General features: G+C 38.6%; 1 protein-coding gene across 1 annotated transcript; it reads left to right on the top strand.

Moving 5' to 3' along the window:
* Positions 1-30378: 30378 nt before the first annotated feature.
* LOC121387702 lies at positions 30379-57010 on the top strand. The gene is made up of 7 exons (XM_041518896.1): positions 30379-30499; positions 40793-40921; positions 41727-41812; positions 47029-47097; positions 49423-49461; positions 52982-53053; positions 56372-57010. Exons 2-7 carry the CDS (start codon positions 40915-40917, stop codon positions 56546-56548), a joined length of 450 nt encoding a protein of 149 aa, XP_041374830.1. The 5' UTR covers positions 30379-30499; positions 40793-40914; the 3' UTR covers positions 56549-57010.
* Positions 57011-72089: the final 15079 nt, after the last annotated feature.

The following is a 72089-nucleotide window of genomic DNA, read 5'->3' as shown; positions in this document are numbered from 1 at the left end:
TGACTTAGTAAAATTAATGGTTTTAGGAGTTTGTAAAGTTTTGTATTTAAATACTTACTTTCCTGAACTTTATTGTTTATGAAAATGTTTCTGAACTCTGAAGAAAAACCTCATAAATGAACGACATGCCGATGACAACAAATCGGATGTTGATTGCGCGAACCGTGCACGAGGAAACAAATTTTCGTATCCTATGTTCAAGGACCATAATTCGGTCAAAATGTGTAAATTATCATGGAAAGAAAGAAAGAAATGTTTTATTTAACAACGCACTCAATACATTTTATTTACGGTTATATGGCATCAGACATATGGTTAAGGACCACACAGATTTTAAGAGAAAACCCGCTGTCGCCACTTCATGGGCTACTCTTCCGATTAGCAGCAATGGATCTTTTATTTGCGCTTCCCACAGGCAGGATAGCACAAACCATAGCCTTTGTTGAACCAGTTATGGATCACTGGTCGGTGCAAGTGGTTTACACCTACCCATTGAGCCTTGCGGAGCACTCACTCAGGGTTTGGAGTCGGTATCTGGATAAAAAATCCCATGCCTCGACTGGGATCCGAACCCAGTACCTACCAGCCTGTTGACCGATGGCCTAACCACGACGCCACCGAGGCCGGTAAAATTGTCATGGAAGTCAAACTTGAACCCTAATGGTATATGATAAAATTATACACCAAATTTCAGCTCAGTGTCTTGAGGCATTGTGGGGGAAAAAACCTATCCACAAAACTTTATGTCGGACAGACGGATGGACAGACTCCAGACAGACATATAGAAGAACGGAGATGAAACCTATAGGTAACCCTTTCGGTTGGACCGATAGGGGACTAATAATAAATGTGGATTGTATTCATTGAAGTATTCAAACAGTAGTGGATTGCACATTATATGTATAATAATCCAGGGGAGTGCAAATTATATGTGACACCGGTCTTATACGAAAGGGCTTGCTGATGCAAGAACTTGTGCCCACGACAAGCATACGCTATAAGAACTTGTTCTGAATGTGCACGTTAAACCCTATGACCTGACCTGACCGTTCAAGAGGTAGACAGATGTTTGATAACTGTCCAAATGTCCTTCTAGATTTCGAACGCCAGAGTATTTGGGCTACTGTGTGGTGTAGGAATGATTTAGGCCTATTTTAATATTTTTTTTTTTTTTTTAAATTGGGGGGGGGGGGGGGGGGGGGGGTCTCAATATATATCCTAGCTCGAGTGACCTCTAGCCCTCCTCTTTGTTTATATTTTTATGAGAAATAATAATTCACCTGCTAAAATTATCCCAAAGTCACAGGTCAATTTTTAAGAGAGATGTATGTACAACAGGGAAATGTTTTTTTCAGTATCGTGTCGCGATTCTCTACGCAAGTTTCAGATATCACTACACAATGTTAAAATATTAAACAGTCGTAGCTAATCAGGCCGGGACGTGGCCCAGTGGTAAAGCGCTCGCTTGATGTGCGGTCAATCTAGGATCGATCCCTGTCGGTGGACCCGTTGGGCTATTTCTTGTTTCAGCCAGGGCACCACGACTGGTATATCAAAGGCTGTGGTATGTGCTATGCTGTCTGTGGGATGGTGCATATAAAAGATCCCTTGCTATTAATGGCAAAATATAGTGGGTTTCCTCTCTATGACTGTGTCAAAATGACCATATGTTTGACATCCAATAGCCGATGATTAATAAATCAATGTGCTCTAGTGGTGTCATTAAACATAACAAACTAATCAATATCCAGAAATATCGCTAATCAAGATTTTGAAAACAAAATGTTCTCAGTACAATCATCTCATCTTCTATGTAGCTGAGGCTGAGATCTTGATTTCGTTATATTTTAATTTTATAATATGCTCCAAAATCCATCTCAGTGGTCCGAAATTTTCACACACCATCCCAAACCCTCCACACACCCCGTGCTGTCTTTATTTCCAGCAGGCCATATGTTTTGGTTAGCAGACGAAATGCTTTTTTGGCCTGCTATCTAAAACAAATAACAGCAGGCCATATTTCGCTTCCTACATGTATTTCGAACCCTAGTGTGCTCTAGTTGTGTCATTAAACAATACTGACTTTAACTTTTTTTCTATTTTCAGATGTAACATGTCCACTTCAAGAGACCGTGTTAATGAAAATGTTTGTGTCCGGATTGAACACTCGCAAATTTTAGAGATACATTTCACTCACTGGTTGTGGAATGACCAAACCATAAGTTGGAGCAAATACTGAATTTGTCTTACTTCACAAGAAAAGTATTTTAAATGAGCTCTTATTTTTTTCTATAAGAAAAAGACTTAAATTAAGCTCTATTTACCTATAAGAAAAGACTTTTATATGAGCTGGTTTTTTACATATATTTAAATATTTAGTTAAAAACAATAATAAAAAAATCGTTTCAAGATGTTGTAGAACATGAATGTAAGAAAATAGTTCAACCTACACCAAGAAGATTCGAACCCGGATCCTTCTGCACAAGAATACAATATTCTACTGACTGAACTAGCTGGGGAAATTTCTGCTAGTTGCTGTTGTTAGAAGCAGTTTATACAAGCACTACTAAATACAAGTGTTGAAACAGGTTTAATAAACCATCTTTTATTCATTACTCCATAATGTGCTGGGTTAGGGGATTTCATTCCATTAATATTTTGTTATTCGTGGAAGTTCTGTTTACAGCCGTTTTGAAAGACATTGATGCTGTGAATGTGCTTGGTCGTAGCAGTTGTCCCACAGAGGGGACCCAGTTTTACAAGAACTTAGAATGGAAACACTGTAGTAACACTCAAAGACTACACTGTCAGAAAGATGAAAATTCCAGAGTTGTTTCGTTTTGTCATACACCAGTATTGTGTGGAATCGGTAAGTACATTTATCCTATAACTTGTCCATGATATCCATGTCATAAACCCCATGTGATAATTTTATTTATTAACCCAGTTAAAAGTCCACAATCATGGCACATTATTAATACACAGTATATAAAACAAATACATAAACATTACAGTATTCAAAATAAAAAACAAAAATACCATCCCAGTTATTAATAGTGACTTTTTGTAAAATGCTTGGGGGAAAAAACCCACTGCTCAGTCGATTTGACCCGCATCAGACCTGTGATGTAGCATCAGGCGTTCTGTTAGTAGGTCAACATACCGACAGCAGAGAATGATTGTTCGAAAAACAGCTGATTCTTAACAGATGCTACTTTGGACATTTTGGTCTTAACACATTTGTACATCTACTCTAATGGTACCTCGATTGGTGAGGAAGTGGTATATAAACACGTTAACCTAGTTACCTACCTACCTGTGAAAAGCAGGACACAATTTCAGTCCCGACTTTTGAAAGTGGGATATTAACATTTGTCTGTAATAAAGATATATGTTCAGATCAGAATGCATTTAAAACAACAAGCAGAATAAATAACATTATTTTATTGCTTAATATCACATAAAATAGGGATCTGATTTTATTGTCTTAGACAAATCGGTATGATGCAATGCAGGTATGAACACATGCAAATAATAATACTATTTATCTTTCTACCTACACCCATTACTACAGGTGTTGTTCATCCTTTGTTACGCTTTCAAAGAGGCGCGATTATTTCATAACACTTTCTGTGGTGTCCTAATTACTGGGAACCTGCCGTTGTTGTTAAAAGGTGACCACTGGCAGACAGTAGGTATGATCGCATGCCGGTGTAGACCGTATAGGGGCAAGATCGCGCGCCGGTGTAGACAGCGCTAATTACTAAATGAAACATTCTTTTGTTCTTGAATTTGCATCCAAAGTCCGGAATAGAAGGCATCCGGTGTCGACAGAGTGTTATTTTCCTAATAAATTAACAGTAGCTGAACGGGACTTAAAAACTGTGCCTGTTTACACATAATGCCAGTTTAGATAGATGCCGGCTTGGACAGAGTCCATTCCGTGTGTGTGTGTGTGTGTGTGTATTTATACATATATAGGGTAGCAGGGAATTTTCCCCCTGGTCTTTTCCCCCCATGTATTTTCCCCTCCTATGTCATTTCCCCCCAAGTCATTAGTGGTATAAATAAAGAACATTATTATTTTATAATATTTTATGTGAAACATTGAAAACAAACACATGAACACATTCAACAGTTTACATTTGCAGGTTGTATGCAATGTCTCATAAGTAGTCCAACACTGGCCGGTTGTTGTATTCACTAACAACATTCTTCAGTCTGTTAGTGACATCTCTATATTTCTGATGTTGAGGTGGTGGATCTTCTCCGGCCAGTGCTTGGGTCATGGTAACTTCGCTTAATGGTTGTTATTTTTTAAACACATCTTGGATGACATGCACCGACAGTAACTTTTCTACATTCAGTTAAATTCTTTATTAACATTTAGCTATACAGCTCATCTCTATAAACAAGATTACAATTATAATACATTTACAGCAGAAACAAAAGGCTCATTCCATGTTACATGTGTTACATTTCAGACTCACTTTGGGTGAAAATGTGTGTAAATTAGAAATTTATGAAAGGGCTCCTGATATAAAGTACTGATTAGTAATAATCCTTCTTTAGTACTTCACAAAATAAAACAAGAAACATTGGCTAAATTTCGAACATATTTGTAATGGCTTAACTTTTATTGTGTTACGTGTGTTACATTTACACGACAGACATTTTTTTATTAGATTTGAAAGTTGCCAAAGTTTTGTGATTTTACAAGTGATAATAAAAATTTTTATGTTGCTTTTAATCACCAAAATGTAAGTTAATATTTATCAGAAAAGAATAATCTTATTACTCAAACATGTTTTCCAAATCATAAACATTTTGTGTTACGTGTCTTACACGTCTGATTTGAGAAACAACATCAGGTTGTAAGCATCCTCTCGCAAACAAATTTTATTTGTTTTACCTTATTTTGTTTTTAGTTACTGTTGATAATGTTTTTGCAAGAAAAGTTAAGTATTCTTTTCTCAGGGGTAGATTTAGAGGGGGTTAGTACCACCCACCTTTTATCAGTGGCAAATATTACTCAAATAATATTGCCTGTTATCGCTCATATTTGTAGTACTATTCCAGTCAGTGCATCCTGAACCTCCTTTTACAAAATCCTACATCAGACTTGTTAAAATAAGAAGGCAACTGGTAAATTGCAGCCTTTGCACAATATGTTATGTTTAACATTTTTAATAGAAATCTGATCATTATATTAAAGATGAATTACATTGTTTAGGAAGACACTAAAGAAGATACATTTATAGAGCTGCTACCTATATTGAAAAATTAGTTGCTGGTAGGATAGAGGCAGTGTTTCTGTCAGAGATGTTTTTTGGGGTATGCACATGGCGCTATGGAGTTGGAACACAACCAGTCAACAGGTGGTATGGGGGAGGGCCTCCCCCAGAAACAAAATTAGTTAGGGTTAGGAAAAGTATCAGTAATAATAAGAGTAATTAATTTTGTCAAAAAGTTAATTTAAAATAATAACATGTGCCAAAAAAAGTTGGGTATGGTACAGACCATGACTGGGGGAGGGGGGTTTCAGAAAAGCCACTTGTAAGAATTTAAAGGGACACACCCTAGTTACGGCTAGTTGTTAACCATTACGGCGTTGTTTTTTGCTATTAAACCCATTTTTTCACAAATAAAATTGCACTTTACTTACCGTTTATTATTTAGAATATACATTTCCATTCACCTGAAGTGTTTTTTGGTAATCCTGGTAATCCTGGTGTTTGTAATACCACAAAATACATTTTTCGTATTTCTTAAAAACGGACGCACGTTTGAGAAAAAACCGTTGAGCAGACAAGGTCTAATCTATTTTTAGAGGGGATATTTCCATTTCAATGTCACAGACGTTGGTATACCACGTGACCGTTATCATATTGGTTCGGTTTGTTTTCTCGTGCATGGTTCGCGCAATCAACATCCGATTTGTTGTTGTTCATTTGTGAGATTTGTCTTCACAGTTCGTGAACATTTTCAGTAACAATAAAGTTCAGACAAGTAAGTGTCTCAATACAAAACGTTACAACCAATAATTTTGCTAAGTCTTACGATATCTGGAGAGGGGATACAACCAGGACAGAACAGTTGGAACATGTCCAGGAGAGGTGAAAGAAACGCACCCCAAGTCTGTGAAATTTGTCGTGACGTAGGCATTGTTGTGCTTCGAGCGACATCTACCGGTGACATCAAAATACTAACTTTCAAAATTATTTCAAGCAATTGGGACAAGGGGTTCCCATGGTATTTATCGATATAAAACCTGCTTTTTCACTCCATTTGATAAAAACGTGATCTAAGTGTGTTACAGGTTTGTAGATTAACCAAATTATAATTTATTTTCGCTGGATGGAACTAGGGTGTGCGGCTTTAAGGAAGAGATCAATATATCATATGGGTGTTAAACTGCCACATTATAGAATATTGTGTGTGTGTGTGTGTGTGTATACGAACTTTGTGTGTTTGTGTGTGTGTGTATAATTATTAAATACAGGCCCCATATTTTTTTTATTGTTCTAGGCTTGGTGCCCTCCACTGGCGTAGGTATGATTTTATATTGGGATTGGGGAGGGGGGAGGGGGGGGGGTGGGAGGAACCCACACTATGTGTATATATGATTTTATAAAATGTAATAATTTTTTTTTAAAGTTTGATCGGGGTGGGGGTGGGTTCCCATAGGGCCCCTCCCTATGCCACTGCAGAGACGGCGCATGGCCTAACACTTCACTTTTGTGGGTTATATTTTATACTGCCGCCTCTGCGTTTTTGATAATGCCAATTAATTAGCATAGACTCTGTTGATATTTTCCATATTAAAAAATACTCACGACGAATCCTCTGTGTACGTTATAATCAGTGGTGGGTCCAGAAAATCCATTGGGGGGGGGGGGGGGGGGGGGAGTATGCAATAACATATGGTCAAAGGCCACAAACATTACAAAAGGAATTTCTCAGATTCTTCAATATAAATTTTATTTAGGGGAGCCTGGGCTACTGAGGCCCCACTTAGATCTGCCACTGATAATTAATAGGATTAAGAACTGTTCACAATGGAAAGAATTCACTTTTAGCCGAATTTCAAATACGGAGAGTATTTTTTTTTAATGGAAATTACTTTTTAAATGGTCTATTTAAAAAACCCATTTATTAGCCAAATACTAAATCAGCAAGGCTATGAATTTAAGCCCAGACCTTTTAAGTTCTCTTGGTGCTACAACATTTTAAAACTGTTGTAGGCTATGGAATGCGTCGTTGTGACATCATAGTTTACGATATCATAGCACTACAATGGCTTCACAGATCTATAGCCTGGGCTAGCAGAAAATTTCATCAAATTACAATGTATCTATTAAAGTACAAAAATTGCAAAAATCCACAGTTATCTTCCAATAAAATGTCGGTTCTGACTCATAGGCTCCGACAGGGCTCGAACTTAAGAATTTGTCATGGGAGAAATGGCCCACCAACGGCAATTTTAAGCCTCCCTGTGGCAATTTATTTTTGAAGTGACATTTGCAGCAAATAAATATGACTGAAAGGTTATTTCGCTGTATGTAGACACATTTTAAATGCACAAATGTTAAATACTGGCATGTAATGTACACCAGGGTCCCGTTCCATGAAGCCATCATAGCGTAAAGATCACCTTAAGTGCATAACGGTAACCACCTTATACATTTAATAAGATCTTAAAGGTAAGATTGCTTCATGGAATGGGGTCCTGCAGGTGTATAAATTTTGTCATTGTTGAGGAACTTTACCAACATGGGGGGGGGAATGTAGCCCAGTGGTAAAGCGCTCGCTTGATGTGCGGTCAGTTTGGGATAGATCCCCGTCGGTGGGCCCATTAGGCTATTTCTCGTTCCAGCCAGTGCACCACAACTGGTATATCAAAGGCTGTGGTATGTCCTATCCTGTCTGTGGGATGGTGCATATAAAAGAACCCTTGCTGTTAATTGAAAAGAGTAGCACATGAAGTGGCAACAGCGGGTTTCCTGTCTCAATATCTGTGTGGTCCTTAACCATATGTCAGACGCATATAACCGTAAATAAAATGTGTTGAGTGCGTCATTAAATAAAACATTTCCTTCCTTTTACCAACGGCACAAAAGTACAGTTGGTGATGAGCTCTACGACAATTTATATCTTAACGACGGCAATCGTCGTCGTTAACTTCGAGCACTACTCCTACATGATTTGTTTTTGGCAAATTGAAAGAAAAGAAAGAAATGTTTTATTTAACGACACACTCAACACATTTCATTTATGGTTATATGGTTAAGGACCACACAGATTTTGAGAGGAAACCCGCTGTCGCCACTACATGGGCTACTCTTCCGATTAGCAGCAAGGGATCTTTTATTTGCGCTTCCCACAGGCAGGATAGCACAAACCATGGTCTTTGTTGAACCAGTTATGGAACACTGGTTGGTGCAAGTGGTTTACACCTACCCATTGAGCCTTGCGGAGCACTCACTCAGGCCACTGAGGCCGGTTTGGCAAATTGAAGTAAAAATTTTGTCGGTAACATTTTTTAAATTAACAATTGGAAAATTTTACTTTAATTTTTTCCGAATATTTTCATGTAATAATTGCTATTTTGTTGACAAAATAATTGGCTTCTGCCATTTGTGAAGCTTAATAGATAATTTGGAAAACCTTCCTGCTCATCCAAGGCTTAACTAGCCCTTTACAAATTAAACATTTCAATAATGTATTGTTTTTCTCTCACATTATAAAATGTTTTGGATTTCATTGTACCATTTGTGTTCAATACATGTACAATTTCGGGAGATAGTATTTCAAAATCTTAGTTAACACATGACTTTTACCAAGGTAACAGATTGTTTGATTTCGTGAATTTACGTTTGCAAGTTTTGGCTGGATAAAGTTTGACATTCATGCAATTTTCACAGTTGTAAAGTGCTCGACTGAAGTGCATTCAGTATATGATCGATCCATATCAGTGGACTCACTGGGTTATTTCTCATTCCATCCAGTGCACCAAGACTGGTATATCACAGCCTGAAGTGCATTCAGTATATGATCGATCCATATCAGTGGACTCACTGGGTTATTTCTCATTCCATCCAGTGCACCAAGACTGGTATATCACAGCCTGAAGTGCATTCAGTATATGACGATCCATATCAGTGGACTCACTGGGTTATTTCTCATTCCATCCAGTGCACCAAGACTGGTATATCACAGCCTGAAGTGCATTCAGTATATGATCGATCCATATCAGTGGACTCACTGGGTTATTTCTCATTCCATCCAGTGCACCAAGACTGGTATATCACAGGCTGAAGTGCATTCAGTATATGATCGATCCATATCAGTGGACTCACTGGGTTATTTCTCATTCCATCCAGTGCACCAAGACTGGTATATCACAGCCTGAAGTGCATTCAGTATATGACGATCCATATCAGTGGACTCACTGGGTTATTTCTCATTCCATCCAGTGCACCAAGACTGGTATATCACAGGCTGAAGTGCATTCAGTATAGGATCAATCCATATCAGTGGACCCACTGGGTTATTTCTCATTCCATCCAGTGCACCAAGACTGGTATATCACAGCCTGAAGTGCATTCAGTATAGGATCAATCCATATCAGTGGACCCACTGGGTTATTTCTCATTCCATCCAGTGCACCACGACTGGTATATCACAGCCTGGAGTGCATTCAGTATAGGATCGATCCATATCAGTGGACCCACTGGGTTATTTCTCATTCCATCCAGTGCACCATGACTGGTATATCACAGCCTGGAGTGCATTCAGTATAGGATCGATCCATATCAGTGGACCCACTGGGTTATTTCTCATTCCAGCCAGTGCACCAAGACTGGTATATCACAGCCTGATGTGAGTTCAGTATATGATTGATCCATATCAGTGGACCCACTGGGTTATTTCTCATTCCATCCAGTGCACCACGACTGGTATATCACAGCCTGAAGTGCATTCAGTATATGATCGATCCATATCAGTGGACTCACTGGGTTATTTCTCGTTCCATCCAGTGCACCACGACTGGTATATCACAGCCTGAAGTGAGTTCAGTATATGATCGATCCATATCAGTGGACTCACTGGGTTATTTCTCGTTCCAGCCATTGCACCAAGACTGGTATATCACAGCCTGAAGTGAGTTCAGTATATGATCGATCCATATCAGTGGACCCACTGGGTTATTTCTCGTTCCATCCAGTGCACCACGACTGGTATATCACAGCCTGAAGTGCATTCAGTATATGATCGATCCATATCAGTGGACTCACTGGGTTATTTCTCGTTCCATCCAGTGCACCACGACTGGTATATCACAGCCTGAAGTGAGTTCAGTATATGATCGATCCATATCAGTGGACCCACTGGGTTATTTCTCGTTCCATCCAGTGCACCACGACTGGTATATCACAGCCTGAAGTGAGTTCAGTATATGATCGATCCATATCAGTGGACTCACTGGGTTATTTCTCATTCCATCCAGTGCACCAAGACTGGTATATCACAGCCTGAAGTGCATTCAGTATATGATCGATCCACATCAGTGGACCCACTGGGTTATTTCTCATTCCATCCAGTGCACCACGACTGGTATATCACAGCCTGAAGTGCATTCAGTATAGGATCAATCCATATCAGTGGACCCACTGGGTTATTTCTCATTCCATCCAGTGCACCACGACTGGTATATCACAGCCTGGAGTGCATTCAGTATAGGATCGATCCATATCAGTGGACCCACTGGGTTATTTCTCATTCCATCCAGTGCACCATGACTGGTATATCACAGCCTGGAGTGCATTCAGTATAGGATCGATCCATATCAGTGGACCCACTGGGTTATTTCTCATTCCAGCCAGTGCACCAAGACTGGTATATCACAGCCTGATGTGAGTTCAGTATATGATTGATCCATATCAGTGGACCCACTGGGTTATTTCTCATTCCATCCAGTGCACCACGACTGGTATATCACAGCCTGAAGTGCATTCAGTATATGATCGATCCATATCAGTGGACTCACTGGGTTATTTCTCGTTCCATCCAGTGCACCACGACTGGTATATCACAGCCTGAAGTGAGTTCAGTATATGATCGATCCATATCAGTGGACCCACTGGGTTATTTCTCGTTCCATCCAGTGCACCTCGACTGGTATATCACAGCCTGAAGTGCATTCAGTATAGGATCGATCCATATCAGTGGACCCACTGGGTTATTTCTCGTTCCATCCAGTGCACCACGACTGGTATATCACAGCCTGAAGTGAGTTCAGTATATGATCGATCCATATCAGTGGACCCACTGGATTATTTCTCGTTCCATCCAGTGCACCACGACTGGTATATCACAGCCTGAAGTGAGTTCAGTATATGATCGATCCATATCAGTGGACCCACTGGATTATTTCTCATTCCAGCCAGTGCACCAAGACTGGTATATCACAGCCTGAAGTGCATTCAGTATATGATCGATCCACATCAGTGGACCCACTGGGTTATTTCTCATTCCAGCCAGTGCACCAAGACTGGTATATCACAGCCTGAAGTGCATTCAGTATATGATCGATCCACATCAGTGGACCCACTGGGTTATTTCTCATTCCAGCCAGTGCACCACGACTGGTATATCACAGCCTGGAGTGCATTCAGTATAGGATCGATCCATATCAGTGGACCCACTGGGTTATTTCTCATTCCATCCAGTGCACCATGACTGGTATATCACAGCCTGGAGTGCATTCAGTATAGGATCGATCCATATCAGTGGACCCACTGGGTTATTTCTCATTCCAGCCAGTGCACCAAGACTGGTATATCACAGCCTGATGTGAGTTCAGTATATGATTGATCCATATCAGTGGACCCACTGGGTTATTTCTCGTTCCATCCAGTGCACCACGACTGGTATATCACAGCCTGAAGTGCATTCAGTATATGATCGATCCATATCAGTGGACTCACTGGGTTATTTCTCGTTCCATCCAGTGCACCACGACTGGTATATCACAGCCTGAAGTGTGTTCAGTATATGATCGATCCATATCAGTGGACTCACTGGGTTATTTCTCATTCCAGCCAGTGCACGACGACTGGTATATCACAGGCTGAAGTGTGTTCAGTATATGATCGATCCATATCAGTGGACTCACTGGGTTATTTCTCGTTCCATCCAGTGCACCACGACTGGTATATCACAGCCTGAAGTGTGTTCAGTATATGATCGATCCATATCAGTGGACCCACTGGGTTATTTCTCGTTCCAGCCATTGCACCAAGACTAGTATATCACAGGCTGAAGTGCATTCAGTATATGATCGATCCATATCAGTGGACCCACTGGGTTATTTCTCGTTCCATCCAGTGCACCACGACTGGTATATCACAGCCTGAAGTGAGTTCAGTATATGATCGATCCATATCAGTGGACTCACTGGGTTATTTCTCGTTCCAGCCATTGCACCAAGACTGGTATATCACAGGCTGAAGTGAGTTCAGTATATGATCGATCCATATCAGTGGACCCACTGGATTATTTCTCGTTCCATCCAGTGCACCACGACTGGTATATCACAGCCTGGAGTGCATTCAGTATAGGATCGATCCATATCAGTGGACTCACTGGGTTATTTCTCGTTCCAGCCAGTGCACCAAGACTGGTATATCACAGCCTGAAGTGCATTCAGTATAGGATCGATCCATATCAGTGGACCCACTGGGTTATTTCTCGTTCCATCCAGTGCACCACGACTGGTATATCACAGCCTGAAGTGAGTTCAGTATATGATCGATCCATATCAGTGGACCCACTGGATTATTTCTCGTTCCATCCAGTGCACCACGACTGGTATATCACAGCCTGGAGTGCATTCAGTATAGGATCGATCCATATCAGTGGACTCACTGGGTTATTTCTCGTTCCAGCCAGTGCACCAAGACTGGTATATCACAGCCTGAAGTGCATTCAGTATATGATCGATCCATATCAGTGGACCCACTGGATTATTTCTCATTCCAGCCAGTGCACCAAGACTGGTATATCACAGCCTGAAGTGCATTCAGTATATGATCGATCCACATCAGTGGACCCACTGGGTTATTTCTCATTCCAGCCAGTGCACCAAGACTGGTATATCACAGCCTGAAGTGCATTCAGTATATGATCGATCCACATCAGTGGACCCACTGGGTTATTTCTCATTCCAGCCAGTGCACCAAGACTGGTATATCACAGCCTGAAGTGCATTCAGTATATGATCGATCCACATCAGTGGACCCACTGGGTTATTTCTCATTCCAGCCAGTGCACCAAGACTGGTATATCACAGGCTGAAGTGCATTCAGTATATGATCGATCCATATCAGTGGACCCACTGGATTATTTCTCGTTCCATCCAGTGCACCACGACTGGTATATCACAGCCTGAAGTGAATTCAGTATATGATCGATCCATATCAGTGGACCCACTGGATTATTTCTCGTTCCATCCAGTGCACCACGACTGGTATATCACAGCCTGAAGTGCATTCAGTATAGGATCGATCCATATCAGTGGACCCACTGGGTTATTTCTCGTTCCATCCAGTGCACCACGACTGGTATATCACAGCCTGAAGTGAGTTCAGTATATGATCGATCCATATCAGTGGACTCGCTGGGTTATTTCTCGTTCCAGCCAGTGCACCAAGACTGGTATATCACAGGCTGAAGTGCATTCAGTATATGATCGATCCATATCAGTGGACCCACTGGGTTATTTCTCATTCCAGCCAGTGCACCAAGACTGGTATATCACAGCCTGATGTGAGTTCAGTATATGATTGATCCATATCAGTGGACCCACTGGATTATTTCTCGTTCCATCCAGTGCACCATGACTGGTATATCACAGCCTGGAGTGCATTCAGTATAGGATCGATCCACATCAGTGGACCCACTGGGTTATTTCTCATTCCAGCCAGTGCACCACGACTGGTATATCACAGCCTGAAGTGCATTCAGTATATGATCGATCCATATCAGTGGACCCACTGGATTATTTCTCGTTCCATCCAGTGCACCACGACTGGTATATCACAGCCTGATGTGAGTTCAGTATATGATCGATCCATATCAGTGGACCCACTGGATTATTTCTCGTTCCATCCAGTGCACCATGACTGGTATATCACAGCCTGGAGTGCATTCAGTATAGGATCGATCCACATCAGTGGACCCACTGGGTTATTTCTCATTCCAGCCAGTGCACCACGACTGGTATATCACAGCCTGAAGTGCATTCAGTATATGATCGATCCATATCAGTGGACCCACTGGATTATTTCTCGTTCCATCCAGTGCACCACGACTGGTATATCACGGCCTGATGTGAGTTCAGTATATGATCGATCCATATCAGTGGACCCACTGGATTATTTCTCGTTCCATCCAGTGCACCACGACTGGTATATCACAGCCTGATGTGAGTTCAGTATATGATCGATCCATATCAGTGGACCCACTGGATTATTTCTCATTCCAGCCAGTGCACCACGACTGGTATATCACAGGCTGAAGTGCATTCAGTATATGATCGATCCATATCAGTGGACCCACTGGATTATTTCTCATTCCAGCCAGTGCACCATGACTGGTATATCACAGCCTGAAGTGCATTCAGTATAGGATCGATCCATATCAGTGGACCCACTGGGTTATTTCTCGTTCCAGCCAGTGCACCAAGACTGGTATATCACAGCCTGAAGTGCATTCAGTATATGATCGAACCATATCAGTGGACTCACTGGATTATTTCTCATTCCAGCCAGTGCACCAAGACTGGTATATCACAGCCTGAAGTGCATTCAGTATATGATCGATCCATATCAGTCGACCCACTGGATTATTTCTCATTCCAGCCAGTGCACCACGACTGGTATATCACAGCCTGAAGTGCATTCAGTATAGGATCGATCCATATCAGTGGACCCACTGGGTTATTTCTCATTCCATCCAGTGCACCAAGACTGGTATATCACAGCCTGATGTGAGTTCAGTATATGATCGATCCATATCAGTGGACCCACTGGATTATTTCTCGTTCCAGCCAGTGCACCACGACTGGTATATCACAGCCTGAAGTGCATTCAGTATATGACGATCCATATCAGTGGACTCACTGGGTTATTCCTCGTTCCATCCAGTGCACCACGACTGGTATATCACAGCCTGAAGTGCATTCAGTATATGACGATCCATATCAGTGGACTCACTGGGTTATTTCTCATTCCAGCCAGTGCACGACGACTGGTATATCACAGCCTGAAGTGCATTCAGTATATGATCGATCCATATCAGTGGGTTATTTCTTGTTCCAGCCAGTGCACCAAGACTGGTATATCACAGGCCGTGGTATGTGCTATCCTGTCTGTGGGATGGTGCATATAAAATATCCCTTAATTACTATTGATGGAAAAATGTAGCAGGTTTCCTCTATAAGACTCTTTGTCAATATTACCAAATGTTTGACATTCAATAGATGATTAATGAATGAATGTGCACTAAAGTACTAATCAAAATTATACCCAAGTGATTTTCCAGTCTTGTATATTGTTTATGAAAATCTCTGGAATAAAAACCATAAAAATGTGTCAGTATTACCTGTTATGGTATTCAAACAACCGGTACCTAAAATGACAATAAATGACCTGTTATAGATAGAAATATGAGATTTATTTACAATTTTACTGCAAAACATATGTAATATGAAACAGACTATAACACCAAGTTTGATATTGAACACACCTGAGACAACCTCTCTGCTTAGCTTAGTACTTGTGATTTCACCTGTCAAGTGTAATCAATATAAACCTGGGAGTTATAGTCTGTTCCAAATTACATAGGTTTTACAGTAAAATTGTTAATGAATCTCATATCTCTCAGGTCATTTATTGTTATTTTTTCTACCAGTTGTTTGAATACCATAACAGGTCATGATAATACTGACACATTTTTATGGTTTTTATTCCAGGGATTTTCATAACTGATATATAAGACTGAAAAATCACCTGAGTATAATTTTGATTAGTAATTTAGTGATATTGTTAAATAAAACAAACTTTTTCATGGGATTTTATTAAAGGGCCATAACTCTGTTGAAAATGGAACTCATCCATTTTTTAAACTATGACAATTAATGCATCTTTAATCCGACAATTCAAACTGAAAATCATATTGATGTACCTATCTTTGTTTGACACCCAATAGCTGATCTCTATATTTGTTCTGGGGTGTTGTTAAACATTCATTCATTCATTCAAACCGGCCTCGGTGGCATCGTGGCAGGCCATCGGTCTACAGGCTGGTAGGTACTGGGTTCGGATCCCAGTCGAGGCATGGGATTTTTAATCCAGATACCGACTCTAAACCCTGAGTGAGTGCTCCGCAAGGCTCAATGGGTAGGTGTAAACCACTTGCACTGACCAGTGATACATAACTGGTTCAACAAAGGCCATGGTTTGTGCTATCCTGCCTGTGGGAAGCGCAAATAAAAGATCCCTTGCTGCCAATCGGAAGAGTAGCCCATGTAGTGGCGACAGCGGGTTTCCTCACAAAATGTGTGTGGTCCTTAACCATATGTCTGACGCCATATAACCGTAAATAAAATGTGTTTAGTGCGTCGTTAAATAAACACTTCTTTCTTTCATTCATTCAAAAGCCTTTGAAAAGTGCGAGAATGATCGTTTCCTTCGTGCATTGCATAACCTATTTTTTCTTGTTCACGCGAAATTTGGATCACCATTTACTTGGATATAACGGGAAAAGGAAATAGGTTACTTTGATTTATTTCTGCGTAACCGATAAATGGGTCACACAGATTTTCAATTGTCAGAGGCCAGATTCATTCAAACTGATAATGGACCTTTAATTCTCAAATTAAAAATGACGCTGTATTTTTCAGGTACGTTTGCGAAACTAGCATCGACCTCGGAGAGTGTAATCTGTGAAGCGTGCCCCGATGGTTACTATCAGCCCGTCCCGAGATACTCGTATGAATTCACGAAACAGAGATGTCTTCGCCAGCACGTAACCTGTGACACAGTCGGAAAGGTGCTGTGTAAAGCGGGAACTGCAAAGAGCGACTATCGCTGCACGTGTGACTACGCGCTGCAGTATGCACCGTCATCGGAAAACTGTGACTGCTTCTCCTACGACGATCCTTGCTACTGTAAAAGGAAATCGTGTGGTCAAGGGAAGCAACTCAATTCAAGTAAGTACAGTGGTGTTTTTGGTTTTTCCTTTCATTACTGGCACAACTACAGATCTGAATCGGGATTTAGCTCAGTCTGTTCAATGCTTGCTTGAGGTGCTTGTGTCGCAGGATCGAACCACCTCAACTGATTGTGTGTTTTTCTCATTCCAACCAGTGCACCACAGCTGGTCAAAGGAGGTGCAGGGTATGTGCTTTCCTGTCTGTGGGAAAGTGCATATTAAAGATCCCTTGATACATTAGGAAAATCTTGTCCTGGACAGAGGAGCCGGCCCAGGCCAACACCTGTGCCCATGACAGGCGTGCACTACAACAGCTTGTTCTAAATGTGCACACGAAACCCTATGACCTGACCTGATCTGACAATTAGGAAAGATGTAGTGGGTTTCCTCTGATGACTACGTGTCAGAATTACCAAATGTTTGACATCCAATAATCGATGATTAATTAATCAATATGCTCTAGTGGTGTCGTTTGTCTTTAAACAAAACAAACTAACTTTAGCTGCAGATCTTGCTGCTTAAGGTGAGCTTAACTCTCACCCCCCATCTCTCCCCGAGACTAGGGACGGGACGTAGCCCAGTGGTAAAGCACTCACTTGATGTGCAGTCGGTGTGGGATCGATCCCCATCGGTGACCCATTTGGCTATTTCTCATTCAAATGAGTGCACCATGACTGGTATATCACAGACCGTAGTACCTGTATGTGTTATCCTGTCGGTGGGATGGTGCATATAAAAAAGCCCTTGTTACTAATGGAAAAATGTAGCAGGTTTCCTCTCTAAGACTATATGTCAAACTTACCAAATGTCTGACATCCAATAGCTGATTATTAATAAATCAATGTGCTCTAGTGGTGTCGTTAAACAAAACAAACTTTATCTACATGCTTTTATCAAGAATTGTTGAAGTATAGAGAAACGGAAAAGTATTTATTGTCAAATAAAATATTTCTATCTTATTTTTTCGTATTATTTTCATAAATGTTTCCTTCTTTCAGCTTTTCATTGTGTTGCAATACCAACAACTCCAACTACAACAACTACAACAACCACAACAATAAAGTGAGTCGTTAATGTAACTTTCAGGTTCGGTATCGGTATCAATATTTTTGGGGTGATTTATCTCGGTACAGCTGTACAGTATTTGTTATTGACACAATACCGATACCGATACCAAGCAGTATTTTGGGTTTACTCAGATTTAAATGCACGCCCGAGTTAATGATCACCCGCTAATTTCACCTAAATAAAATTAAATTGGTTTATTCTGTTGGTTTTTTTGCTTGGTCTGGCAGAACTCTGTCCATATATGGGGCATGATGTAGCTCAGTGGTACAGCACTCGCCTGATGCACGATGGATCTAGGATCAATTCCCGTCGGTGGGCCCATTGGGCTATTTCTCGTTCCAGTCAGTGCTCCATAGTTGGTGTAACAAAGGCTGTGGGATGGTGCATATATAAGATCCCTTGCTGCTAATCGAAAAGAGTAGCCCATGAAGTGGCGACAGCAGGTTTTCTCTCACTATAATTTGTGTGGTCCTTAACCATATGTCTGACGCCCTATAACCGTAAATACAACGTGTTGGGTGCATCGTTAAATAAAATATTTCCTTGCTTCCTGTCCATATAAATTGTTACAGCTTTAATAAATAGCTGGAAACATTTTTCAATAGCAAAATTTTGGTATTTTGAGATTTGTTTGGTACATTAAATGAGTATTGATCTGACACCAATACCAAACAGGATATACGGTATGCCACCCAGCTCAGAAATAAGGACAAAATGTTTTGCTTGTCCATCAGATTTAAGTGATTTTTGAACAAAATTCCAGTTTGGCTTGATTTAAAAAATAAAAACGGGAAACATTTTGTTCAGTATTGTGCCGCGATTCGCTATGCAAGTTTCAGAGATCGGTACACAATATTAAAACATTAAACAGAAGTTGCAAATATTGCTAATCAAGATTTTCAAAACAAAATGTTCCCTGAAAAAATGGTTTAGAAATAACAAAATATTCAGTTTGCAATTTGACATTGATTACAACATATTCATCAATAACACACCATAAAACTCACCCATTATGACTGGATATCATCTGCTCATGGAAGGAAGGAAATCTTTTATGTAACGACGCACTCAACACATTTTATTTATGGTTATATGGCATCACACATATATTGAGGGAGGAAACCCGCTGTCACCACTTCATGGGTTACTCTTTTAGATTAGTAGCAAGGGATCTTTTATATGCAACATCCCATAGACAGGATAGCACATACCACGACCTTTGATGTACCAGTTGTGGTTCACTGGCTGGAGCAAGAAATAGCCTCTGCTCATGGAGTTTAAAATTATATTTTTGGGATTACGGTAGTTTATGATGTTTATCCTACTAAACTAAATTGATTACTCTTGTCAATTTATGGCTACCGTTTGAATCTGCTTTTTTTTTTATCCTGCAACTACTGTTTTTATTGACAGATTATAATGACATAAACATATATTAGCAGGACACAACTTTTGACACCATGCATATGACGTCACACGCATAGCTGCGTTACAAAATCACTCATTTGACCTCTAGGTCATCGTACAATGTAGCTCAAATAACAGAAATAATAGCTTTGCCCCTTGATTTTTACGGTCTGCAGGATAAAGATAATAACCAGTTAATGAGGTAGATTAATGGCTTTATCATGTTCAGGCCCAATGAGAAATTTCCTAAACTACTGTATATTGCCATGTATTAGCCGACTCCTTGTATTAGCCGACCTCTTAGTTTGACCCTAAATATCAAGTACAAAATCATCGGCCTCGTGTATAAGCCGAAGTCATCTTTTGTCCAGTTGTACATTATACTGATTTCAATAATACTGTCAACAAATAGACTTGTGATTCTCTTTTTCATTATATTTTTCCCCTTTAATTATTACAGACATGGTAATCGTGATCGCAATGCTAACGTCTACCATGCCTTGCAAAAATAATTTAACAACGATAAATCATAACAGGAAGATAAACAATTGAAGCTGTAACAACATATCACTGCGCATAAGTAATTAAATTATTCACAGGACAGCAAATAATAAACTCATTAAGGCATGTTTAATCCCCCCCCCCCCCCCCCTGAAACAAACCGATTCCACACACATTTTATCGTGTGCGTTTTACACGAGCGGAAATATGTTTTTTCTATATCTGCGTTTTTGCAAGCGGATTACGATAAAAAAAAATTATGTTGTCGGATCTAGTGGTGTTGTTAAACAAAACAAACTTTTTTCTAAATATTTTCCCTTTCTCTATACTTCAACAAATTCTTAACAAAAGCATGTAGATAAAGTTTGTTTTGTTTAATGACACCACTAGAGCACATTGATGGGTTTAAAAAAAAAAAAATAGTTTATTGCCCCAGAAATATGTTATGATAGTGTCAGGGTTGGGGCCCTGAATTCACTACCTTACAAAGTACATAGCAAACAATATACTGATATTGTGGAAAGTGGAAATAAAAAGAAGACTGAAAAGAGAAAAGTTAAAATGAAGTTATATAACTTATAGATATACTTCCAAACTGACAAAAGTACTACATGTAAGTGTCTCAGTTGTGACCTTCTAGAACTTTTAACCATGGTTCCCAATTGTCGTTGAATTCTGTATGTAAACAGTTTTTGTAATATATGTATTTTTCTATTTGTAACTTATCTTTAATAAAATTGTTGATTTGATTTGTATATGTAATATTTTACATTAACAATTAACCAGTTTACAAATATATGTTTACTATTTATAATTCCAAATAAGACTGTTCCTATTCAACTGGGTATAATCACCTTTTTGTAATAACCATTTTTCTATAATACTCCAGAGTTCAACGACTTTAGGACAGTCATAAAATAGATGATGCAGTGTTTCTGGTTCATGTGAACAAAAGTTACACATACTAGAATCAATCAGTTTTATTTTATGTAAAAAGGTGCACATTGATTTATTAATCATCAGCTGTTGGATGTCAAACATTTGGGAATTCTGACATATAGTCTTAGAGAGGAAACACGGTACATTTTACCATTAGTAGCAAGGGATATTTTATGTGCGTCATCCCACAGACAGGATAACACATACCACATCCTTTGATATATCAGTCATCCTGCCCATTACCAAACTTGTCAGTTGCTAATTTTGATACAAAGTGGCTACAACTTGTAGTCTTTGCCTAATAAATTATTTCTTAAATTAACCACATCAGGATAATTTTCAGTGAAATATTCTATACATCTAAACCAATCATCGAAGAAATCAGTATGCTCTAGTGGTGGTGTTAAACTTTTTAATGTTGAGATTGTCGTTCTTCTGTCTTACAGGGCCACCACAACGACCACACGACCTATAGCCACAGGTAACCTTATCGTAAAACAAACATGGAATGCAGTGATTAATTGCTCCCCTAAAGCCCCGATCACACTGTCAAGGATCATCTGGCCGGATCCACGACGGATGAAAACCTCACGGATGACCCCGGATAGTGGTCTATCTACGGTCACCTATGGATGCATTACGGTTTAACTACGGTTTTCGACGGATAAACCAAAAATTATTAAGGATAGGGGTTAGTTGACAATGGATCACTAAGGATCGGTACAGTTTAGTACGGACCACAATGGATTGTCACGAATGATGCCGGATCGTATCCGTGGCTAACCCGGTATCCTGATCCTTGACAGTGTGACCGGGCCTTAAACTAGATTACGGGAACCTAATTAAGATATTACCATATTAAAGGCACAGTCCCCAGTTTCAGCCCATGAAAATGGACACTAAGTTTAGTTAATCTACAAACCTGCAACACATTTGGATAAAGTTATAACAGAGAAGCTAAAGTCTGTGATTTTTAAACTGGGAAATACTGTCTAAAAATAACTACACTTTGTCTCGATAACCATTACTTCTCAGACGATAATCATTACTTCTCGGGCGATAACCATTACTTCTCAGACAATAACCATTACTTCTCGGATGATAACCATTACTTCTCAGACAATAACGATTACTTCTCAGACAATAACTTACTTCTCGGATGATAACCATTACTTCTCGGATGATAACTATTACTTCTCGGACGATAACCATTACCTTCTCGGATGATAACCATTACTTCTCGGACAATAACCATTACTTCTCGGACAATAACCATTACTTCTTAGACAAATAACCATTACTTCTTAGACAAATAACCATTACTTCTCGGACAATAACCATTACTTCTCGGACAATAACCATTACTTCTCAGACAATAACCATTACTTCTTAGACAAATAACCATTACTTCTCGGACAATAACCATTACTTCTTAGACAAATAACCATTACTTCTCGGACGATAACCATTACTTCTCGGACAATAACCATTACTTCTTAGACAAATAGCCATTTCTTCTTAGACGATAACCATTACTTCTCAGACAATAACCATTACTTCTTAGACAAATAACCATTAAAAAAGTAAAGTTTGTTTTATTTAACGACGCCGCTAGAGCACATTGATTTTTTATCTTATCATCGGCTATTGGACGTCAAACATATGGTCATTCTGACACTAAATAACCATTACTTCTCAGATGATAACCATTACTTCTGACGATAATCATTACTTCTCAGAGGATAACCATTACTTCTCGGACAACAACAATTACTTCTCACATGATAACCATTACTTCTCAGATGAACGTGCATTTTTAAAATTATGACGAATGCATTTTGTGGTATTTAAAAAACCTGGATAACCAGAACCATGTCTGGTGTACAAAAATGAATATTGTAAATAATAAAATGTAAGAGCTTCGTGATAGTGTTTAAAAACTAGAGTCTGTCACTTTAAGCTGTGATATTTAATCCTTTTATACATCTTGTAATATTTTTCACAATTCACACGCTAAGAGGCACTAAAAATTACTCTCCCTGAACTACTCCCAGGGGAGTAATGAGTAGCCATAGTGATGGCTCCCCTTAAACGGTGAGATTTGGTTTTGTATGATCCCGTAATTTCCTTCTTAATACACCGGATAGGCAGAAATTAACCAGCTGTACAGCACTTGTTTGATGTGCTTTCGGTCTTGGATCGATCCCCGTCAGTGTGCCCATTTATCATTCCAGCCAGTGTACCGTGATCAAAGGCTGTGGTATGTGCTATGCTGTCTTTGGGATGGTGTATCGATCAAAGGCTGTGGTATGTGCTATGCTGTCTGTGGGATGGTGTATCGATCAAAGACTGTGGTATGTGCTATGCTGTCTGTGGGATGGTGTATCGATCAAAGGCTGTGGTATGTGCTATGCTGTCTGTGGGATGGTGTGTCGATCAAAGGCTGTGGTATGTGCTATGCTGTCTGTGGGATGGTGTATCGATCAAAGGTTGTGGTATGTGCTATGCTGTCTGTGGGATGGTGTATCAATCAAAGGCTGTGGTATGTGCTATGCTGTCTGTGGGATGGTGTATCAATCAAAGGCTGTGGTATGTGCTATGCTGTCTGTGGGATGGTGTATCAATCCCCATCCGTGGGCCCATTTCTCGTTCCAGCCAGTGCACCACAATCAAAGGCTGTGGTATGTGCTATGCTGTCTGTGGGATGGTGTGTCGATCAAAGGCTGTGGTATGTGCTATGCTGTCTGTGGGATGCCACGGTGTATCGATCAAAAGCTGTGGTATGTGCTATGCTGTCTGTGGAATGGTGTATCGATCAAAGGCTGTGGTATGTGCTATGCTGTCTGTGGGATGCCACGGTGTATTCATCAAAGGCTGTGGTATGTGCTATGCTGTCTGTGGGATGGTGTGTCAATCAAAGGCTGTGGTATGTGCTCTGCTGTCTGTGGGATAAAAGATAAAAAAATCCTTTGCTACTAATGAAAAAAATGTAGCGAGTTTATGCATAATATATTACAGCATTTTGTGTTTTATCTTGCAGATATTGTGTTAATGACAAAAGAAGACCTAAGCCCTGTAGCAATTTTTGGAATTGTTATAGGCATACTGTTAACGGTGATGATTGCAATTATTATTGGTAAGAAACAGAAGAATTCTTGATTTTCTTTTACTGTAAACAAACTTTCTTTATACTTATTTTCCATGCATATATCCAATTAAGGTTCAAGCATGCTGTCCTGGGGACACACCTCAGATATTTGGGCTGTCTGTCCAGGACAGTGGGTTAGTGAGAGAGAAGAGGGTATAGTGGTCTTACACCTTCCCACTGAGTTGTTAAAACTCGCTCTGGGTGGGAGCCAGTACCGGGCTGCGAACCATGTACCTACCAGCCTCATGTCCAATGGCTTAACCACGACCGCACCGAGGTCATCACCACTAGCTACTGCCAGTAGGAGCACTTTTATACCAACAGTACTGCAGTAATGTCCATGCCAAAGTTTGTCACGTCAGTAAAAAAAAACCTGAATGTTATCCTTCTATAAACCTCAGAATGCGTAGTGAAGGATTTTAAACTAAACACCTAAGAAAATGACGTCATTATGTGAAGCAGATCATGGGAAGAATGTTAAAAATTGATTTATGAATTATGTGTAGTTTTAACAAAATAAGTTGGTTGTGCTGTTTGTAATTATAAGAATTGTTCGTCATTTTTTGCGAACTTATCGATGTATAATTTAACAGTTACAAATTTAGTATAAAAATGCTACGCGATTTTATATAATTTGTGACGGTTATACAATGAAAAATGCGCCAAAAATTATGAACAATTCTTATATAACAGTCACAAATTTATTATAAAATTGCTTCGATACGCTATGCAATTTTATACATTTTGTAACTGTTAATAGTGTTATACATTGTTAAAATCGTAAATTTAAAAAATCATATTGCGTAGATGAAGTACTGTGCTGACAAATCTTTCTAACCGAATAAGTTAGCGTATGTATGATACATATACAGAACTTCACATACGTTATTTTCGCTTCCTATTATGGCACAAGTTTATTTTGCGCAAGAATATATACCACGAGACCGCGTAGCTGTCGAGTGGTATGTTCTTTCGCAAAATAAATTAGTGTAATAAATAGGAAGCGAAAACAACGTATGTGAAGTTCTGTATTTATTACATACCTTCTTTTATGTTTTACAAAAACATTTTTTAATTTAACATCATAACAACACTTTGTCAAATCTACGATTAAAACTCCTTTCATGGATTCATTTAACGTTAAGAATCATAACTCTGCGGCAGCCTTGTATAATGTTTGAAATATGATATGACGTCATTTGTAAATCATATACGACGTCAGTAAATAAAAGGCGCTAACTGCAGTAACAAGAAAAAGGGAATTCCCCATTTAAAAGTTCCGGTCCAGATCTCACATATGTGCGATACAAAATAAATTTATCACACAATTTCAAAATGTCTTTATCACTATAGTAAGATTGAATAGGTATGTAATAAATACAATGCTTTATACTTGCAAGGTTGTGTAAAAAAATATTTGTGTGTCTAGATTTTTTTTAACATGAGGACATATATACTCCGTCAAAAAAGAAACGCATAGGCAAAATATTCATGGAATTATCTCTTTAATACAAAGTGGCATAATTTCGTTATTTATGATCGTATCACAGTTAAATTTGACATGAGTATGTGACAATGTTCTTGCTATGGACTGACGGCAGTGGAGGCATTTTCGTCACCAAACAGCGTCACCCGAGTGCACTGAAATCAGTACCTCGTGTGACCACCAGCAGCAGCAATCACTGCGCAACATCTACTTGGCATAGACTGAATGAGTCTCTGAATCCGGGCATGTGGAATCCTAGCCCATTCTTCCTGCAGTGCATGTGACAGTTGCGGAAGCGTCTGAGGCCCCGGGTCAAGCTGGCGTACACGTCTGTCCAGTTCGTCCCATAGATGTTCAATTGGGTTGAGATCTGGCGATCTTGATGGCCATGGCAGCACATTAATGTTCTCATTCTGTAGGAAATCCATTATTACATGTGCTGTATGCGGCCTGGAATTGTCCTGCTGAAAGAGCTCTCTCTGTCGATCCAAAATGGGAAGCATGTGACGGCGAAGAATTTTATCACGGTACCGTACAGCTGTCAGGTCGCCTTGTACGAACACAACTTCACTTCTGCCAGTGAGATGGCTCCCCACATCATGACACTCCCTCCATCGAATCTGTTAACTTGGGTGACGCAGTTTTTGGCAAAACATTCATTGCGGCGTCTGTAAATATGTTGTCGTCCATCACGTCGCTGTAGAAGGAAACGTGACTCATCACTGAACCATACTCAGTGTTCTAGCTAGCAGTAAATAGGAGTGCGGCGTGCCCTGCCTGTATTTTGTGCCGCCCTGCCCCGACTGTTGGTTATTTTCAATTGTTATGAAAACAAGTTATAAAAGTTATAAATACCACTACTTTTTACACAAAATGTTGCTTAACCATGCCAACACGAGAAAGGAAACTGAAAGCGTTACAGAAATCGGCTGGATCATGCCAAAAGATTTCCTTTGGATCAAAGTAAGTGTCCATTTTTATTTTTTATTTTTTTTTACGACAATTTACATCTGATGCTGAATTAATATTTGTATAGTTACAGAAATATATGACTTTCTGATTGATATACCTTACAGTAATAATTTTCTTAAATTTTAATGCAAACAGGCTTTTATTAAAAAATAAATGTTAGTATTGTTGGGTGTTTGTTTGTTTATTTATTTATTTATTTTTCTCTCTCCTTTTTTCAACATGGCTGACCTCCCGGCCTATATCAACTTAATTACACTCATTTACTTTTATCCTATCCTGGACAGATAAGCTGGCCGAGGTCGGCTCTTGTGCTCAGGACAGGCATGCACTACAACAGCTTGCTCTGAATGTGCATGTAAAGCCCTATGACCTGACCTGATCTATTTACTTTTATACAATGATAGACACATTTGTTATAACAAAAGCAAAAATATATATTTTTAATAAAAATCTTCATAAACTCTCGGTAGATTTAGTTGTGAATATAGTTTGCATTTTAATACAAAAATAAATTAGATTAAAATAATAATAATAATTTTAAAAAATTAAAAGTTGGCAGGTAGGCCTACACTGTTAATATTTTAATAGTTACAAGTATTTGCCTAAATAAATTGTTATCATTAAAATTATACAGAAAAAAATAAGTTCAATTGAATAAGTATTGTACCGGTAAGTTATATAAATTTTTCTATTATTTTATCAGATTTTAGGATTGCGATATAGTCAATTCTTTGGCAAAATTGGATGTGTCTTCACTGGATGAAGATGTTCCTGCATTATATGGAAAAATGGAGATGGAAGCTCTTGCTGTTCACTTCAACATGCTTGAATAGAACCTTCTAATGGATGGCCAAATTTTCTTTCATTGATGTCATCCAGCACACTTGATAAGACTCCCAGGGATTGGAAAAGTGATTTTGGGCCCTGATAATAGTGGACTGTGTACAGGCAATGTATCCACTGCTAGTCAAGCTGGTGTCTGTAGCACTAACTCTGCCTTTGAGCAGTGCTGAGTGTGAAAGAGTGTTTTCTCAGTTGAAAATAATAAAAACAGACAGGAAGAGCAAACTAAATGTTCCAACTGTAAGCAAGTTACTTCAAATTAAACTTATCTGGAAATTCATTCACGTTGAAACACTGCTAAATAAGACAACAGAGAAGTTCCTAAGTGTAAAAAACAGAAGATGTTGCAATCTTTGAAATAAACTGATCAGTTCTGTTGTGTGTTCCTCTTGATGTTGCATGGTGCTAAGTTGTATATAAATACCTCATAATTTTGTTCATTTTGTGCGTATGTAACAACCCAAAGATGTTAACTATGAAACTGACCAGTGTATGTCCAGCAGTGCATCCATACAAGTGTTGCATTATTTATCAACCCTATATTATTAATTAGCATTAAATCCATAATTTTCATATTTTGTTAAGCTTTTGGGGTGGGGTTTTTTTCCGGCTATGGTATATAAATTACTGCCTTCATAAACAATTATTCCTGCAAAAAGTGCCCTAATAATAAGTGAGCACCCTGCCCTCCTCAAATCCTAGCTAGAACACTGATACTCACCGCCAGTTTCCCAAGTTCCACCCCTGTACATTCGTGCACCAGCTAACACGTAACTGTCGATGTTGACGTCGCAAGCCGGGCCAACATACGGTCTCCTAGCCCGTAAAACAGCTTCTCGAAGTCGGTTCCGAATGGTTTGTGCAGAGACCCTTCTCAAACCAGGTATGTGTCCAGCAGTGTTCGTTGCTGTGGCAGTTCGGTGACACAAGTGCAGAACCCGGATATAGCGATCTTGTGCTGCAGTTGTTATGTGAGGTCTTCCACTTCTGGGCTGGTCTTCAGCTGATTGAAACTGCTTGTACCTGTCCCAGAGACGTGAAATGGTGCTCTGATGGACGTTCATATGGCGTGCAACTGCTGACTGCGATTCACCTAACTGGAGGCGGCCTATTGCAATGTTTTGATTCGGCAGGTTTAGTCTTGGCATCTTGTAACTCGTCTACATCGAAATGGAAATGAGGCATCATTGAGAGCATTGCAGCTTTAAATACCCATCACTACCCCAATCTTTCCCCCCCCCCCCGAGTTTCACACGCATTCACCAAAATCTGACCATTTCACGCCAATTTCCTGCAATTGTCGCACAACGTGCGTTAAATTTGTTTTAGGGTGCATTTCGGCATGCTGTCCCATTCCAGGACCATTAACAAACATGGTCATTCACAACATTGTACAAAAAAATGATATTTGGTAAAATCAAACACTTTTCTTCTTTCCCTATCACCTATGCGTTTCTTTTTTGACAGAGTATATTTAAAATGAGACTAAAATATTACATTTCTATATTATTTGATAATTAATATTCAATTAATGTTTATGTGCTTTATGATATGCATATTAGTCCCCTGTCGGTCCAACTATAGGTTTTATCTCCAGCCTTCTGTCTGTTTATCTCTCCGTCCATATGTTTGTCCATCCGTCTGTCCCACATATAGTTTCCAGACGTTTTTTACAATGACTTGAGATATTGCGTTAATATTTTGTGTACAACTTCATCATGTACTGTTACAGATCAAGTTTTACTTTCATGGCGATTTGGGGGCGGGTTGCCCAGTGTTAAAGCGTTCGCTTGATGCACGGTCGGCTAGAATCGATCCTCGTCGGTGGACCCACTGGGCTATTTCTCATTCCAGCCAGTGTTCCACAACTGGTGTAACAAAAGCTGTGGTATGTACTATCCTGTCTGCGGGATGGTGCATATGAAACATCCCTTGCTGCTAACGAAAAGAGTAGCCCATAAAGTGGTGACTGCGGGCTTCCTCTCTAAATACCTGTGTGGTCCTTAACCATATGTCTGATGCCATATAACCGTAATTGAAATGTGTTGAGTGCGTCGTTAAATAAAACATTTCCTTCTTTCATGGTGATTTACTCATGTTAGACAAAGTTATGTTCCTTACACTTGTTTTTCAGACTTTTTTTGTTGCAATACCTCAAGATACTGAGTTAAAATTTTGTGTGTGCCTTTATACTGCTACAGATCAAGTTTGACTTTCAAGGTGATTTACCCAAATTTTGACACAGAGTTATGGCCCTTGAACGTAGGAGATACGAAATTGTGTTGTGCCCGGTAGGGGACATGTATTGCTTTACCAGTACTCTCAGAATACTTGTTACCGGTATTTGTTCAAACATGCAGCCATTCATCAGTTATGTTGTAGTCCAATGGTAAAGTGCTCACTTAAGGCGCTGTCGGTCTAGGATCGATCCACATAGGTGTGCCTATTGGGCTATTTCTCATTCCAGCCAGTGCACCACAACTGGTATATCAAATGCTGTGATATGTTCTATCCTGTCTATGGGATGATGCATATAAAAGATCCCTTGCTACTAATGGAAAAAATGTAGCGGGTTTTCTCTCAAAGACTAAAAATTACCAAATGTTTGACATCCAGTAGCTGATGATTAATAAATTGATGTGCTCTAGTGGTGCCGTTAAACAAAACAAACTTCTTCTGTAGACAAGTACCTACATGTAAAATAACAGTTGGTTTTGCATTTGTTTTAGTTTTTTAACTTAAGAGGCGCCGAAGCAGAAAAGAATCCATAATTGGATTATTTAGCAGATGTTTGAAGCAAAAAGACCCAGTGATTCCAAAAGATCAAGATTCCGGTTGTCGTCAGAACAGCTCAAAAGGTATTAAAATAAAAAACATACGTCCTTCACTCAAACTGCACACTTTTTCCCTTTGGCTTTAATCCTACGGGACATTCCTCCTCCTGTTACTGACCTTGGTCGGGCTGCTGGTGATCTCTTGTACCTGCCAGCGCAGGCGGTCCCTTCTCCCACCCACCCCAAACCTTTCCTGTCCTGGACGGAGAAGCCGGCTGAGGCCAGCACATGTGCTCATAACAGGCGTGCGCTATAACAGCTTGCTCTGAATGTACCAGCCTCTGTTAAACCCTATGACCTGACCTGACAAAAGATTTTTTTTTTAAATCGCCAATACAAGTTACCGTATAATATGTAATCAATTTTAATTTTAAACGATATTTATTCCATCTTTGTTATAGTGGTGGGATTGGTTGACAGGCTGAAAGATGCAGATCCTACTTTTAACTCGTAAAAATGGACACTAAGTTTAATTAATCTACAAACCTGTAATACATTTGGATAAAGTTACAACATAGTGAAAGAAGAGTCTGTGATGTTAAAACCGGGAAATATCCTTTAAAAAATAGACTAGAACTCGAATCAATAGCCGCTACTTTTCAGAACCTTCCCCCACAAATTAAAAACTAGAGCTGCTGGGCGGTATACCGTATATACCGTTCAGTATTAGTATCATATCAATACCACTTTACCATACCGAGCAAATCTCAAAATATCAAAATTGTATTGAAAAATGTTTCCTGCCATATAGTAAAGCACTAACAATATGTCTGATTATTGCATATTTCATTTCAACTTATTTTCGTGCTTCACATCCAATTAATGTTCAAGCACGCTGTCCTGGGCACACACCTCAGCTGTCTGGGCTCTCTGTCTAGGACAGTGTGTTAGCTGTTAGTTGGTTAGTGGTTAGTGAGAGAGAAGAGGGTGTAGTGGCCTTACACCTTCCCACTAAGTTGTTAAAACTCGCTCTGGGTTGGAGCCGGTACCGGGCTGCGAACCCTGTACCTACCAGCCTCATGTCCAATGGCTTAACCACTACAGCACCGAGGTCATCACCACTAGCTACTGCCAGTAGGAGCACTTTTAAACCAACACTACTACAGTAATGTCAGTGCCAAAATTCGTCATGTCACCAAAAAAACCTGAATGTTATCCTTCTATAAACCTCAGAATGCGTAGTGAAGGATTTTAAACTAAATACCTCAGAAAATGACGTCATTATGTCAAATGGGGCGTCATTACATAAAGCAGATCATGAGAAGAATGTTAAAAATTGTTAAGAATTGTTCGTCATTTTTTGTGAACTTATCGATGTATAATTTAAGTCACAATTTGTAACTGTTATACATTGATAAATTTGCAAAAAATGATGAACAATTCTTATATAACAGTCACAAATTTATTATAAAATTGCTTCGATACGCTATGCAATTTTATACATTTTGTAACTGTTAATAGTGTTATACATGTACATTGTTAAAATCGTAAATCGTGAAAAATAATTGCGTAGATAAAGTACTGTGCTCACAAATCTTTCGAACCAAATAAGTTACCTCATGTATGATACATATACAGAACTTCACATACGTTGTTTTCGCTTCCTATTATGGCACAAGTTTATTTTGCGCAAAAATATATACCACGAGACCGCGTATGTTCTTTCTCAAAATAAATGAGTGCAATAAATAGGAAGCAAAAACAATGCATGTGAAGTGCTGTATTTATTACAATTTACATACCTTCTTTTATATTTTACAAAAACGTTTTTTAATTTAACATCATAACAACACTTTGTTAAATCTACGATCAAAACTCCTTTCATGTTTTTCGGACTTTTTTTGTTGCAATACCTCAAGATACTGAGCTGAAATTTTGTGTGTATGTTTATATTGCTACAGATCAAGTTTGACTTTCACAAGGTGATTTACCCAAATTTTGACACGAGTTATGGCCCTTGAACGTAGGAGATACGAAAATGTGTTGTACTCTCAGAATGCTTGTTATTTGTTCAAACATACGGCCATTCATCCGTTCTGTTGTAGTCCAGTGGTAAAGCGCTGTCAGTCTAGGATCGATCCCCGTCGCTTTCATACAAAAAAGGGAGGGACGTAGCTCAGTGGTAAAGCGCTTGTTGATGCCCGTCGGTTGTTCCATTGGGTTATTTCTCATTCCAACCAGTGCACCACGAAAAGGTATATCAAATGCCGTGATATGTGCTGTCCTGTCTATGGGATGATGCATATAAAAAGATCCCTTGCTACTAATGTAAAAACTCTAGCGGGTTTCCTCTCTAAGACTATATGTCAAAATTACCAAATGTTTGACATCCAGTAGCTGATGATTAATAAATTGATGTGCTCTAGTGGTGCCGTTAAACAAAACAAACTTCTTCTATAGACAAGTACCTACATGCACATGTAAAATAACAGCTGGTTTTGCTTTTGTTTGGTTTTAGTTTTCAAACTTAAGAGGTGCCGAAGCAGAAAAGACTCGTGGAAGAAATCCATAATTGGAAAGCGAAAAGACCCAAAAGATCAAAACAGCACAAAAAGTATTAAAATCACAAACATATGTAACTCCCTCCTTTCACTTTCGACGGACCGTTCAGAAACACGCCTAATTTCCTTCACTCAAACTGCACACTTTTTACCTTTGGCTTTAATCCTACGGGACATTCCAAATTCCATAGCACTAACATCTACCCTCCGTCTGTTACCGACCTCGGTCGGGCTGCTGGTGATCTCTTGTACCTGCCAGCACAGGCAGTACCCTCTCCCACCCACCCCAACTCTTTCCTGTCCTGGACGGAGGAGCCGGCTGAGGCCAGCACCTGTGCCCATGACAGACATGCGCTAAAACAGCTTGCTCTGAATGTACCGGCCTCGGTGGTGTCGTGGTTAGGCCATCGGTCTACAGGCTGGTAGGTACTGGGTTCGGATCCCAGTCAAGGCATGGGATTTTCAATCCAGATACCGACTCCAAACCCTGAGTGAGTGCTCCGCAAGGCTCAATGGGTAGGTGTACACCACTTGCACTGACCAGTGTTCCATAACTGGTTCAACAAAGGCCATGGTTTGTGCTATCCTGCCTGTGGGAAATGCAAATAAAAGATCCCTTGCTTCCTGTTGTAAAAGAGTAGCCTATGTGTCGACAGCAGTTTTCCTCTAAAAACAGTGTCAGAATGACCATATGTTTGACGTCCAATAGCCGATGATAAGATTAAAAAAAAAATGTGCTCTAGTGGTGTCGTTAAATAAAACAAACTTTTTTTTGTTGCTCTGAATGTGCACGTTAAACCCTATGACCTGACCTGACAAAAGATATTTAAAAAACTCGCCAGCGCAAGCTACCGTATAATATGTAATCAATTTTAATTTTAAACAATATTTATTCCATCTTTGTTATAGTAGTGGGATTGGTTGACAGGCTTAAAAATGGACACTAAGTTTAGTTAATCTACAAACCTGTAGCACCGTTGGATAAAGTTACAACAGAGTGAAACAAGAGTCTGTGACGTTAAAACAGCAAAATATCCTTAAAAATAGACTAGAACTCGAATCAATAACCGCTACTGCTCAGACGCACATGCATTTTTAAAAATGTGAAAAATGCATTTTGTGATATTAAAAACAATGGGATGGCCAGAAACACTTGTACGGAAATGGTTTATCTAAACAATAAAATATAAGTAATGTTTGATTTCAGTGATCATACACCGTAACACGGCTCTAATAGTAAAAAATATGCTGTAGTGTTAAAAAATAGGGTCTGTCCCTTTAAGCCTATATCAGATCCTTCCCCCACAAATTAAAAACTAGAGCTGCTGGGTGGTATACGGTATATACCGTTCGGTATCAGTATCATATTAATACCACTTTACCGTACCGAGCAAATCTCAAAATACCGAAATAGTATTGAAAAATGTTTCCTGTCATATAGTAAAGCACTAACCATATATCTGATGATTGAATAATAGCTGAGAAGAAGAGTTGATGAGGGCCTTGTATATGGAATTTAATTTTATTTATATTATTTACCATATTTTGTGAAAATCACTCCCCACCATTATACTGTACATATTGTATACATACATGTATTTATTATGTATGCTGATGAGTTGTAAACCTTAAGGCAATAAATAAACTTGAACTTGAAAAAACCCAAGATAAAATTAGCTGGGGAGTCTGAAATCAGGCATGCATTTAAAGCAGAGTATACTGAAAATACCACTCGACGAGGACCGTGTGTATTTAATTTAATTTTATTTAGGTAACATTAGTGGGTGAGCCTTAACTCAGGCATGCATTTAAAACAGCGTATACCGAACATACTGCTCGATATTGGTATTGTGTCCATACTGAATACTGTATCGATACCGAGGTAAATCACCCCAAAAATACTGATACTGAACCTGAAATTTCAATACTGCTCAGCTCTAGTTAAAATGGATCCATCCATGTAAACCAGATGACGGGGAAATAGTAGCATATACATAATTGATAGACATGTAACAACAATAGTGGTAAACTGAATCAGTTTAAAAAATTGACTGCAGATTAAAGAGAAACAGGAAACAAAGTTCTAGAGAAGTGGAGAAGAGAGAAAAACAGGAAAGAGGAGAGAAAAAACCCCAGATTGACAGTCGTAAAGAGAGAAATGAACAGCTATTAAGTTACAAAACATCTACTGCTTGCAATAAAGTCCTGAACTGATTTTAAAATATCTATATTTTCCTGCTTCGTTAAAGGAGCTCAATCATGGATTTAGTGGGCCTTATTTCTCTAAATATGCATTATAAATGGAAATTACATTCATTTGGAATACCAAACCTAGTTATTGTATGATCCAAAAGATTTTAATTGAACTACGATCGAGGGATTTCCATGACACGATTCAGTTTTAAAATTTGGAACTCTTCTTTAAATGAGACATTTAAAATATGGAAAAACAGACTCGTAGTGATGAGGCTATATATACGACAACCGTATAATGTATTTTTAGATTTTATATAAACGATCACCGTGTATAGAGACTTGGGAAATGAGGGCCGGCTATATACATGGCAAATAAAAAAATAAAAAATTATTTCATGACAAAAATAACCGTGAATACGCTGAAATAAAATATTAAACAGTCGGAACATGAACTCACCATTTATTATTATTATTATCAGGCGCGTGTGCAAATTATTTTGACTGGTTTGCAAAGTGGTATTTCGGTTTTAATGTATAGCGTAAAAAACCCCAGTGTACTGTTGCATGTTTTGTCATCCAAAGGTTGGCTAATTATTACTTAACCCAGTTTAATCCAGTTCTACATGCAGGGACAAGTTCAGTCTGCCGTTTGTGTGTGTGTTACTGTTGCATTTTTATAGCCAAAACTCCTCCAGATAAAACACCGCCCCTCCACCCCAAAAAGGTAGCAGTAGGCTAATAATAGTAGTAGTAGTAGTAGTAATAATTGTGTATTATTATTATTATTATTATTATTACATGTATTATAATGTTGGTAAAATCACGTCGCAGTGGGGTGGGTGGGGGCGTTTGTTACAGAAACATTACATAAATTTAGAGGGGGACCCGGGAGTTGTCTCAGCTTTACTTAATTTATTTTGAGTTTTATTGCCCCTTACAATTTTGAGCATTTGAAATGTGACTAAATACAGCAAAATAACCTTTTAGTCATATTTATTTGCTGTAAAATTTACTTTTTTTAAAAATTTACGTAAGCAGCCTCAAAATCTACATGTACCTCAGCAGCTGATAATTTGTAATAATGTTTATTTATTTATTTATTCATCATTATTATTATTATTATTATTATTATTTATTTACTTATTTATTTATTATTATAACTTTTTTGTTAGTACTGTAGGGACAATATGACGCTATTCATATATCTTTGGAAAACGTACACAAAAGGGTCCGCTAAATTCATATACTTAACCCACTCCCTCCCATGTTCAGAAAATGCACTGTTCGTACAGTACTTAGTATGTATTCCTCCTGTTCCAGATGGTTCGGTAATATGGATCAATCAATTACATGTACTTATTTACCGCTTATATACAGTTTTGCTGTGAATATAGCCAACCCTCGTCAGTGGAGGCTATATACACGGCCTCCGTATATATAGTCACATCGTATATAAACACCGTCTAGTTCAGAGTATTCTTTAAAAATGTAACAATTCCTATCTCAAGTCAGCTGTTAACTTTTTTTATGGCACATTTTGCATGATAATGAATTTGACAAGGTGGAAAATAAAGGTGTTCATGTTCCAAATATTTAGAGTTTTTCGCGTACGACTAACGATAAATTTACCTATAGATGCAAAGGCCTAACTAGTCGGGATTGTCGATGTTTAACATGCTTCTGTTACTAAAATAAATTAATGTATAAGCTTATTATCATTCAGTACATGTTTTTATTATTTTTTTAATAACTTATTTTCATTGTTGTTGTTTTTCTATTTACCCTACAAGAGCTTGGTAAATCGTTTTGACACTGCGGTTATTCAGGGAATGCCCGTCACGTGACTCAAAATAATATGTCACACCTCTGCACTCCAAATAGCCGTTATTTTTCTCAGAATTATGGACCGTACCCATAATTCAATTATTTGTATAAAATATCAATAATAAGTGTGATATGGTGGTCATATAGATGGTTCAATAAAGTACTTTTAGGTACAAATCAAATGTATATATTGTCATATAATACCTTGTTGGGTCAGTAATTAGGTCAACCATCTGTGAGAGAGCGCGTTTAACTGCAGATCACAAAATAGTGAAATGTTATAGTATTTCTGTAAATGGGTATTATATTGTGATGCACCATGAAAAGTGGACCATGACATAGGATATGTCCTGCGTCTTCAGTAGGATGTCCACAGGCACATCTGAGATTGTCTTCAATGTGACGTATACATTTATGGCTATTTAGGTTACTGTTACAGCCCTCTGAGAATTCAAAATTTGCGTACGCCATTTATGGATTACGCAGAAATAAATTCAGGTAACCTATTTTGTTATTTAACCCGTTGTGACCATGAAGGTGATGTCATAAATTCAATGTGCAAACGAAAAAGGGTTACACAAACTATACTTACGTGAGCGATGCACAAACAAAACTATCGGTCTCGCAATTTTCAGGAGCCTGCTGTTAACCATTCTCAGATGACAGTGTAGTTGTATCCAGGGGTCTCATGCATGAACCGAGACAACTGAAAGTCTCTTAACAACTCATTGTCCCGGACTATATACGTCAAGACTTTGGCCGTCGTCAGTTTTCTATGCATAGACCCGACGTGCGACTACGACAACGAAGTTCGAGACTTTAACACGATTGTCACAGCGTTCGCTGTATTTCTATTTATAAAGTAGAAAATCCCAAGAATTTTCTTGCACTGAAACACTCCAATATATAAACTATAACATTGCAAGAAATAATAGAAAACGTTTTTGACATCACACTGATTTTGTATTTTTAATGGAACTACATGTACTCTCTACAATATTTATTGTGGTAATGGTGGCACTATAGCACAAATTATTAATAAGGTGAGAAAATATGAAGAAAGCTGGGGGTTTTGAATCAGATAAACTAGTGTGTCTGTTACTTTATAATTGTGATTAATTTTTTTAATCCATCACAAGATTATGGGTCACGCTATTTAAAAATCTCAGAGTTGCACCTGCCAATTAAACCATACCTGTAAATCGCCAATTTTGTTTTTAATTTCCCATTTACGTAACATCGAATTAAGGCAATCGAATACGCCCCTCAATTTAAAACAACTCATGCGTTATATAATATACAGTAAAGCATACAACACCCCAGTTTCACGCGTTTTATATATTTATAACAATTACATAACATATTCCCTGATTAACGAACATATTTTGTTATTTTTATATATTTTAATCAAATAGGTTTGGACGCATTCGCTCGTTAGATATATTTTAAAACAACTCGTGAAACATAGATGGCGATAAATGGGGTGGGGGGGGGGTCAAACATTAAATGTGAGGTCATATATAAATATGAATATATAAACATAATTTAAATTGTTTGTAATCAACTCTGGTCTTATAAAATCAGTTTCTAATGATGTAACGTTATGAGCTACATTCTTGTGATCTGTCGGAGTAAAAAAATACAAAATAATAATAAATAAAAATATTTATTCAAATCCATATTCTGCTTGGGGTTTTCCCCATCACAACAAGTGCATCATGACTGGTATATCAAAAGCCGTGGTATGTGTTATCCTGTCTGTGGGGGAAATGCATATAAACTATCCTTGCTGCTAATGGAAAAATGTAGCGGGTTTCCTTTAAGACTACTAGAAAAACATTACAAAATGTTTGACATGCAATAACCGATGATTAATAAACAAAAGTGCTCTAGTGGTGTCGTTAAATAAAACTTTTTTACTTTTTCGTATTTTATGCGAATAAGATTTGTATGACTCACTGTGTAGGACCGACATCGGATATTGGTACTATCGATTCAACTATGGTAATAAAATGTTAAAATTTTAACATATAATTTGAAGTTATAACTGATAATAAAACAATTATAGACCTGTATTTAAGACTTTTAACAAACAAGTACTCCCACTATTAATTCTGAATAATTATCGGGTGGTAGACGGGTGTCAGAGGCCCCTGGTTCCTATTGACATGTAGTTGATAAATAATATACCGGTACAACAGAAAATTATGATACATTTGATCGACATTATATACGTCCCATTGGCGGGCCCAGAGGGCTTCCGTTTTAAGTGCCCTTTTTAAATTCATCATCCACAATGCACAACACTCAACTGTTGTGAAAACACGTCTCTGGGTATCTTTATTTCAACAATTTCCGATGAACATGTCCCCAAACCCGCATAAAGATCTTGCACTCTTTGGGAGGTCGAATAATTTGCCTTCGACAAAACGAAATTGCCCTTTTTATAATTTTGTGAGGCCCCTCCCCCTTTTACAAAATGTGGGTATAAATTCAGTTAACCCTAATCGTAAGTCTATAAAACACATCAGTGCAACATCAGCTATACTGAATGTAACCGGTTGTCAGAGACTACTGTATTTACGCCTGGGTTGTAGCAGGTCCAAAATTTGAGTGATTTCATCCCTCCAGTAGTCCCATACTTTGGCTTGTCTTCATTCATGCATTCTGACTTTCACGTGAAAGTTTTGGCGTTCGCAAATAGTCCGAGACAACGTCATTGTCTCGATTCATGCATTAGACCCCAGGGAACATTTTGTTCTCAAAATCCTGATTAGCGATATTTCTAGTCAATTGAATATCGATTAACAATTAGTGTTTTAGAGTTTTTAAATTGTGTAGCAAACTTTGAAACTTGTGTCGCGAATAGCAATATGATACTGAACAAAATGTTGACTTCTGTTTCCATGGTGGTGGGACTTAGCCCAGTGGTAAAACGCCTGCTTGAGGGGCGGTCAGTTTAGGATCGATCCCCATTGGTGGCCCCATTGGGCTATTTCTCATTCCAGCCAGTGCTCCACAACTGGTGTAACAAAGGCCATGGTATGTACTATCCTGTCTGTGGGAAAGATCCCTTGCTGCTAATCGAAAAGAGTCGCCCATGAAGTGACGACAGCGAGTTTCTTCTCTCTATATCTGTGTGGTCCTTAACCATATGTCTAACACCATATAACCATAAATAAAATGTGTTGAGTGCTTCATTAAATAAAACATTTCCTTCCTTCTGTTACCATCATAAAAGTAGAGACGGTTTCAGTGTCATTTATTGTACATTGAATCTGTTTAATGACACAAAAAACTGTTCACCTTGTTACATGCCAATATCACTAATTTATACATTTACTCAAAAGTACTGTAAACTTGTACATTGAGAAAACATTTTTTAATGCTCTCCTACATAAGTTCAGGTGAGCAGTGTCTTGCTCACCAATGAGAATATAAATGATAAGAATACATTAACATACAATACTGATAACCAGTTGTTGAAACAAATCCATATTCTTTACGTAATGCTCATCACTGAAATACTTATTACTGTCAAAAAATACTCTTTGCCAATCTTTTCCTTCCTTGATAAATTATGGAATAATAGTTTCTGTCACTCGTCCTTTTGTAGATGTTTTTTCTGACACAAGTCTCAAGACACTCAATCGTTGGAGCGAGCTTTAGCAAGACAAGCAGGCAGGAAGGCAAACAGACAGACAGATAGATAGACACTCACACACCAAATATGGTTCTGATAGGAGAGAAATATAAATTTGGAAGATTGTTTTTGAAATGTGTTGTTTGTTTGTAGACAAAAGGTTGCTGTCAGGTGTGAACCCAACAAGTGACGATCCATCAGACAAAGCGAAGCTGGCTGTGAGTGGCAGTAGCCCTCTAGAAGGGTTCAATATAGATTCAGTCAACACAGAAAATATGCAAGGTTTATTTATTTATTATTTGTATTATTATTATTATCCCACTGCCCCCTTTCCTTTCTCTCCTTTGAATTTCATCAAATGTCTTCACAGTCTGTTAATTTCTCCTATATTTCAACTTCTTTAACTGTCCACCTCCACATCCCAGTCCTTGTCTCTCCAACTGCGACAGGTGCTTGTCTCTTGTGGCTATCAGTGTTCAGTAGTTACTTCTGGCATTGTTAAGAGGCACTTGTAACCACCTACTATACACCCCAACTACCGGCCGTAATTAGTTAGTGCCGTAGATCAGACCTGCTTTATTAGTGGCAGAGGATGGCAGGTGGGTGCAGGGAAATACACCGAGACTGCACCCATAGAGGAAGTTGAGACAGATGGTGTGGACAGCTCAGAAGACAAAGTCGGAGGAAACTGACAGAAAGGGTCGAAACAGATGAGAAAGATGAATGAAACTGTGAGCCAGCTTTGACGGGATTTGAACCAACTGTCGTCTGCTTGATTATCCAGCAGCTTATCCACTAGACCACGAAGCTCACTACCGGTATATCCGAGGTTTATAAGGTTTTTTTTTTTCTTTTTCAAGGGGGTGGGATATAGCCCAGTGGTAAAGTGTTCGCTTTATGCACGGTCAGTCTGGGATTGATCTACGTCAGTGGACCCATTGGGTCAGAATTACCAAATGTTTGTCATCCAATAGCCGATGATTAATTAATCAATGTGCTCTAGTGGTGTTGTTAAACAAAACAAACAATATACTGAACAATTTTTCACCATGTATTTGGTGTTTAAATCTGTTTTTGTGTGTTTCAGATCAGCAACCAAAGACTATTATTATCAACAACTGTGGATTTGTACAGCTAGGTGACCAGTCTAATGCCAAGGTTTTAAATGACAAGGTATTAAACATTCAAGTCAGGGTTTCTGCCAGAGGGTAAAATTACAAACCCCTGAGCACAATATTTGTTGTTCTGGGGCCTAATTCATTAAACTCTCGCAACTTTGCGATATCGCAGTGCAATGCTAAAAGTCTTGCAAAGAGGATGCTTTGTTCTCTAGCAGAGCCTAAGAGAGCTTTGTGAATTAGGCCCCTGTTCGTGTGTCGGTTACGCAACTTTAAAATCACATGAACCGCCAATTGGTTATGTGGTGAACAATTAATTTATAAAATTAAAAGTACCCTATCAGAAATAAAATTGAAAATTAGTTTATGTTTTTTAATACATTTGGACCACCTATGTAGCACAGAACCGTAGTTCACGTGTTTTAGGATTAGGTAGGCCTAACTTATCGGTTACGAGAAATATATATACATAACTGAACAATCGGTTACCTAAGTAAAACTTACGTGAACTGACTTCTGGTTACCTACAATTTTTAAAATTAATGAGACATATTTGTTTTATAAAGTCTATAGTAAAAGAACTGCTGTTTAATATTTGGCAAAGTACGTGAAATTTCATTTTCGAAATATGTCAAATCTATAATCACCTAGATGGGGCACTTAGGATCTGTTTTGTTTTTATTACATACACTCAAATTACTTTCTGGCAGAAAGCTTGCATTTGTTTATCTTAAAACAAAAACTTTTCAAAATAAAGCTAGACGGTTCACTCCCATTATGACTACTCCCCAGTTTGACTACTGGTAAAAATAAGGCCGAGTAAACATTCACAATGGCTGGACTGGAGAGGGCTGAGTTTGTAACTTCGCAGTGGGGTGCAAAACATACAGACATTTTTAAATCTACATTAGATGGTTTCATGTTTATTATGAAATATACAGACATTTTAAAGCGGCAGTATCCGGAATATTTTTATTATTTAAGCATATACGTGTAGAACAGAAAATCCAATTACATTTGGTGCATATGACGCCGCACTCCGCATTGGTTTCACTACGCTGGCTTATCCAGGTCAAAAACAAAGCCAGTATTTCGAAAGTGGGACACTTTTGATGGGCTCCTACCGATCTCGGTTTTCATTGGCTTATCACAAGTGTGGAATTCCCCAACAAGAGATCACGTGATATTTCGCAATTTTTGAACAAATTTATCTGTCTTGATTGAGGGGTCGTCTCATATTTCCAAAACATATTTATATCCATAGAGGTATGGTACAACGCCTTTCCAGGGGTCATTGGGTAGGGGATTTGCCTTAATATTTTGACAGTGGCCAGCTGTTGGCATACCCATTACATGTAAGGGGGTGTTACTAATTATGTAACACTCTAGGGGTAGAGGAAGAGGGTACTGTGTTCGATTTACGTAACATTTTTCAAGACTATATGTTATTTTTATTCATTACTTAGACCTAAAAAGGTGTGTTTTGGAAATGCGCGGTCAGTCTAGGATCGATCCCCATCGGCGGGTATATAAAAGACTATGTGATATCCTGTCTGTGGGATGGTACCAGACCTGTCTTTAGTCCAGAGAAAGCAGGAGGTGTGTGTTGAAAAAGCAGGAGATTTTGTCAAAAAGCAGGAGATTTTTTAAATTCACACAATTTAACCCAAAATCGCAAGATTTAAAAAAAACATTATTACAATAAGTTATATGAATACTTTATAATGTCATATATACTTCTTAACCTTAGATCTTGGCATTAAAAAAAAAAAAAAAAAATCCAAAATGTTAAGAACATGAACAAGAAATAAAAAATTTAATTAGTACATTTACGGTATTACATTTACAGCCTTACAGGTTGCGTTACATTATCATTTGTAGTTAGTGTAATTAAATACCAAAGACAAATTTATATAAATCTTATAAATTAATATTCAGTTTTTACTATAATGAGGAACGGTGGCATGGTACTTATTTAAAATCATTAAAATGATGCAATAAACATTGTATTTTCATTAATCATAAGTAAAACCTCATTACGGACATCTTGTGAAATATACTGGAATTATACCCATTTCCGTGATTAACTTTATGTCAATGTCAAACACAACATTTTTTAATTGTACAAAAATAATTTCTTGAAGTGTACCCTTATAACCAACATTTTACTGCACAAACATACAAAATTAACTGACACAAGTATGTTTATACAGCTAATTGGTATTTTCGTTGTCTTGCTGTGACATGTGATTTTAACATGCATCGTGTGTATCACTGTCAACTCGGAGACTGGCAGTTCAGATTCGTCATAGTTGCATTATGTAATCCAGTGGGAAGACATTTTACAATTCAGAGGTGTTATTAGAACTAAATTGGATATTTTTTTATTTTTTATATGGCAACACTGAATGTCAATACACAGCCTGTTGAATTAGCGGCAACACGCTTCGTAGCCATTACGATGACAACAAACATTATAATAACACGTCATTTTATAAACTCCATGTGCTTTTTTAACAATATAAATAGGCTATCCCACAATTCTCACTTCGGCAAAGGTTAAACAGTCGGGACAATTTGGCCTGTTACATTCTCAGAAGCCGAAAGTAGTCGACATTTTCCGAATGAGAAAAAAAGGCAGAGTTACTTCCCTTCTGTTATTTTGACAAAAGAGGATCGATTTTTTTTATGCTTACAAAAATGTCATTTAACAGGAGAAACTGTCTCCCGCACAGGTGAAAGGAGATTTGATCAAATACCGGGAGACTCCCGCGGAATCCGGGAGGGTTGACAGGTCTGGATGGTACATATAAAAGATCCCTTGCTAAAAAAAATGTAGTGGGTTTTCAAGGCGCTTGTGCAGGGATTTCATCGGGGTTGGGGTTATATACTGTGTTGAGCGAAGTTTATATGGGGCCATGGTCCCCCAGAAAATACATTTCAAATTTGTTTAAGCTTGGGCAAGTAAGGGTTTCGACCTCCAATACCCTCCCCCTGTACATGCACCCGATTCCTCTCTAAGATTATATGTCAAAATTACCAAATGTTAGACATCCAACAGCAGATGGAAGGAAGGATAGGATATGTTTTATTTAACGACGCACTCAGCACATTTTATTTACGGTTGTATGGCACCGGATGATTATTAAATCAATATGCTCTAACTTTGATGTCGTTAAACAACCCCCCCCACTAACTTTACCCTTTCCAAACGAAATAATATTTATTTCAATTTGTCGATTTTAACACGTAAAATTAAGAACTGAAAACGTTTGTTGTCTACTTTAGTATATTTTTTATTAAAAAATATATACATGATTAATGTGTTACTAGTATACAAACTAAACTTTGAAAGTTCTACTAACACTTTATAAAATATTAATTCTGAAATAGGAAGGTACGATTGTCGATAATGCGTTGTCAAGATCAAACCAATTTTAACAAAAGACTCTAGTACCGCATCCTCAACCAAACGTTCTTCGCACAGTGCAAGATTTCTCTTTTAATTTTTTGAGACGAACCCTACAATTTGAAATCGGCAAACGCACGTGTTAACTGAAACTGACAACAGGCTGTCGTTTGTACTTTGCCGAGCTATGGAGGCACAGGCGAGGAATCGAGAGTATACTTTTGACGATCTCCGTTCATAGCAAACACACACGATTTTTTTAAAAGTGCATTTGAGCTTGTATTTCATATTTGTACTTGATGTTATAATATGGTAACCAGAGAATGTAACTTTAAAATATACAATTGTTTGTTAATCTATGCATAAGTGCAGTTCATTGTCATAGAGGTGTGTTTCCTCAGCCTTATTTTTACCAGTAGTCAATCTGGGAAGTAGTCAAACGTGGAAGTAGTCAAATTGGGAAGTAGTCAAACTGGGAGTAGTCAAACTGGGAGTAGTCACACTGGGAGTAGTCACACTGGGGAGTAGTCATAATGGTAGTAGTCATAATGGGAAGTAGTCAGACTGGGAAGTAGTCAGACTGGGAGTAGTCAGACTGGGAAGTAGTCAAACTGGGGAGTAGTCAAACCGGAAGTAGACACACTGGAGAGTAGTCACACTGGGAACTAGTCAAACTGGAGAGTAGTCGAACTGGAGAGTAGTTGAACTGGAGAGTAGTCGAACTGGGAAGTAGTCGAACTGGGAAGTAGTCATAATGGGAAGTAGTCAAACTGGAGAGTAGTCATAATGGGAAGTAGTCATAATGGGAAGTAGTCAAACTGGGAGTAGTCAAACTGGGAAGTAGTCAAACTGGGAAGTAGTAATAATGGGAAGTAGTCAAACCTAGGAGTAGTCAAAATGGGAACTAGTCATAATGGAAGATACCAGCTAGACGCGATTCAGGGCTGGTCCAGAATTGAACATATGGATGTGGAGGGATGGGGGGTGGATTGTGCGAGGCAATTTTTCATATACTTTTCACCCACAAAATACTTCTTTTTTTAAATTTAAAGCTAATTTGCATACAGAAAATTTTCTAATAAAATCACCAGATATAACTATAAATCTCCCCCATCATCATTCCAACCTCCACAATTAAGAAATTGTCTGCGGCAAGAAAACATGTGTAAAGAAAAACTGAATATAGTGGGCAATTGTAGGGGTTGCATTCTGGAACCACTAACTCACTGTCCTGAACAGACAAGCCAGATAATGAGGTGTGTGCCCAGGACAGCGTGCTTGAACCTTAGTAGGATATAAGCACAGAAGTAACAATGAGAGAGGGGAGAGAGAGTGAATTAGATAGAGTGAGGGAGTGTGAGATAGAGAGAGAGGGAGTGTGAGATAGAGAGAGGGAGTGTGAGGGAGAGGGAGTGTGATATAGAGCGAGAAGGAGTGTGAGAGAGGGAGGGTCTGTGAGATAGTGAGAGAAAGGGAGTGTGAGATAGTGAGAGAGGAAGTGTGAGATGGAGGGAGTGTGAAATAGATATAGTGAGGGAGTGTGAGAGAGAGATGGAGGGAGTGTGAGATAGAAAGATGACCAGGTCGTCTATGCAATACCATCCAACTGTTCAACTGATTGGGTTTTTTCTCATTCCAACCAGTGCACCACAACTGGTCAAAGGCCAGGGTATGTGCTTTTCTGTCTGTGGGAAAGTGCATATAAAAGATCCCTTGCTGCATTAGGAAAAATCTAGGGTTTCCTCAGTTGACTTCGAGTCAGAATTACCAAATGTTTGACATCCAGTAGCCGATGATTAATTAATCGATGTGGACTAGTGGTGTCATTAAACAAAATAAACTTTAATCTTTCTTTGTTTCAGTATGAAGCTGGTATGAAAAGCGGACCGGATATCCCCTTACCTGAAGAGAATATGGCAGATGGTAGTGAGGTAATGTTGTCATAGACTATCTGGGCAGGACGTAGCTTTAAACTTTCTTTGTTTCAGGCTGATGTGGAAAGCGGACCGGATAGCCCCTTACTTGAAGAGAATATTGCAGATGGTAGTGAGGTAATGTCATAGACTATCTGGGCAGGACGTAGCCCAGTGGTAAAGCACTTGCTTGATGCGCTGTCGGTTTGAGATCGATCCCCATCAGTGGGCCCATTGGGCTATTTCTCGTTCCAGCCAGTGCACGACAACTAGTATATCAAAGGCCGTGGTATGTGCTATCCTGTCTATGGGAAAGTGCATATAAGAGATCCCTTGCTGCATTAGAAAAAATGTAGCAGGTTTCCTCTGATGACTACGTGTCAGAATTATCAAATGTTTGACATCCATTAGCCGATGATTTATTAATCAATGTGCTCAAGTGGTGTCGTTAAATCAAACAAACAAAATCATAGACTATCTCGGGATAAACAAGTCAGTAGAGCACTCGTTTAAGGTGCTTCGGTTTGTAGGTTCAAACCTCGGCGGTTCCATTGGATTTTTCCTGTCCCATTGATCAGTCAGTTTACTGTGACGTATATATCAAAAGCTATGTTCTGTCCTGTCTGTGGGAAAGTTCATCATAAAAGATGCCTTGCTATTAATGGGAAAAAATATGGCAGGTTTCCTCTGATGACTATGTCAGAATTACCGAATGTTTAACATCCAATAGCAGATGATTAATTAATCAATGTGCTCTAGTGGTGCCGTTAAATAAAACAAACTTTATATCACTGTGTATTAGCCGACTCTGTGAATAAGCTGACCCCTTAGTTTTCCACTCAGTATCTGGTACAAAATGGTTGGTATGATGTATAAGCCAACTCAACTTTTATTTAGCTGAAACGGGCAAAAATATAGATACGTCGGATCGAGATATTGTCGGTCTCACGCAACAGTTAATCACAGGAATTTGTTTTGGTGAACCGATCAAAGTACAATGTACAAAAAAATATTTTAATAAAGATTTCAAGATAACCATAAAAGAATAAAGTTTTATAAAAAAAAATATCCCCTAATGTGAGATAACATTGTTCTGTTCTTTTACTTCAATCTTTTTCACTAGCTGATAAATGTAGTTTCACTTTTATATGGCAGTGTAAATATCATTTAACATCCATGATAGATAATTGCAATGATGAGCACTACCTCTTCCTTTTGTTTTATTAACTGTTGTATCTGTAATAAAATGTAGTTTCTAATAATTTATTTGGAGGTAGATAACTCAGGGTTTTGTTCTGATGCTGTAAAGAAACATAAATCACCTCAACAACTGAAGAGTCACATTCCACATCATAGGCATTCTAAGTACAATAGTACCACTAGACTGCATGTCCAGAGTTAAAACAAAAACAAAATTAATTTTATTTAAATCATACTTTGCCCTTTTCAGACATTGAATTTGGGGATTTGGTTTAGAATCCTGCAGAAGTGTAAAACTGAAGTAAAGATAGATACTTTTTAATTCTATCTTATAATCTATAATCTTTCATTACAAACTAAAATCTGAGATTCACATGAAAGTGCGAAATCATAGGCCTACTAAGTACAGTAGTACCACTAGACTGCACATCCAGGTTGAGTTAAAACAAAAACAATGCTAATTTTATTTGAATCATACTTAGCCCATTTCAGACATTGAATTTGGGGATTGGTTGGCTTTGCTATGATATTTGTCATTGGACCTTTTCTGATACTGATTTGTCAGGCCGTCAACCTGTTCTTTGAAGTCTATCTTCTCCTACAGTGTTGATTGAATTATTCTGAAACTTGGTACAATGATCCTTTGGGGAATCCTTCACAAACTAATAGAGATATATTTTTAGAAATATTGAACTTTTGAAATTTTATTAAGAAGCATTTTAAATTGAAATTGAAATTTGAAAGTATATCTTCTCCTGAGTTTTGAGTAGATAGTTCTAAAACTTAGTATAAGTATTTTTAGGGACAGTCTTCAGAAACTAATTCAGATATATTTAGGAAATATTTTGTTTGTAAATTTAATAATTTAATTATTTTAAATAGAAATTTAACATTGAAAATTTAAGTCTTCCCTCTCCTAGAGTTTTGATTGGATAGTTCTGAAACTTGGTACTATGATTCTTTGGAACAGTATTCCCAAACTAATAGAGAGATATTTTGGAAATTTTGAATTTGTGAAGTTTTATTAAATTTAACATTGAACATTTTAAAGTCTGTCTTCATCTAAACTTTTGATTGAATAGTTCTGAAACTTAGTACAAGTATTCTCAGGGGCAGTCTCATTTTGTTGTTGTTTTCTTTCAGTCCATCGATACTGATGCTGGTGAACAGACAGAAGTGAAGGTAGGTGACTCAGTGTTTTGTTCTCATACTGTAAAGAAACGTAAATCCCCTCAACAACTGAAGAGTCACATTCCACATCATAGGCATTCTAAGTACAATAGTACGACTAGACTGCACGTCAAAGGTTGAGTTAAAACCAAAAACCAAATACATTTTATTTAAATCATACTTTGCCCTTTTCAGACATTGAATTTGGGGATTTGGTTTAGAATCCTGCAGAAGTGTAAAACTGAAGTAAAGATAGATATTTTTTAATTCTATCTTATAATCTATAATCTTAGGCCTACTAAGTACAGTAGTACCACTAGACTGCATATCCAGGTTGAGTTAAAACAAAAACAATACTAATTTTATTTGAATCATACTTAGCCCATTTCAGACATTGAATTTGGGGATTGGTTAGCTTTGCTATAATATTTGTCAGCAGACCTTTTCTGATACTGATTTGTCCGGCCGTCAACCTGTTATTTGAAGTCTGTCTTCTCCTACAGTGTTGTTTGAATTATTCTGAAACTTGGTACAATGTTCCTTTGGGGAATCCTTCACAAACTAATAGAGATATATTTGTTGAAATATTGAACTTTTGAAATTTTATTAAAAAACATTTTAAATTGAAATTGAAATTTGAAAGTCTTATCTTCTCCTGAGTTTTGAGTCGATAGTTCTAAAACTTAGGATAAGTATTTTTAGGGGCAGTCTTCAGAAACTAATACAGATATATTTAGGAAATATTGTGTTTGTAAATTTAATAATTTAATAATTTTAAATAGAAATTTGACATTGAAAATTTAAAAGTCTTCCCTCTCCTAGGAGTTTGATTCTTAAGTTGGCTACAAGCGCAAGGTCTCTATAGGTTTTAGTCAGGAAAGACGTTTAAATTGACTTAAAACCTGCTTTTTGAGGATATGTAAGAAATAGAATACTACATTTGTGTCCGTTAGATACCATTTGTCTTACAACTTGTTGTTAAAAAATGTATCGAGCTCACTTTCGCTCGTCAGATACATTTAAAAATTACTCATGAGGAAGGGAGGAAATGTTTTATTTAATGACACACTCAACACATTTAATTTATGGTTATATGGTGTCGAGCGATCGCCTGAGGTGCTTGCATCGCAGGATCGAACGTCAGTGGATCTGTTCAACTGATTGTTTTTTTTTTTCTCTCATTCCAACCAGTGCACCACAACTGGTCAAAGGCCAGGGTATGTGCTTTTCTGTCTGTGGGAAAGTGCATATAAAATATCTCTTGCTGCATTAGGAACAATCTAGTGGGTTTCCTCAGTTGACTTCGAGTCAGAATTACCAAATGTTTAACATCCAATAGCCGATGATTACTTAATCAGTGAGCTCTAGTGGTGCCGTTAAATAAAACAGTTAATCACGGGAATTTGTTTCGGTGAACCGATCAAAGTACAATGTACAAAAAACATATTTTAATAAAGATTTCAAAATAACCAGAAAAGAATAAAGTTTTATCCAAAAAAAATATCCCCTAATGTGAGATAACATTGTTCTGTTCTTTTACTTCAATCTTTTTCACTAGCTGATAAATGTAGTTTCACTTTTATATGGCAGTGTAAATATCATTTAACATCCATGATAGATAATTGCAATGATGAGCACTACCTCTTCCTTTTGTTTTATTAATGGTGATATCTGTAATAAAACGTAGTTTCTAATAATTTATTTGGAATTGCAATATCAACAATGACGGTTAAGTAAAAATCATCAATTCTGACCAATTAAATTTGCAGTTGAAGACAAAATATTAGCGGTTATAAAAGGACTTAATGACCGTTCCGATCACATGACACATTTGGCGCCAAATACTGGTACTACTTGTCGGTGGCTTTTGTCGGAAATTGTCGACATGATAAAAATAAAAGTAATTTCATTTAATTTCATTTCTTAAATAAAATATAACTTTTATTGTGTGCATCAAACAAACACTGGTATGGGACCTAATAGAGGCTGTTAAAAATACTGGTTAAATAACGCAATGGTAAGGTTTTGAAGCCTAGAATGACCGACATGTTTTCATTAGTATCGTATTTCCGTACACGACGATATTTTGTTGTATTTTCTTCGACATTTTTGTTGACTCCATGTATTGGCTGGCCCCTCTTCTCATGATGGTATTTAGAGGCTTGAAAAGTCAGCTAATACACAGTGATATACGGTATATATCAGAATTATCAGATGTTTGACATCCAACAGCTGATGATTAGTTTCAGTATTTGTAAGTAATTGTAACATATAGGAGGTAAAACTGTTAATTTTATATATGTTTTCTATAAATATATACTAGTAATAAAAAATAAATACAAAATTTTACCACTGGGCTACGACTTAGTAATAGGGTCTCCACGAATACTGGGGTCCGTTCACAGGACTTAGTAATAGAGTCTCCACGAGTACTGGGGTCCATTCACAGGACTTAGTAATAGGGTCTCCACGAGTACTGGGGTCCATTCCGCAGCAAAAAAGATGCAGTGGAGATTTAAAAAATCCATGTCGATTGCTGTGGGCAATTGTAGGGGTTGCTTTCTGGAACCACTAACTCACTGTCCTGAACAGACAGGCCAGATAATTGAGGTGTGTGCCCAGGACAGCGTGCTTGAACCGTAGTTGGATATAAGCACAGAAATAACTGAGGGAGAGAGAGTGTTAAATAGAGTGAGGGAATGTGAGAGAGAGAGAGGAAGGGAATGTGAGAGAGGGAAAGAAAGAAATGTTTTATTTAATGACGCACTCAACACATTTTATTTATGGTGATATGGCGTCAGACATATGGTTAAGGACTACACAGATTTTGAGAGGAAACCTGCTGTCGCCACTACATGGGCTACTCTTTTCGATTAGCAGCAAGGGGTCTTTTATATGCATCATCCCACAGACAGGATAACACATACCATGGCCTTTGATATACAAGTTGTGGTGCACTGGCTGGATCAAGAAATAGCCCAATTGGCCCACTGATGGGGATTGATCCCAGACCGACCATGCATCAAGCGAACACTTTACGCCCCTACTCATAAGATAAATGATATCTAATAGCCATTCATGTAGTATTCATGTATATGTAGTAGTGTTGGTATAAAGTGCTCCTACTGGCAGTAGCTATTGGGAATTTCCCAATTAGTTCAGTGGGTAGAGTGCTGGACTCGTACTGAGAGTCTGTGGTTTGAATCCCCTCAGAGGAGGTTGATTTTTTTAGGGGGCAGGATTTAGCTCAGTCAGTTCAAGCGATCGCCTGTCAGTAGATCTGTTCAACTGTTTGGTTTTTTCTCATTCCAACCAGTGCACCACAACTGGTCAAAGGCCAGGATATGTGCTTTTCTGTCTGTGGGGAAGTGCATATCGAATATCCCTTGCTGCATCAGGAAAAATCTAGTGGGTTTCCTCAGTTGACTTCGAGTCAGAATTACCAAATGTTTGACATCCATTATGATTAATTAATGAATGTGGACTAGTGGTGTCATTAAACAAAATAAACTTTAAACTTTCTTTGTTTCAGGAGTATGAAGCTGGTATGGAAAGCGGACCGGATAGCCCCTTACTTAAAAAGAATATTGCAGATGATAGTGAGGTAATGTTATCATAGACTATCTGGGCGGGACGTAGCTTTAAACTTTCTTTGTTTCAGGTTGATGTGGAAAGCGGACCGGATAGCCCCTTACTTACAAAGAATATTGCAGATGGTAGTGAGGTAATGTTATCATAGACTATCTGGGCGGGACGTAGCTTTAAACTTTCTTTGTTTCAGGTTGATGTGGAAAGCGGACCGGATAGCCCCTTACTTAAAAAGAATATTGCAGATGGTAGTGAGGTAATGTTGTCATAGACTATCTGGGCGGGACGTAGCCCAGTGGTAAAGCACTTGCTTGATGTGCTGTTTGTTTGGGATCGATCCCCATCAGTGGGCCCATTGGGCTATTTCTCGTTCCAGCCAGTGCACGACAACTAGTATATCAAAGGCCGTGGTATGTGCTATCCTGTCTATGGGAAAGTGCATATAAGAGATCCCTTGCTGCATTAGAAAAAATGTAGCAGGTTTCCTCTGATGACTACGTGTCAGAATTACCAAATATCTGACATCCAATAGCCGATGATTTATTAATCAGTGTGCTCAAGTGGTGTCGTTAAACAAAACAAACAAAATCAGACTATCTCGGGATAAACAAGTCAGTAGAGCATTCGTCTGAGGTGCTTCGGTTTGTAGGATCAAACCTCGTTGGTTCCATTGGATTTTTCCTGTCCATTGATCAGTCAGTTTACTGTGACAGATATATCAAAAGCTATGTTCTGTCCTGTCTGTGGGAAAGTTCATCATAAAAGATGCCTTGCTATTAATGGGGAAAAAAATATGGCATGTTTCCTCTGATGACTATGTCAGAATTACCAAATGTTTAACATCCAATAGCAGATGATTAATTAATCAATGTGCTCTAGTGGTACTGTTAAATAAAACAAATTTTTTATCGCTATGTATTAGCCGACTCTGTGAATAAGCTGACCCCTTAGTTTTCCCCTCAGTATCTGGTACAAAATGGTTGGTATGATGTTTTAGCCGACTCTGTGAATAAGCTGACCCCTTGGTTTTCCCCTCAGTATCTGGTACAAAATGGTTGGTATGATGTATAAGCCGACTCTGTAAATAAGCTGACCCCTTAGTTTCTGGTACAAAATGGTTGGTATGATGTATAAGTCAACTCTCTGAATAAGCTTACCCCTTAGTTTTCCCCTCGGTATCTGGTACAAAATGGTTGGTATGATGTATGAACAAATAAAGTTAAAATTCATATAAAAACATGTTATTAAGTTTTAAACCCATACCAACTCAAATAAAAAACACAATTGAAAAAAAAATCCAGTATAAATAAAGATGTTTCTTTACAAACTACCATTAAGTTATGCATATTAAAACTCATTTTTAATAAAGAATAAAAGATAATGCAGTACAAAGAGACTAAAGGTAGAACTGCGTGTGCTTTAGTAAACTAGTCTGGGATTGGCAATCCTCTTCATGGCGATGCAAGAGGGATGGAATAAATTTTGTGGCGATTCAACAGAGGTGAAATCCCCAGCAAATGATTTCCTTTGGAGTGGCTTTTCTCCTATAGACGAGGCACTAGATTGAGATCCATGGAATAATTCAACGTTTTGCCAAATGACCATTCGACTCTGCTTTGCACAGAGATACGGCACTGATCATGTATACTACTCAAAAGAATTTAAGGGTCAGACGATATTTTCGACATTATTTTCTGAATGTCAATTATATTAGCTAGACCATAATGTCACGCATGGTATTGTTCCATTTTGACGAAAGTGGGTCTAAGCAACCCATAAATGAATTAAAATCCACTGTCATTGACACTGTCGACTAGTTCTAATGGCGAAAACATGCTTACATTTGCACGTAAATTAGGGCGAAAGCGAAAGGTCTGCTAAGTGCCCATAACTTGCTTTTTTACAAAGCGCTTCACTTGCACGCTTTGCATGTGTATTCCATGTTCCCAATGCTGAATTTCCGTATAATTGGAGCTTGCGTTCGTGTATGGTGCACACTCCAAATTCGACAATGGTACGACGTCAACTGACTATCGAAGATCGAGGAAGGGCTATTGCTTGGCTTCAGGATGGCAATACGCAAAGAAATGTTGCTCTGAGACTTGGTGTCAGTCAGAGTGTCGTTGGCCGACTGTGGCAACGGTACCAAGCAACGAATTCTGTTCGAAATCGTCCACGTTCGGGAAGACCCTGAAGCACTACAAATAGAGAGGACCGCTACATCACCAATATGGCTCTACGTCTACGCACAACCACTGCACGCCGATTACGTGACAATCTGCGGACTGCGAATGGAACTCGAGTGTCTGATCAAACCATACGCAATCGTCTGAGAGCCAATAATCTACGCTGCCGTCGCCAGGCTGTTCGACCACCACTCCTACCACGTCACAGAACGGCCAGACGTCACTGGTGCACGCTTCATCTGCGGTGGCAACATGTTCAGTGGGGTCGAGTGATGTTCACTGATGAGTCCAGGTTTAGTCTCCAGTTCAACGACGGTTGGGTTCGTGTCTACAGACGTCCTGGGGAGCGCTTCGCTGACGTTAATGTTAGACAACGTCACCGGTTCGGTGGTGGCATCGTCATGGTGTGGGGCGGCATCTCTATCCACCACAGGACCCCACTCTATGTGGTGGATGGCAACCTGAATGGAATCCGCTATCTGAATGAGATTATCCGGCCGTTGGTTCTCCCAGGATTTCAGCAGATTGGCGGCGGGGCAGTTCTGCAGGATGACAATGCCAGACCCCACCGCGCCAGGGTGGTAACGGACTTTCTCAGACAACAAGGTATCGCCAGGATGGATTGGCCAGCATATTCGCCTGACTTGGCCCCAATAGAGCACGCCTGGGACGAATTAGGCAGGAGAGTTCGGGATAACCATGCCCCTCCGGCCAACCTTCATGATCTGGGTCAACTTCTTATGGCAGAGTGGCAGGCCATTCCCCAAGAGTTCTTCAGACGTCTGATCAACAGCATGAGGCAACGATGTGTCGAGTGTATTCGCGCCAGGGGTGGATTCACACACTATTAAACGAATTAAACTATTAACGAACTATTAAACTGGATTCTGTCTTCAAATAATTTTTTACTTACGAAAAAATAATATTTTAGGATATTAAATTAAATTTAACCTAGTAAAAATATTAGAAGGATCAGAAGCATGTTTTATATAGAGCCACTAATATTTTATGCAGAAAAATATATTTGATATGCAATTATAATCGTAAAAAAGGCTGTTAGTCGACAACATATTAAACGTTGTAGTAAACTCAGGAATGTCCCTTTAAACCTTCATTTATTCATTAATTCATTCCGTCTTGTATTGCAGAAACCTGTTTCTTCGCCATTTTCATTTGGCGGGAAGCCAATGGGCGAAAAGCCAGCGAATACTCCAACATTGCAGGAGTCTGAGACTGATGGTATATCTTTGAAAAATCGTAAAGTCAAAACACCAAATGGAGTACATGGCGATCCAGATCAAACGATTCCTCTTGTTGTTGCCTGAATGATATCTATATAACCAGTGTTTGACACACAACAGGTGATATATTTTGTAGCTGAGATACATGTGTTAAAATATCGTCTGGAAGAAGAAAGGAATGTTTGTATAAGGACATCCAGGTGGAGATGTGTGACTACGACATCACAGCGTACTTGAACCTTAATTCAGGATTCTGCACCTACAACATCACAGGATACTTGAACCTTAATTCAGAGACTACATCACAGGATACTTGAACCTTAATTCAGAGACTACATCACAGGATACTTGAATCTTAATTCAGAGACTACGACATCACAGGATACTTGAATCTTAATTCAGAGACTACGACATCACAGGATACTTGAACCTTAATTCAGAGACTACCATGTCACAGCATACTTGAACCTTAATTCAAGACTACGACATCACATCGTATTTGAACCTTAATTCTGTCTGATGGTACATACAAACAAATGTAGCAGGTTTTCTCTCTAAGACTAAAATGTCAAAATTACAGAATGTTTGACATCCAGTAGCTGCTGATTAATAAATCAGTGTGCTCTAGTGGTGTCATTTAAGAAAACAAACTTTAACTGTTATATTTTAATTCCGTGATGCTCTAAAATACATCTCAGAGTTCCTGATTGTTCATATGTATGCACAAAAATAATCCCTTGAAGTGTAATCTAGTTACCAACATTTTACTGCATAAACATGCAAAACTATCAGATACCCGTATATGTGTTTGTGTATGTATTGTAATTAATGTCAACCATCTTGTCACGTGTGTATAAGTAAATGTTGATGTATATATTCCTCATATGTCGTTGTGTAACGGCCTGAGTGTAAATAAAGTCTTGTCTTGTTTATTAGCCTCGGTGGCGTCGTGGTTAAGCCATTGGACATAAGGCTGGTAGGTACAGGGTTCGTAGCCCGGTATTGGCTCCCACCCAGAGCGAGTTTTAACGACTCGATGGGTAGGTGTAATGCCCCTACACCCTTTTCTCTCTCACTAGTATACTTTTCGCCCACAGCTCCTTACACTCTGGTTTTAAATAAATAATATTTTCATATACTTACCATTTGCCGATGTGTTTTTTTGTGCTGGGGTGTCGTTCATTCATTCATTCAATTAGAGGTCGTAATCGAATTTTATTATCTTGGATTATTACACTTTTACAATGGAAAATTTAATCGTGCGCAAAAACATACTTGCTGAACAATGATGTAAATCCCAATATTGGATCACAAATATTCGTAATAACAATGTTTTTAACACTGAAACAATGCTAGCTGTTTTTGATACTTGTGTCAACGAGGTTCTCAGTTACGGATCTCAAATCTGGGGATTTCACTCGGCTCACGAAATTGATAATGTGCGTATACAATTCTGTAAGAGAGTATTGGGTGTACATAAAAGAACTTGTAATTATTTTGTTTATAGCGAATTGGGACGATTTCCCCTTGTCATTATAAGAAAAATGTGAATTTTTAAATATTGGCTAAAACTTGGCAGCACCAGTGACTGCATTTTGAAAACTATATATGAAGAAATGTATCAGTTTGGAGATACTTGGTTGATAAAAATTAAACAAGAATTAGATACGCTTGGACTAAGTTAAATATGGCAATCGACTGATATAGTTATTATCATATAATTAAAGAAAGAATATGTGATGTATTTAAGCACAAGTAATACAGTACAATAACGCATCGCCAAATGGATTACTGTATCAGCATTTATTAAAAGGATATAAATTACACCAATTGATTCACGTAATTTAAAAGAAATAACTACAATGAGAATTTGTGCACATAGATTAAACAATGAAGCTGTACATTATGTAACATTAATGAGATTGAGGATGAGTTACATTTTATCCTTTCGTGTCCACGATATGAAATATTAAGAATTTTTTTAATTAAAAAATACTATTTCAACCACCCCAGTGTCTTCAAACTGATACAACTCTTGACAACTGAAAACAATAAAGAGAGAAATAATCTTGTCAAATTCTTACGACAGGCGAACAATTTAGAGAACAATTACTTGTACAAGCAAATTAATTATAAGTGTGAGAGATGGGTGTGTGCTGAGACTCGGTGGACTACATGGGAGAAAGACAACATTTGGCAGTGTGTCACCTTCTCTCTCCCGGCGATGTCGACGCATCAGTGCTTTTATATTCAGTACTTTCATTAGTATTGTGGGCCGGTCCCCTCAGGACGGTACCTGTGTACTATTCTAGTTCTGTCCATTAATGGGGCGGACCGGCTCTCCATTATTATTCACTTTCATTAGTATTGTGGGCCGGTCCCCTCAGGACGGTACCTGTGTACTATCCTAGTTCTGTTCATTAATGGGGCGGACCGGCTCTCCATCATTATTCACTTTCATTAGTATTGTGGGCCGGCCCCCCTCAGGACGGTACCTGTGTACTATCCTAGTTCTGTCCATTAATGGGGCGGACCGGCTCTCCATTATTATTCACTTTCATTAGTATTGTGGGCCGGCCCCCCTCAGGACGGTACCTGTGTACTATCCTAGTTCTGTTCATTAATGGGGCGGACCGGCTCTCCATCATTATTCACTTTCATTAGTATTTTGGGCCGGTCCCCTCAGGACGGTACCTGTGTACTATCCTAGTTCTGTCCATTAATGGGGCGGACCGGCTCTCCATTATTATTCACTTTCATTAGTATTGTGGGCCGGTCCCCTCAGGACGGTACCTGTGTACTATCCTAGTTCTGTTCATTAATGGGGCGGACCGGCTCTCCATCATTATTCACTTTCATTAGTATTGTGGGCCGGCCCCCCTCAGGACGGTACCTGTGTACTATCCTAGTTCTGTCCATTAATGGGGCGGACCGGCTCTCCATTATTATTCACTTTCATTAGTATTGTGGGCCGGCCCCCCTCAGGACGGTACCTGTGTACTATCCTAGTTCTGTTCATTAATGGGGCGGACCGGCTCTCCATCATTATTCACTTTCATTAGTATTTTGGGCCGGTCCCCTCAGGACGGTACCTGTGTACTATCCTAGTTCTGTCCATTAATGGGGCGGACCGGCTCTCCATTATTATTCACTTTCATTAGTATTTGGGACCGGCGCGCCTCAGGACGGTACCTGTGTACTATCCTAGTTCTGTTCATTAATGGGGCGGACCAGCTCTCCATCATTATTCACTTTCATTAGTATTGTGGGCCGGCCCCCCTCAGGACGGTACCTGTGTACTATCCTAGTTCTGTCCATTAATGGGGCGGACCGGCTCTCCATTATTATTCACTTTCATTAGTATTGTGGGCCGGCCCCCCTCAGGATGGTACCTGTGTACTATCCTAGTTCTGTTCATTAATGGGGCGGACCGGCTCTCCATTATTATTCACTTTCATTAGTATTTTGGGCCGGTCCCCTCAGGACGGTACCTGTGTACTATCCTAGTTCTGTCCATTAATGGGGCGGACCGGCTCTCCATCATTATTCACTTTCATTAGTATTTTGGGCCGGTCCCCTCAGGACGGTACCTGTGTACTATCCTAGTTCTGTCCATTAATGGGGCGGACCGGCTCTCCATTATTATTCACTTTCATTAGTATTTGGGACCGGCGCGCCTCAGGACGGTACCTGTGTACTATCCTAGTTCTGTTCATTAATGGGGCGGACCAGCTCTCCATCATTATTCACTTTCATTAGTATTGTGGGCCGGCCCCCCTCAGGACGGTACCTGTGTACTATCCTAGTTCTGTCCATTAATGGGGCGGACCGGCTCTCCATTATTATTCACTTTCATTAGTATTGTGGGCCGGCCCCCCTCAGGATGGTACCTGTGTACTATCCTAGTTCTGTTCATTAATGGGGCGGACCGGCTCTCCATTATTATTCACTTTCATTAGTATTTTGGGCCGGTCCCCTCAGGACGGTACCTGTGTACTATCCTAGTTCTGTCCATTAATGGGGCGGACCGGCTCTCCATCATTATTCACTTTCATTAGTATTTTGGGCCGGTCCCCTCAGGACGGTACCTGTGTACTATCCTAGTTCTGTCCATTAATGGGGCGGACCGGCTCTCCATTATTATTCACTTTCATTAGTATTTTGGGCCGGTCCCCTCAGGACGGTACCTGTGTACTATCCTAGTTCTGTCCATTAATGGGGCGGACCGGCTCTCCATTATTATTCACTTTCATTAGTATTTTGGGCCGGTCCCCTCAGGACGGTACCTGTGTACTATCCTAGTTCTGTCCATTAATGGGGCGGACCGGCTCTCCATTATTATTTACTTTCATTAGTATTTTGGGCCGGCCCCCCTCAGGACGGTACCTGTGTACTATCCTAGTTCTGTTCATTAATGGGGCGGACCGGCTCTCCATCATTATTCACTTTCATTAGTATTGTGGGCCGGCCCCCCTCAGGACGGTACCTGTGTACTATCCTAGTTCTGTTCATTAATGGGGCGGACCGGCTCTCCATTATTATTCACTTTCATTAGTATTGTGGGCCGGCCCCCCTCAGGACGGTACCTGTGTACTATCCTAGTTCTGTCCATTAATGGGGCGGACCGGCTCTCCATTATTATTCACTTTCATTAGTATTGTGGGCCGGCCCCCCTCAGGACGGTACCTGTGTACTATCCTAGTTCTGTCCATTAATGGGGCGGACTGGCTCTCCATCATTATTCACTTTCATTAGTATTGTGGGCCGGCCCCCCTCAGGACGGTACCTGTGTACTATCCTAGTTCTGTCCATTAATGGGGCGGACCGGCTCTCCATTATTATTCACTTTCATTAGTATTTTGGGCCGGTCCCCTCAGGACGGTACCTGTGTACTATCCTAGTTCTGTCCATTAATGGGGCGGACCGGCTCTCCATTATTATTCACTTTCATTAGTATTTTGGGCCGGTCCCCTCAGGACGGTACCTGTGTACTATTCTAGTTCTGTCCATTAATGGGGCGGACCGGCTCTCCATCATTATTCACTTTCATTAGTATTTTGGGCCGGTCCCCTCAGGACGGTACCTGTGTACTATCCTAGTTCTGTCCATTAATGGGGCGGACCGGCTCTCCATTATTATTCACTTTCATTAGTATTGTGGGCCGGCCCCCCTCAGGACGGTACCTGTGTACTATCCTAGTTCTGTCCATTAATGGGGCGGACCGGCTCTCCATCATTATTCACTTTCATTAGTATTTTGGGCCGGTCCCCTCAGGACGGTACCTGTGTACTATCCTAGTTCTGTCCATTAATGGGGCGGACCGGCTCTCCATTATTATTCACTTTCATTAGTATTTGGGACCGGCGCGCCGCCCCCCCCCAGGACGGTACCTGTTTACTATTCTAGTTATGTTCTGTTCTCCATCATTATTCACTTTCATTACTTATATTGTGATTTTAAATTATTCAAGCACATAGCGATTAGAGTAGTTCTACTGTTCTTATTAATTGTGCATATAGATATTATAATAGTATAGGGACCTCTCACACAGGGTCTCATCCACTTTATAAATATCAGAACCCTTTCTGGAAGTCATTGTATGAGGAAATGACCGCCATACAAGAACGCCGCACTTAGTGGTGAAAGCATTGATATATGTGTTCTGACATCTAGTTCACCCCACCCTTCAAATAAAATGTGTACATATAAACGCAAATGTATGTATCGTATGTATGTATCGTATGTACGCACTGCGTGGGCGAATCATTGGCACATTTATTTTAGTCCTTGTCCCAAATATTTGGTGATGTACTTTTACATGTATTTTAGTGTGTAGTCGTATTGTATTAGTTATTAAATATGTTCTTTATATCTTTTAATATTTCTCTTTGCATTTTAACATATGTAAGTATTTTATATTTTGCAACCTGTGTTTTAATTATAACATCTTTTTATCCTGATTCTAATCAGTTTTAGCGGGTATTCATTAAACTGGCCACTCGACATTAAAAAAAGGAGAAACCCGCCCGGTCCCCAGGGGTGCGCGCTAAATGATTAAATGGTTCTTCGTGTACAACTGAGCTTTTATATAGTGGCCTATCTTAACGGATGGTATGCTCGCGAATGCTCGGGAGGCTCTGTTGGACACCTCGAATGTATAAAATGGATCTCCAGTCTCAACAAGGAAGGAAGGAAATGTTTTATTTAACGATGCACTCAACACATTTTATTTACGGTTATATGACGTCGGACATATGGTTAAGGACCACACAGATATTGAGAGAGGAAACCTGCTGTCACCACTTCATAGGCTACTCTGTTCGATTAGCAGCAAGAGATCTTTTATCTGTACCATCCCATAGACAGGATAGCACATACCACAGCCTTTGATGTACCCATTCTACATCGACAACATCAACTACAATATGCGTTTCACTAGCCACAATACACGGAGGACGGATGGCACACTGTTCACAACCATTATCATTCCTTCCTCTTCCCTTCCAATCATTCCCTCCATTCCTATCCTTAAGCAACATCATCTGCATATTAATATGTGCCGCCCTCAACAGCTATATGGATAACTGGGGGGGGGGGGGGGGGGGGGGGATGTGTGTGTGTGTGTGTGTGTGTGTGTTTGTGTTTGTGATGATCTCGCATATTGTAAGAGTAGAAACGGTAGGTGGCAATCTAATTAAAATTAGCTCCACTATTACATGTGGATCTAAAGACAGCCAGTTGGAGCTCATGTCCACCAATCAAAACCTTACTTGCAGAATCCTGCCAGTGATTTAAAAATAATTTGAAAACATTCCGAATTATCCTGAGGGTATACGACATGTTTCGTGTGAATTACGAATGCCTTAAAACATGTTTTATTTTATAAAATAAATAATTTGTAATGTAAAACTGAAGACTGATTTAGTTTTTTTTTATTTTATAAATAAATAAATATTTTTTTATGTAAAATTGAAGACTGATAACCCACCCCGTACGTATTGGTATGGTTCGCTGTACTGCGGCCACTAAAATAGACTCGCCCGATATTTTTAGAATTTGTATGCTCCCAAATAACGTTATAAAAGGCGAAGTGTGATTGGTCAATATTTAAATTATTATTTACAGACGAAATGTTACCTGGACATTGGGGACTACGCAGTGTTGTTAGTTTTAAATCACTGGCAGGATTCTGCAAGTAAGGATTTGATTGGTGGACATGAGCTCCAACTGGCTGTCTTTAGATCCACATGTAATAGTGGAGCTAATTTTAATTAGATTGCGGTAGGTGGTTGTGTTCATAAATTTACTTGTGCTATTTTACTCATTTACACCCGGTGTGTACAATACATCCATTAAAGGCATATTGTCACAGACCACTGACCTATTACATGGCCTAACAAAGTATTACTTAAATATATATATATTTGATTTGTCCCTAAATGTACTTTACTCAACCATCTACGTAACCACCATACTCCAATTATTAATGCTATTTTGTAAAAATAATTGAATTATGGCAATGGTCCATAATTCAAAAACTAACACTGCAGAGGTGTTTGACATGGATTTCACTCCATCATGGTGTAGTTGAAGTGATGCAATAGCTAGGTTTGGTCTGTAAAAATTAATGTAATTTTGATTTATTATTCATTTTTAGAGAAATAAAGTCCTTAAATCTGTGACAGTATGCCTTTAACCATCATTTTCTAAATTCTGTAAATAGAATTGTATTATTATATTGCTTGGGCTGGTCGAAATCATATCATGTGACCTCCGTTTTGCAACATTTTTGAGAAATGAATAAATCTGTAAACAATTGATGAAAGAGTTCGATTATTATTTCATAGTATTTTATATTGATAGTTCAATAGTTATTCACTTGGAATTGTAAGAACTCAACCAGGAGTTCAGAATCAGGGGTTTGGTCGAACCATACAGCTGAGGGTAAAAAACATTTCTTCTCCGTTTTTGTTGTGTGTGTGTGTCTCTCTCTAAAATATGTCCGATTTTGGATAACAACTTTTATTCATATTAGCATAACTGCTAAGCACTATAATAGAGAGTTGCAATCGAATCTAATAGTGTCGGTAGAATGATGGAAATACTCATCGTTTTTCTCCAAATTCGAGGATTTTCTTCAGTACTGGTGTTGGGGGAGGGGTCACATTTGAGATTTGTGGTTGGTTGCTTCACGGTGATGATCAGGTCGCCACAGCCATATGATCCAATAAAATGAGCACGACCGAAATTGGTAAACTGTGACGTGTAAGTTGACCTGGAACTAATTGCTCTGTAACAAAGAAGTTAAAAGCACAAATACGTTTTAATTGGATAAGACATTTAAATTGATTGTAAACTTTGTTTATATAAGAATTGTTTCTCATTTTTTAGGAATTTATCGATGTATAAAAGTCACAAATGGTATAAAATCGCGTAGCGTAGCAAAGCGATTTTATACTACATTTGTGACTTTTATAAATCGATAAATTCCTAAAAAATGAGAAACAATTCTTATAATTACAAACAGTACGAGAAGTGTACCTTAAAACACTCAAAAATAATTTCTTTCGTTCTTATCGTCAGCCATGTTCTGTAAATAAGCGTAGGAATACATGTATACATACTATTGGATGTTTTGGGGTTTTTTTTTAACAGAATAAAAACAAATAAAAATATATTGTAATTTTTATTTATTTATAACATGAATATCTCATCCAGTTTCCCTTATTTTTTTAATCGAGAAAACAGGTCACTTCCTTGTTCTATTTTTAAAACGATCACCCAACTGGGTCATTGGGCTTCATGGTTTCAGTAGAAAAGATTTGTTGGAGAATCACACACCTTATTGTACTCCCCATGGACTTCAAAAAATCAAGTTGCCTACAGAGGAACAAAAATGGCTTAAATTTAAAAGTGTTCAGAATCAGCTTAAGGTTCATTTCATAATATTTGCGGACTTTGAGTCACTCACTCAGAAAATTCCTGGGTGTATGAATAATCCCAATTCCTCTCACACTACACAATATCAAAAGCACAAACCATCTGGCTTTTGTTACAAAGTTGCTAGCTCAGACTCTTCGTATTACAAACCTGCTGTTGTGTACAGGGGACCAGATGCTATTAATATTTTCATTGATCATCTGTTCGAGGAAAGTAAAAACATTGGAACAATCTTACAAATAGTGGAGCCAATGAGATTGACAGTAGAAGATGAGAGGACATTTAGAATTGCTAGTACCTGTCATATATGTCAAGGCAAGCTAGGGTCAGACAGAGTTCGCGACCACGATCATTTGAGTGGAGTTTATAGGGGTCCTGCACACAGTAAATGTAATTTACAGTATCAGTTTAGGAGGAACAAGGGGAAACATAGCAATCTTAATGAGGTTTTTTTATTCCCGTTGTTTTTCACAACCTCAAGGGATATGATAGCCACTTAATCATGAAATATTTAGACAAATCTGTGAAACAAAAACTTAGCTGTCTCGCCAACAACATGGAAAAATACATATCATTCTCTATCGGTAATTTACGATTCATAGACTCCCTTCAGTTTTTGAATGCATCACTTGAGACATTAGTTACCAACTTGAAAGCAGAGGGTAGTGTTAAATTCACTCAACTCAAAAAAGAATTTTCGGACGAGCAGCAAATCAACTTACTTCTAAGAAAAGGGGTATATCCTTATGACTTTATGGATGATGAGTCTAAGTTTAACATGACCAATCTCCCTTCTCAAACTGAATTTTATAACATTCTCACTGACAGTGATATCTCGGATGAGGATTATGAGCATGCTCATCAGGTGTGGACAACGTTTGACTTGAAAACCATGGGAGAGTACCATGATCTGTACATGAAAACAGACGTTCTCCTCTTGGCAGATGTATTTGAACATTTTAGGAATATGTGTTTGGATTATTATCATCTGGATAGTGCTCACTATTACACTTTACCTGGTGTAGGCTGGGACGCCATGCTCAAGATGGGGTGTGTGGAACTTGAGCTTCTTACAGATGTGGACATGCATCTCATGATAGAACATGGTCTAAGAGGGGGGATTTCAATGATATCAAAAAAGTTTTCCAAAGCTAACAACCATTATCTGGAAACATTTAATGAAAATGAACCCTCTACCTATCTTATGTATTTGGATGCCAATAACTTGTATGGCCACAGCATGTCTCAATACCTCCCTGAAAGAGATTTTCAGTGGGTTAAAGACTTGGACAGTCTAGACATAATGACTGTGACCAAGAATTCAAACATAGGGTATATTTTGGAAGTGGATATAGAGTACCCTACGGAGTTACATGACTGTCATAGTGATTATCCTCTAGCTCCTGAGTCCATGCTAGTTACTGATAACATGATTTCTCCTCACTCACAGCAGCTGAGAGATAAGCTTTGTCTTACAGGTCGGCCTGTGAAAAAATTAGTTCCAAACCTCAATGATAAAGAGAAATATGTACTACATTACAGAAAATTACAATTCTATCTCCAACAGGGATTAAAGTTGACAAAGATCCATAGAGCTATTCAGTTTAAACAATCTCCATGGTTGAAAGCCTATATTGATTTCAACACCGAGAAAAGAAACCAGTCTAAAAATGAAACTGATAAAGCTTTCTTTAAGTTGATGAACAACTCATGCTTTGGTCGAAGCATGATGAATGTGAGAAAACATGTGAATGTGGAGCTTGTCAATTCCAAGAAACGTTTAACAAAACTGTGCTAAACCTACATTTGAAGGGTTTAAAATCTTCAACCCTGATTTGGCTGCAGTTCATCTTAAGAAAGCCACCATCTTTCTCAACCAGCCTATCTATGCAGACTTTTCGATTCTAGACATGTCTAAAATCGTTATGTATGATTTTCACTATGATTTTATGAAAACAATGTATGGAAATAAAGTCCAGCTTTTGTTCACAGATACAGATTCACCGTGTTATGAAATTGAAACAGAAGATGTCTATTCTGATTTTCAGAGACATGCTGACTTGTTCGCCTCAAGCAACTACAATTCCTCTCATCCTCTCTACTCTGTTGCTAATGCCAAAGTTTTAGGTAAAATGAAGGATGAGCTCGGGGATCTGTCATGGAAGAGTTTGTTAGTCTTAGACCCAAAATGTATTCAGTCTTCTATGAGGGGAAGGAGAAAAAAACAGCTAAAGGTGTTAGCAAAACTGTGATAAAAAAGGTCCTGAGACATAATATGTATAAGAAATGCCTGTTTGAACATTCCCAAATGAGACATAACATGAACACTATCCAGAGTGTGAATCATCAGCTTTTTAGTGTAGTCACCAACAAGATAAGTGTATCTCCATACGATGACAAGCGCTATGTCCTTGAAGATGGAATCCATACTCTAGCCCATGGACACTACCGTACTCATACTAGAATCATTGATTAAGCTATAGACCACATGTGCATAATATTGTCTATTGTAAATGAGAACCACTTCATACCTTATAATGGTTTTTATGTATGCATATATGTTAACCTTTTTTGTATGTTACCTTCTTAATAAAATAGATTTTGTTCAAAATGTTTAATCTTGTAATAAACTTAACTTGTTCAATGCCTTTTTTAATTTTTAATTTTTATTTAACTTTAATACAATAAATAAATAACAAGAGAAATGTTTGATTACTACAATGTATTTTATTTCTCTCAACATACATATATTATGATACTTGTCAAGGATAAAGAGAAACTCTTGACTGTATTTTACATATAAATATATACAAAACTATTTATTCAGTGTCTGTATCATCGTAATTTTCTTCTTCTTGATCACTGACTAAGTCCTCAGCTTCAGCAAAATCTACCTGGGACAGTATATCTTTGACATTTGGTTTCATCCACAATTCAATCTTGTTAGAGATTATAACCGGGTCCGTCTCGGGGTCCATATTCTTCACTTTAGACAGTATGGTTTTGAACAAGGGTGCTTCACTGAAATAAGTCACAAACTGTAGGGCTCGAACCATTCTGTCAATGAAAGTTTTTTCCCAACATTTTTGTAACTTCCTTTCAATCCATCTTTCAGACTTGCCTTGATCTTCATAAGTTTCTTTCTTTGCCTGAATGCTTTCTTTACAAGTTTTCAAGATCAACTTCCACATCTCTGTCAGACCTGCAGCTTCCCATTCTTTGTACACCACTTTGGAATCTTTAACATCGGTATTGATGGGTTCTTCATCCAGTTTGGCTCGTTTTCGTAAAGGCTGACCCCGATTTTCGGGGCACCAAGTTCTTACATGGCGTTGAAGATCATGGTTGTTCTCAAACAAAATACCGCATTCGTCACAGGAAGGCATGTTGATAACTGTATCAATATCCTCAGTGTCACTATAATTAAATTCTCTACCAACTTCAGAAGTTTCTGTCACGTCGTCTAAAGTGTTGTGTTTGATGTTCACAGGAGGACTGTTACTATTCAACTGAGGATATTCCTAAATTGATGGTTCTTTTATAGGTTGTTGAGAAACACTGTTACTAGTAGTTAGAACATTGGGTTTAAGTCTTTCATTCTCAGAGGTAGAAGGTCGTAAGTCAATAGTCAGATTCCCATAAGGTTGTTGAACAGCTGCTTCATACACAGACATAAAACGATCAGTACTGTTGGGATAAATTCTTCTCGCAAACAAGTTCACTTGTTGCCCATCTACGGGTGAATTAAACAGAGTCACAAAATGTGAATTTAGAGCAATGTCACGTGACTCCTTGCCTCTCGGAAACAAATTTTGAAGTAGTAGAAAATTAATTACATTCTTGTGATGTGAGGTTCTTGTAAACAGTTGAGAAATACGTTTGTCATCCTTGGCTTCGGTCATGTGATCATCCAGAATTAAAACATTGTTGTTGCGTGCATCAAAGAAAGTATCATCATGTAGGTTGTAGGGGATACCTTTCACAAACTGAACTTGGGGCATGGTCTCACGAATAGTATCATAAAGGGGCTGCCACTCGGTGTAACACCATACAATGTTGTTAGGTGTTGGCTTGATGAGTCCACTCTTGAGAATATGATACATAAACATAGTCTTGCCACATCCACTCGGACCCACGAAAACAGCATTGGAAGGTATGGTAAACTGAAAAGGCACTTCTTTTTCAAGTGGACCTGATATCTCTTGACCTAGCGGTGGTGGTGTTGGTGGCGGTGGTGGTATTGCTGCTGCTGCTGCTGCCGATGGTGGTATCGCTGATGCTGTCAGTGGTGGTATTGCTGCTGCTGATGATGGTATAGATGCTGCTGCTGATGATGATGGTATAGATGCTGCTGCCACTGGTGAAAAAGATTGTCTTATTTTGTCATGTTTAGTCCGTATATGACGAGACAGGTCATGGGGCCAGACATATTTTTTAATGCAAATATGACACTGATACATCTTTTAAATAGGTGTTGACACCATGACATCAGAAATCATAATGAATACTAATTGGTTGTGTCTCCCTTTATAGTCACATCTAACTTCGAACATTGGTGATCGATTAAGAAGTGTTGCTATTTATACTTGCTGAAGATCTGTTTCTGGTATCCAACTATTGAACTGTTTAGGGTAGCCCATCCATTTGACAAACACTTCTTTTTGTCCTCTTCTGTTTCTCCTCTTGAGCACCTTCTCCACTTTCCAAATGTTATCATTTGTTTTGATGACTTGTTGTAACTCTTTTTCATAGAAGCTACCTTCAATGGGATCATCCGCATAATCTTTCAGTTGGTAGATGGAAATTCCATCTCTATAGTATCTCCTCTTTATTATAAATATTTCTTCAGTCCATTTTTCTTGATAATCTCTTTGAAAGGTGTATTTCAAATAAGAAATTCTCACTTGATCCCCAACCTTAAATTTAAAAGGTTTCCTTTTAGTTTTAGACTGTTTTTAAAGGATCGATGTACTGCTCTTTCCACACCATAGCTTCATTTTGCTCGTCGATGTCTGAAGGTGATCGCTAATTTAATGACCTGTGTGGTCTATGATTGTAACCATCCACTAGATCTTGTAGAATATACAGGTAGTGATAAGTCTGTTTATATGTAAAATATCTGTACATAGCAACCTTCAGAGTTCGTATCACTCTCTCGGCATATGATGCTTTGGTCTCATTCTGAGTGACATAGAATGTTATATCTTTGTCTTTCAAATATGATTTCACTTTTTTTATTATTGAATTCACGGCCTTTATCCGATCTTATAATCCCTGGTAAAGGTGCAGTGGCAAATATTTTCTTCAGTGCTTTAATGACAGATTCTCGTTGTTTGTTTTTCATGGGTTCAACCCATAGATATCTTGTAAAAACATTGACAGATATCAGCAGGAATTTCACACCGTTATCCAATTCAATATTAGAAACGTCTGCTAAATCAACATCCCATCGTGCATTCAGTCCACTCGCCACGAGCCTGTTTCTTTTGAATTTGTAGCGCAACGATCGCTGAAGCGAGTAGGCGTCTTGCGAAGCAAGCCACCGTTTGATATGGTGTAAGCTAATAACAAATTTCCCTTCCTTTTTTACAATACGATACAGTTTATTTACTCCCGAAAAGGAGGCTGGGTGTTTTGGATTAAAATAAATATTCAACAAATATTCTGTCCACCCTTCTCTCGGCATGATTTTAGATTAATGAGATAAAAATAAATTGTTGGTAATATTTATATCGAATGTAAACAGTTGCCTACAACACAATGTTTTCATAATATAAAAATACCTCTCATTCGTGTCACTTTCTATTTGCGACACGCTTAAATGAGTGTATAGAAAAGCAGGTAGCTACACGGCTGGATGTGACCTTATTATTTGCAAAAACCATTGTCAAACAACATCAATACAATGAGCAGTTTACAAATACACATAACCCCGATTCGGCCGATCGCGTGTATTTACGATACGGTAATGTGACCTAGTTTATTTAAATAGAACAATAGCATATTGTACAAACATACAACGCTATGACCCAAACAATATCAATACAATACACAGGTGCAAGCACCTGTCATCCGATTTGAAAGGGTATCGTGTATTTACTATAGAGTGATCTGACTTAGTCAGTACGGGTGACGCGCACTTTATTTATAGAACAATAGCATATTGCACCACACTTGCACTGCCTTGACCCTATTTCCAAAACTAGACAGCTCCTGAAAAAGAAGTCGGCTCCTGATGTAGAAGCCCCCTAATGCTGTCATCACACAGGCGATGCAGGAGTGGAGGAACATTCCTGTGGCTTCTTTGAGATGTTTGTGCCAATCCTTTCCCCGTCGTCTTCATGCATGCTCACGAGCCAATGGTGGACACACCAGATACTGACCTTGATATGGGGGGGGGGGGGGGGGGGGGAGGGGGGTTGAACTTTTCGATTACGAATGCAACTCGATTACTGATGATAACTGGCCATGTTTCCATGTGAATGTATCTCATGAATACCAGTCATTAATGTCATATTACATTATCCATCAATTCATTAATAGTTTGTCGATATTTGCAATGAAAAGTTGTTTTTGCGTTTTCATTGTGTGTCAGTATATCTATACGTTTGTCCGTTTCAGCTACATAAAAGTTGAGTCGGCTTATACATAATACCAACCTTTTTGTACCAGATATACACAGCGA

The sequence above is a fragment of the Gigantopelta aegis genome, chromosome 13, assembly GCF_016097555.1.
Source record: "Gigantopelta aegis isolate Gae_Host chromosome 13, Gae_host_genome, whole genome shotgun sequence".
NCBI classification, from domain to species: domain Eukaryota; kingdom Metazoa; phylum Mollusca; class Gastropoda; order Neomphalida; family Peltospiridae; genus Gigantopelta; species Gigantopelta aegis.
Note: the sequence above shows the minus strand (reverse complement) of the source record. Positions and strands in the feature narration are given on the sequence as shown.

What these genes read in the sequence shown, in the direction of transcription:
- LOC121387702 (XM_041518896.1), top strand. An exon ending in ATATGGCAGATGGTAGTGAG is followed by an intron (nt 47,098 to 49,422) that starts GTAATGTTGTCA and finishes GTTTTCTTTCAG; the next exon opens with TCCATCGATACTGATGCTGG. An exon ending in GTGAACAGACAGAAGTGAAG is followed by an intron (nt 49,462 to 52,981) that starts GTAGGTGACTCA and finishes TCTTTGTTTCAG; the next exon opens with GAGTATGAAGCTGGTATGGA.